Source organism: Lygodium microphyllum, chromosome 26, assembly GCF_053477565.2.
Source record: "Lygodium microphyllum isolate KBCC chromosome 26, Lygodium_microphyllum_v1.1.10, whole genome shotgun sequence".
Classification (NCBI taxonomy): Eukaryota; Viridiplantae; Streptophyta; class Polypodiopsida; order Schizaeales; family Lygodiaceae; genus Lygodium; species Lygodium microphyllum.
The window spans coordinates 81,138,434-81,210,522 of NC_141160.1; the positions used below are offsets into that span (position 1 = coordinate 81,138,434).

At 40.8% G+C, this 72,089-nt stretch overlaps 2 protein-coding genes across 2 annotated transcripts; both read left to right on the plus strand.

Moving 5' to 3' along the window:
- The first annotated feature begins 8,273 nt into the window (after positions 1–8,273).
- LOC148013467 (aldehyde oxidase GLOX-like) lies at positions 8,274–13,079 on the plus strand. The gene is made up of 3 exons (XM_087668373.1): positions 8,274–9,568; positions 10,284–10,596; positions 11,962–13,079. Exons 1-3 carry the CDS (start codon positions 8,748–8,750, stop codon positions 12,460–12,462), a joined length of 1,635 nt encoding a protein of 544 aa, XP_087524499.1. The 5' UTR covers positions 8,274–8,747; the 3' UTR covers positions 12,463–13,079.
- A 4,393-nt stretch (positions 13,080–17,472) lies between these two features.
- Positions 17,473–22,312, plus strand: LOC148013468 (aldehyde oxidase GLOX-like). Its single transcript, XM_087668387.1, has 3 exons — positions 17,473–18,767; positions 19,483–19,795; positions 21,161–22,312. Exons 1-3 carry the CDS (start codon positions 17,947–17,949, stop codon positions 21,659–21,661), a joined length of 1,635 nt encoding a protein of 544 aa, XP_087524513.1. The 5' UTR covers positions 17,473–17,946; the 3' UTR covers positions 21,662–22,312.
- The last annotated feature ends 49,777 nt before the right edge of the window (positions 22,313–72,089 follow it).

The following is a 72,089-nucleotide window of genomic DNA, read 5'->3' on the forward strand; positions in this document are numbered from 1 at the left end:
TCTAGATATTGGCATGCTTAGGTGGATTGGGTACATAAAATCCATGAATCTTGAGTTCAGGCACATAGTAGGTAAAGACAACCTAGTAGCTGATATGCTTTCACGAGTGAGATATGATGATATAGATTTTTCTTGCATTGATGATGCTAATGATGGGGTTAATCTTTCAGCCATACATGCTGATCATTCTTGTCATGTGTCTACTTTGGAAAGCTTTGATGAGTCTTTGTATACAGGAGAGTATTTACAAATTAGTCATTATTTGAGTACTATGTCTAGACAGGATGGATGGATTGATGCAAACTTCAAAAAGATTAGAAGAAAAGCTTATGGTTTCTTCTTGCGAAGTGGGCTACTTTGGAAGCATCCACGAAAGCAAGGAGGTCAGCCATTGAGAGTTGTTTGTGATAGAGCTTCACAAGTGCAGATCATGAAAGAATTCTATGAAAGTCTTTGGGATGGACATTGAGCTATATGGGTGACCTATGAGAAGATCAAAGAACGCTATTAGTGGAGAAGCATGTATAGAGATATCTCATAGTTTGTTGAGACATGTCGTGATTGTCAATTGTACTCTTCAATGAGGCATAGAGATGAGCTTCATCCTACCTACCCGTTATCTATTCACTACAAGTGGGTTCTTGATTTGATTACTTTGCCTATTGGTTTATGGCAGATGCACTATATTGTTTTGGTACTAGAAGATCTCACAAATCAAGTGGAAGGAAGAACATTACGAACAAAGTCTACTTTAGTGGTTTGTAAGTTTCTATTGGAGGATGCTATTTACAAGTATGGATGTATTGGAAAAGTTACTGCAAATAGAGGTGAGTTGAATGCCGATGAGGCTAGGGATTTTTTCTCTCACCTTGGCATTAAACTTGCTTTGAATTCAACATATAATCCAAAAGGCAATGGGAAGAGGGAAAGAGGCCATCCACCGATTGTAAAAGCCTTGGCCAAAGCATGCGGTGGATGGGTTTGAGAGTGGCCTAGGTTGTTACCTTATGCCTTATGGGCCGATCGCACTCCTTATAATGTGACTGCAGGATATATGTGAGTTGAGTTGATGTATGGGTAGAAGCCAGTCATACATACAGAGACTTGGACACTTACTTGGAGTGCTTTACTATGGCAGCAAGAAGAGATGTCTAGAGAAGATCTTTTGGCACTTTGTATTTGTCAATTGGAGAGAAGACCTAAAGATATTGAAAGAGCAATTTAAAAGCTCAAAGAAGCCAAAATTCGCAACAAAGACCACTTCAATAGTAGACACAAATTGAGGCCTAAAGAGATTAAAGAGAGAGATTGGGTGTTGGTCTATGATAGCAGTCTAGACAACCAATATAATGCTATCCGTAAGGTTTCCAGACGATGGTTTGGGCCCTATCTAGTACAGCATGTCCATGACAATGCTACATATTCCTTAGTAGAACTTGATGGTAAGGCCTTACGGACTTCGATTGCAGGGAAGAGAATCAAACTCTTCAAGAGAAGAGATACTATAGGCTATGCAGTCGAAGAAATGGAACATGCAAATTGCGATAGACTTGAGCTAGGAGGGGATGAAGATGAAGATATGGATGTTGAATATGCTTTTGAAGATGAAGAGATTGCATTGACGATCGAGCTTGGCGGTGATGAGGATGGGTAGTTGTGGCCCATCCGAAGGATGTGCACGTTTGGAGGGGGCGGATGTCGTGTTGCTGCGTGTCTACCACTGCAAACCTGAGGGTGGAATTTTCTGCCAAGATTTTGGACTCTTAAGTCAGCATCATTATTTTCCATTGTGTGTATCTTTTGTGTTTGCATTTGCATGATGCACGAGCACATGTCGCTAGGATAGGCACAAATTCCTCAATGCACTCACAATTTTTTTGTGAAGCATCACTCGATTGATTACATATCATGGATCAAAAAAAAATTATTTCCTTAAAACATGAGTGATTGGACACAAAGTTTTCTTCCAAAAGCATGTTTTTGATAGGATGTAATGCATGGGAAGATGGGTTCAAAAGAAGATATTCATTTTGAAAGCTCAAAGACATGGAAAGACTATACTTAAAGTGATTCTCTACCAGGAAATCATCATCCATGGTAATGAAAATAAAGCCACTTCTTACTGTTGAAAATATGAATCATGAATGAGACATGCTTTGAGCCACTCACTACAACCCATAAAATTGACAACCTTTCTCATAATTTCGAAGGAATAATTTAAATCATTAATAAATCAATCACTTGGAATAAATGGTTGAGATGATGGAGCAAGGATTGCTGTTCTTGAAGGGCTCTAGCTCTCCAATAATACTGGTGCTACAAGCTCACGAAGTAATCAGATTGAGTGAAGCCAAACAATTATCTTCGGAGCTATGTGGTATGATGGATGAAGAAGCATTGTGACTTTATTTTCTCTCTTATTGGAAGGCTTTAAGAAAAGCTGATTTAAGATCTCATCCTTGTTCAAGATGGAGTATAATTACTAGAAACATGTTGATATTTCGAGTACTTGTCTTGGCGGAGATTTTGAGGATCATGGTTTGAGAAAAGAACAATTCGATGACTGTAAAACATCATTCTTAACATCTCATGACCCAAGGTATGGAGGTCGGGTAGGATTCCGGGTGGGTCAGAAAAAGGGCGGCTTCAAACGGGCCCCACAAGACAGTCATCGTCAACTTAGCTTAGGTTGGTCGGCCTCCATTTTTACATTGATATCTTGCTTTCTTCCTGATCAAAAGTAAGCATGGCGTCATCTATTCCCAGCATGTCTATTTGACCTATTCAATGACATTAAATAAACAAAAATTGTGAAAGCGTATTCTAATCAGGAAAAGCTTTGATCCTGGAGTAGCTTATTTGAAGGTGGCAGACAATTTTAAATCGCCACTACAGGAAGGACGTAGGGAGGAATGGAGGATGCAGAAGCTGGCGCAGTGGAAGATAACCGAAGACGAAACATGCTAGCGGAAGTCGAAAGAAGAAGGAGAGAAGACGAGGTTGAGGCATGATTCTGAACGACAGAAAATGATGGAAACGGAATGATTACGTTGTCAACAGCGATTGAAGTAAGTTGAAGGATGAACGAGGGAAGAAAACGATGTAGCTGACGCAGCGGGGGTGAATTTGGATACAAAGGCGAAAACAAAGTGGCGGACGATGATGTTGCTGGAAGGAGGAGAAGAAGACAATGACAAGATTTATCAAAGCTACATCTTATGTTTTTTTTTCCTTCCCCCCTGGTTCTGCATAAAATGACGTATTGACAGATATTAGCCCCAGGACCATCCTCTCCATGCTTCCACGTAAACCAACACCTGAAAGCGATGACAGAATTTGCAGAGCTATGATGTTGGAGCAGCTTGCGGCTCGGTTCACACTCCTTCGGTATCTAGACATCTCACAAGTATTGTTGAGGTCCTTCTTTGCCTGCTTCGCGTCAGGTCTCCATTCAGCATATTTGTGTTCTTTCTATTTGATCTCTTGCTTCTAGTGTTGTCGATCTCCCGACCTACTGCAAAAAGAACTCCAATTTCGCTCGGAGGTCTTCTGAATCATCCCTGCGATTCCTGCATTCTTCAAGGCACATCGACATCTAAGTGCGTTTGAGTCCGAGATCAGAGGCTTGCCCCCATCAGCACCAAAGGAGGCAGCAAAGGGATGGTGTGCTGCCTAGGATTAGCATTTACCGGTTGAGGAGAATTCCCTTTTCTTTTCTGGCTGCATTGGGAGCTGGCCTTTCCACTTACAGTGGAGAGATGATGGCATATGCGAGGGAGGTGGACTGATGATTGTCATAGTAGCTTAGCGTTCAAGTCTTCGTGTAGAAGCTTACATGCAAAAGCTTACGTTCAAGCCTATGAGCAGATTATAGGTCAACATGTATTGAAGATAAGATCAATGCAACAAAGGAGATAATCTTGTGCTCTTATCCTGTGTGAAAAAGCATGTGAAAACCTTGATCTGATCTATGAACATTGTCAAATATACTTCAATTTGCTTCTCTTTTCATGCATATCCATGGCATAATATGCTCTCATGTGACAAAACTTTGAAGATCACTTGTGAAACGATTCTTTATACTTCTTCTAATCTATCCACTGTAAACCCAAGCATTCTTTTTGCTCCATGAATTTATCATAAGTTGAGTGTTTTTTTTCATCCGTTGCTTCCATCTCGCAAAGCATCTCTGTGGTGAGCGACTTTAGGAACCCCTCCCCCCCCTGCATGAATTCTGAGCGATGACATAAAAGGAAGTCCCTAAATCTATTAGCCAACACTGAGTATACCTTGAAAAAGCATTAGGCAGTTGTGAAGTATCCAAAGAAAAAGCCATAAGTATGAAATCATCATTAGAATTAGTCTACACAACATTAAACTCTTCAATCTTAAAGCTTGACTTGCTAGGGACAATGCTACGATTATCTTTTTTGTCTTGTACTTTACCCTTGCCCTTTTTCTTGTGCTTGTCTTCGCGCATTTTATGGCATTGCAACCAAATATGTCGTACTTTTCCACAATAATAATAAGTCAATGAGAAACTGATGGCCACTGGATTTATTGTGAGACTATCCATGTGACTGAGAACGAGATTGTTGAGAGTCTCTCCCATGGTGGTCATTATCGGTCCTACTATTATTGCCCCTAACAGTCAAAGCATGAGAGGTTTGAGAAGCAGCAACATTCTTTTTGTTAACCTCTTTAGTTAAGAGTGCACCCTCTACACCTTGCAAACTGTACCCCATTAGTAGGCATACTGGCACACATAGTAGTATGAAATGTATCCTATGATTTAGGTAGTGTAATTAAGAGGAACAAGGAGAATAGAGTACCTTTGAATTCAATCTCCTATGAAGATAAATGATTGATAATGGAATGAAACCCATTTAAGTGAGTTGACATATATGAGAAGGGGACTGTGCTAGTCACATATATTGCGAATATTTTCCTATAAGTCCTATGTGTACTACCCATCAGAGACAACATTATAGAACACTTGCTTAGAGAGGGACAATATGATAGTGGACCTATAATAGCTCATCTAATTCAATCCAATCCTCTATAGTATCAATAGGTTTGGGCTTGACACCCTTGTGTTTCAAAGGCCTAACCTACATTTTCTGCACTAAAACTTGTCAAATTTGGGCCTTCCAATAGTTGTAGTTAATGCCATCCATCTTGTCTCAATATTAAAGGTAACACTATCACTCGAGCCACTAGCCATAATGAAGGCAAACAAGTGCACAAATTGTTAAAGTAGGCAACTGTAATTACTGCAAGCAGTCCTAAAACCACTGTTAAATCAAGCTAAAAACAAGGGATACTGACCAAGTAATGAAATTTCCACCAAAATAATGAAAAGAATTGTCAAATGGAGGTGATTGCTCACATAAACAATGCAGTACATTGCAATTACAACATGTTGAAATTGAAGTATAACAGTAAGAAATCAATTCCAAAGATGGGCAATCACTGATATAAGATAAACTGCAACTACCAAGGAATAGCTCCAACTAGCAGTGAGTAAATATGCGACTAATACTGAGAACTATCAAAGAGTTAGTATGTTAGATTGAAACACATTCCACCCTAGGTATAACCGTCATACATAGAGTGGGTCTCACGGCTAACAGGAGAGACCAACTAAAGGCACATTGGATTGAGTAAGATAATAGAAGCTCAATACATAACCAACCAAGATGCACATATCACTAACAATATCATGACAGAGATAGACGCTAGCAAAAGAGGAATGTCATATCAGCCCACTAAGCATCAACTGTGTACATAAAGCATGACAAGAGCATATACATGTCACCAAGTCCCACGGTCTCATTGGAAGACCCTTAAGATCAACTGCATAACCAAATGCTATTGTAATATCCAAGTGTCAAGTAGTGGCTCCTCTACTAGAACAAGAGTTGCTAGACAAGCAAGCGAAGCTCAAAACATTATGTGGAAGGTATCCATATATCCAAGATCTAGGTAGCATATATTTGAGAGCATCCGACCCAAGTTACTTACAAAGCTCTTATTAGAACTCAAATACCCATACATAATAATGAATGGCAATCAATATCAAGATTCAAAGCTTCAATCTCAGCTCAAAATAAAGCCAGAAGCATGACAAAGCATGTAACATGAACCAGAAGCATCAGCATATCAACCCAAGTAGTCAGTAAAGCACATAAGAGGCAATAGGCATGTATCCACTAACAAAATGAGCTTTAGCCCTGCTTATTATAGCAACAAAAAACCTTTGTAATATTGAGCAAAAGAATGCTTAAATCAATCCCATAGCATTCCAATACGTTGGCATAACATCCCAAGATGATCCGACATCAAATAGGCATCAAATAGACATTCAGGGAAGCATAAGTGACCTCCTGATAGTGAGTGAAGTGCTGTTTAGAGTTGTATGACAACAAACTATCACAAATTGTGAATCAATGGTGGCTGATCCTAGGAGTTCCAAAAGATGTGAAAGATGACAAGAGAGATGTCGAGGAAGATTTCGAATGTTGCCAAGTTCTAGGAGTTGGAAGATGGGGCTGAGACTACTAGGGAGTGGGCAGCCTAAACATGCACAATCATGTGGGCTACTGCTGAAGGGGTTGTCTCAAGTGCTAGCCTCAATAGACCTTGTGGCAATGCTCAATGGCATCTAGCAAGGCCCTAGATCAGGCCTTAAGAGGGTGGAAGAAGCCGGGAAGAAGATTGAGTTCAATGCATACCTCGAGGTGAACAATATGTGGTTGCCATTGAAATTGTGAGAGCTAAAGCTTTTCTCCACAAGTTGAAGCACTGCCCGAGCGAGCTCTTGGGAAAGATGGCTTTGATACCACTTTAAGAAGGGAGTGAACCATTGAACAAGCACGAAGTGGTGGAAGGAGCAAGAGTAAGAGAGAGAGAGACACAAGATGTGGGAACTCCAACAGTCACAATGTGTGACTAGCCTTTCCTTTATTTAAATGTCATTGAAAGAATAAAGAATGAAAAGACAATGATGGGCGTTCGCTATCTACAATGTACAAGTGTGCAAGAATGCCGGTACTGTCAGTGTAACTAATACATGAGCGGTTAGGCACAAGCATCTTTATCCCCAACAACTTGAAGTCTCGTCAAGGTCCATAACACAGCCCCCCCCCCCCCCCCTCCCCACCTCGAGGAATAACTCCAACTCCACTTCAGCCATATTAGCTATCTCCTTTCTTTTGTAACTTCTTGTAACTTCGTTCTTCTCGTAGTCACCATCCGTTTTGGTGGAGGGACTACCTCTGCCTTTTGTGTTGGTGGGAGAGTATTTCTCTTCTTATTAAAGTCCAAAAATTGTATATTTAATGCTTCCTATATGGTATTAGAAATTTCATTAATGTTAAGGAGGCTAATAAAAATTGAGCTTTAAACATGCAATTGATGGCCCAAGATATTGTGCATGGAAAAACTTCTCATCATTTCTTTTTCAACATTTTAAAGACAAGGAGAGGAAGAATACAATCATCATGATAGAGAATGAGAGGGGAATATCTTTAATTTAAGATGAAGAGGGTAAATTGATAGTTTTTCAAGGGTATTTGTCTTTGACCATGGGAGCTCAAATTTAAGTAATGGAGGGAGAGAGATATGAGCAATAAGTCATCACTTGCCATGGTCCAATGCAGAAAATAGTAACAATGAGCTAGCTAGAGTATTGAACAAGTCATTCACCACCATGGAGGAGCTAAAATGTGTGATTAGAAAGATGATGAAAGAGAGAGTGCTTGGGCTTGTGTAGACCCTTTCATGGCTCTTTGGGATGCTTATAAGATTTGTGGTGTCTTTTGGGAAACTCTTTTAGAGCCAACAAATTTCCCTTACCTCAATATCATAATATGCAAGAGATTGGCTTGCCTTGAGTGGTATGGTGAGATCTAGTGTTGCTTTTGCACTCTAAATTGTTGGTAGAGCATTTGTTTGTAAACCTTCTTTAGGAAGATTTTAATTTGATGATAATCCTCAAAATATAGTTTTGGTAGAGGCGTGTGTGTGTGTTGTGGTTCATGACTTTGAATAGCAAGGAATTAAATGTAATGTTTGAAAAAGATTTGTCCAGCGCAAGTGAAAAAGTAGTAGGATGAGTCAGGCGTGACTCGCATGTTCGGCTTGGAGAGCACTTATTTAGCTTGGAACGTCCATTTACATAAGGTCCCAGGCAAATTAACAATGATTAGCAAGGGAGGAAGAGATTGGCGGGAGACGTGTAGGTTTTACGAAGTCCAGGAAGAAAGAGTCTACGTGGCAGGAAGAAAAGAGAGAGAGAGAGAGCGTGTGTGTGTGTCGTGGGAGAGTGGGGACGTCAAGAAAGAGAAGCGCGGGCGGACGACGTGCGGGATGCTGACGCCCCATGAGCGGCGGAGGCGGCCGGCCAGGGAGTTAATAAAATCCGGCTGATGGCGCGTCGTCGAGATGTACTAGCGGCAGCGGCTGCCACTGCAGAACTCAATCAATCTGCCCATTAGGCTACGAGCTGGTTGTGCGAGGACAGCAATACTGGAGGTATAAGTGCGACGCTGGGATAGCTAGTGCGGGTTCCATTACAAGAGAGGAAGAGAGACAGGAAGTGTTGCCATTAAAAAGCGACACACGAGGGAAGCGCAAGAGCTACAGTTACTGTTTGCCATTACAAGAGAGAAAGGGAGACAGAGAGAGAGAGCGAGAGAGAGAGAGAGAGAGAGAGGGGCAGTACTGGTAGCGACGTATTTTAAGCCATGGGAAGAGGCAATGCGAGAGTGCCGTATCGCCATGCGTGCTCGCTGATGATGGTGGCGATGATAATCCTGTCGTCGACGATATTCATGAGAGGGGTGCAGAGCGCGCCGGGTAACGGCAAGTGGCAGACGCTGACGACTGTGGGCGTGTCCGTCATGCACATGACGGTGGACCACTTCAACAGGGTCATCTGCTTCGACCGGACCAACTTCGGGCCGTCCAAGCTGCCGCTGCCTAACGGTCGCTGCCGGCGCAACCCGCAGGATCTGGCCCTCAAGGTGGACTGCACGGCGCACTCCTTCGAGTACGACGTGGCCTCCAACAAGGCGCGCCCGCTTTTCATCTTCACCGACACGTGGTGCTCGTCGGGGGCCTGGACCTCCGACGGCAGCCTCACGCACACCGGCGGCTGGCACGACGGCACCGCCGCCATCCGCTACTTCGCGCCCTGCAACGACAACAAGTGCGACTGGGTGGAGAAAGGGCACCTGGCGGCGGCCCGCTGGTACGCCTCGGACCAGATCCTGCCGGACAACCGCGTCATCGTGGTGGGCGGCCGGGCCGCCTTCAGCTACGAGTTCGTGCCTGGCGGCCGAGCCATCGCGCTGCCCTTCCTGCAGCAGACCAACGATCCCGGCGTCGAGAATAATCTCTACCCCTTCCTCCACCTCTCCTCCGACGGCAACCTCTTCATCTTCGCCAACCGGAAATCCATCCTGCTCAACTACAAGACGAATAAGGTGGTGGAAGCGTTCCCCGACCTGCCCGGCGGCGCCCGCAACTACCCCTCCAGCGGCTCCTCCGTCATGCTGCCGCTCAAGTCTGTACTGCTCCACTTCCTAATTAATCTTCTCTTACTACAATTACAATATTGCCTCTCTGAAATTCAGCTGTTACTCTCTCGTGTTTCGCTTTCATATGATGCTCAAAATGTAGCAATTGTTATATCCTTTGTTCTTTCCGCAGTTATACTGACCTTGCCGGCCTGATAACCTCTTTCGACTGTTGCGCAGCTTGCCCTCACAACCTCATTCGACTCTTGCCCTCAAACCTTTGTGTGATAATTTCCTTGTTTGTGACCCCTGTTGCCCTCTGACAATCTCATTCGACTGTCTCCCTCACAACCTTTGTAGTCGATACAGTATATTCTTGTTTTGACAGCGAGCTGTGATGTTTTTTCTGTGATCATTGTCGCCTAGGCCCCCAGACAGGCAATCTCATTCGACTTTTGCCATTCATCTGGCTCGCACATGCTTGTGCATTCTTTGTGACAACAGTTCCACCCACAATCTCACTCTTTGTACATTAACCCAATCAGAACATTGCTGTCACATGGCTGCATTAGTTAAGGACAACTTCTATGACCCAGTATCACCCTCAATGGGGCGAAAACAGAGTTGAGAAACGACCAATTGGATTTTGGCGATTATCTGGATATTGTAGTAAAAATTTACCCAAAATTTGTCAATTTTCTCTATAAACAAGCTGAAATTGTAGCGTGATCAAGTCTCAAGCTCTATTGTACTGGTTCTCAGGCATGACGATGGATTCCACAAGGTGGAGATCATGATCTGTGGCGGTAGTGCTGACGGTGCCTTCACTGCCACGACCTTCATGCCGGCCCTTCGAGACTGTGCCCGCATGGTAATCACAGACCCTCGCCCCAATTGGGCCCTCGAGAACATGCCCGCCCCGCGTGTCATGGGCGACATGCTTATCCTCCCAACGGGCGATGTCCTCATCATCAATGGCGCTGAGCTCGGCACGGCTGGCTGGGGTAAGGCCCGAGTGGCGGCCCAGGCTCCCTACCTCTATTCTGCTTGGAAACCCCTCGGAAGAAGATTCGAGGTAAACACTCGCCCAGGCCCCATACTACTTACTCTCGTACTGTAACTCGTTCAACTATTAACCACATCTTATAGATCTCAAGTTTCAATTTGCAAAGCTGAGGTATGAGAGTAGAGGATTATTCACATTTCTATTTTGACATAGAATCAACATGTTCATAAAAAACATTTTAGAAACTAGTGAAGTTCCAAGCTTATTACGTCAGATTTGGCCTCTATACTCGCTATTCCAATCTAGAATGCCAATCCTATTAGATCCCATGAGAGACGACTTCTGGTATGCATGATTTACCTTTTAAATTGGCTCTTAAAAGTACAGTATGAACCGAGGTATGGACCTAATAGGTGAAGGTGATTCGAATTGAGTGATCAAGTTATAGTGGGGTTGATAGCTCAAATATAATTTACTTCCAAAGTATATGTAGTTGAGGTGTTTGAACTTAGAGGAAAAGTATTCCTTCATGTTGATTTAATATTAAGAACTTTGTAGCTTGCAATTGTAATAGATAGACCCACAACTATGACTTAGAAATAACTGTGACATTTCAAGCTTCAACAATCCTTATTTGTTGTGGCTTTTAGCTCTTAGTCAAAGGCTTATTTCATCAGTTTTACTTCAATGGCAAGATTATATGCTCTTATTCAACGTTGTAGCTACCAATAACGGTAAGCACAAGAAGTTTATCTTATTCTATTGCGAGAAACTCTGTGTTACTCTCATGTAGGAGTGTCCATATCATGAGTGCCTAGCCTATTACACTCAAGGGTGAGGTTTATAGATGTTATTTGTGCTTATGATCCCTATTCCATTGGCCCCATTGCTACAACGTAAGTGGGGGTGGGGACAACAAGTACCACATGTGTCAATGATATGTGTCCATTGGTCCCATATATTGGTACATGCTAAGTATATAGTAGCTATCTTGGAGGAGCTCTAGATCTAGTTGAACTTCTCATTGAGGACTTGAGAAATGGGGGTTCATATCAGCTAATGCTTCTTGTGAAGCCACTTAGAGGTTTAGAAGATTGTTATTAAGTTAACCAAGTGATGAAGAGATTTTTGATTGATGCGACTTGTAATGGACATCGCAAGAAGTTTTTGACATTTCTCAGCGTGGGAATAGGCATTTTTTCTCTTACTCTAACCCCAACCGCACCTAGCTAGCGATGTGGTCCCTCCCTTGCAAAAGCTTCTTGTCGCTACTATTAGAATTAGAGTGGGAATTTGTCTAAAACTTCGAATATTGTTAACCATGTTTATCTTTTTCTTTTCAAAGATTATTGTTGATGATGGTAATGACGATGATGATGATGTTGTTTTTGGGTGCAATGACCTATATATTGGGTGCAATACGATATGTTGTAGGTATTGGCGGCATCTCCGATACCGAGGTGGTACCACTCGACGGCTGCGATCCTGCACGACGGGAGGGTGTTGGTGGGAGGGAGCAACACGAATGCGGGGTACGTGTTTGGGGGGCCGTTCCCGACGGAGCTCCGGCTGGAGTCGTACAGCCCCTACTATCTCAACCGGGCCTTCAACCCGCGCCGGCCCACCATCACGGCGGTGTCGGGTGGCGGGGCGGCCATCCGGTACGGCGCCAAGTTCACAGTCCGCTTCACGGTGCCCTCCGCCCCGGCCAATCTCTACTTCAACGTCTACTTCCCGCCCTTCACCACCCACACCTTCTCCATGAGCCAGCGCATGCTCTTCCTGGACCACGCCTTCGTCAAGGCCGGCGCCACCACCTACCTCGCCACCGTCACTGCCCCTCCCAACTCCGTCGTCGCCCCCTCTGGCTACTACATGCTCCGTGTCATCACCGATGGTGTCCCCAGCACCGCCGCTTGGGTGCGCTTCGCCTAGCTATCTTCGCCTACCATTGTCAACAAAGCAAAACAAAACAAAATACCCAAAACACCACACCTACACACCATAACCCAAAATTCATTATAGAAGAGTGTCATAACAATAAGACATCCCACAATGACATGCACATTAAATCATACTTAAATTATTTTCTTAAAAAACCACCAAAGCAAGGCAAGGTTCGGGAAATAATTTTTGAGAAAGAGGAAATAAATCATTTTCATTATCATATGAGAAAGAAATCCCCCATTCAGACGGTATCTTATACATATATTTAACAAATATAACTATATTTTGAAAAATTTGAAGAGGATTTATTCCCTTCTTCCAAAGAATTGAGAAGGATTTTTGTCAAGGTGAACAAGTTCTAGGTTGAAGCGAATCCATCTTTTCCCGAATCTTGAAGCAATGTGAACTCCAGGACTTACATGTCCTCAAAATGGGTTGTCGAAATGGACTTCACTTCACATGGTTTATAGAAAGACCCCTCATTATGATTTTCTCAATAACATTTGCAAACGCACAATCTCAAAATTGAGCCCATTACAAACCATATGTAAAACCAAAACTTGTCAATACATTTTTACCATTGCTTCAATGCTTTGAGCACAAAATTTGTGACTTTCTGTATCCAAGGCAATTCAGTAGAACATACATGTTTTTGGTTGAAATGGTGACCTTACATTACAATCTTAGCACAAATTAGGAAAATGGAGAATAATACATTATTAAATAAAAGTCTCTTTCCATGAATATATAAAACATAACCAATGTGACCTTAGAGATTGTGTGCCAGTAAAGTTGAACACTTGTAGCCTATGGTGGAGAAAACTGTAAATGTTAAAAGCTAGTGAATGATGCTAGAGAAGTCAAGACTATGCCTAGAATACATAGAACTTGATGGATGCAAAAAAGGAGTTTAAAAAATGAATGATCAGGAACCTTTGCATGTGCATGAAAGTATCAACCTTTGTGCTTTTAATGGATTAAATTGATCAAAGAAAATAATGTTTGCATGCAAGAGAGAGTGCTATTATCAAAGAGATCTCATGGCTACAAGGAGAGAAGAGGAGGATAGAGAGGTGGAAGAACCTTTAGTTGCACGATTTTAGGGAGATCCCTTGGAAATTTCTATTGTTGGTAAGTTGGCTACTTTGTATTTATCAAGAATTGAAACTTTTTGGATAGTAGATTGAGTTCATGTCTCTTGTCTAGTTTGTTTTACTCCCACAACTTGGATTTCACAAGCTGATTATTGAGTTGAGTCTCCCCACACAACTTTTGTGATTTGTGTAGGGTTGAGGCTTGTGGATCCTCCCTTTTATACACTACAAGATATTAGGGGCTTTTGTGATAGGAGGGCCAAAATTGGCGGGTGTCACATATGTGACCAAGATCAAGGGCATCACATATGCAATGTGATTTAGCATTGTATAAATGATAAAAATTTAAGGACACATGGAACACGTTCTGCAATGTGTATAGAGATGTTTGCAAATTGAGTAATATCACTTATGAGATGCTTTTGAATTTTGTTGCATAACTGATGCTCTGAATTTAATAATGCTGGGGAGTGCATGCCTATGACACATTCATCATCATCATCTTTTTCTTCTTCTTTGATTGAGGAGGGGGATATAGAGTGAAATTTTAACAAAAAACTCTAGAATAGTATTACTAGTGCATTCCAAATGTATTCTAGAATGAGCTTGGGGAAGTTACTATATTTATTCTATACCCTTCTGTATGTAAAAAAATATATAAAAATGATACTTTAGAAATCCTTATTTTGAACCCATGTGATGCACACATATATTCATGAGTAACTTACATGAGGGAATGAGGCTATTAATGAAGTGGATTTTCTAGTTGGTGGTACTTTAAGTTTTTATGGTACCTCTCCGAACTTGGATCGTTTTGGGTTGTTCTTTTGTGGCAGCTTGAGACTCAATTTCCAAAGCGTGATCAAATAAGAGTGGTGGTGTGGCTAATCTTGGCGGTTCTTGTTGTGGTACTTCTTTTGCAAGAGTAGTAAGGGAGTAGGCTAATTTTTTGAATTATATGTTCAACTGAGTGGTCTATTTGAATCTAGTTCTCAATTAGGTCTCCTTGCATGACCTACATTTTAGTTGATGAATTTGAGAAGTGAAAATGTGATGGATGGTTGTCTATAGAGTTTAGACTTTAGTCTTTAGGATATCCACATTATATCATCACACACTACAACAAAAAGGCTCCATAGACGCACTTTTAGACGCAATATTTGAATTGTGAAAAAAAAAATCGAGCGCGTTTATTAACGTGTCTATAAAATCGCGTCTAAAAGTGCGCTTATAGGCAGAAGTAGACGCACATTTAGACGCACCTATAGACGCAGGTATAAACGCGCTACGTAAATATATAATCATATTTTTAAAAAAGTGGATATATTTATATTGTGCGTCTACTTTTGCCTAAAAGCGTGCTTATAGGCAGAAGTAGACGCACATTTAGACGCACCTATAGACGCAGGTATAAACGCGCTACGTAAATATATAATCATATTTAAAAAAAAGTGGATATATTCATATTGTGTGTCTATACACGCGTGTATCTACGCGTCTAACACCGCGTTTACTCTGAAAGTTTTTTACGAGAATAGACGCGCATTTATCTTGCAATTTAGACGCGCAAACCAGAGGTAAGAAAACAAAAACCAGAGAGCATGCTCTCTGGTTTTTTTCTCCCCCATCAACATCAAATTGTATACTTAGGAAAAACAGAGAAAGATTATTTCGAAGATTGGATACTGAAAAACAAAACAATGTATGTAGCATACAAAATTTCATATATATAGATGAAACATTTTTACATTATGAGTTCTAGTGCTTGTGACGTCATGATCGCAAGCACTAGCTGAAAGTAATACATATCAAAAATGACAATTACAAGCCAAGGGGAGGCATGCATGCATGGGGCTCCTTTATATCTCCTCGGAAGAGGCATCATCATTGCTATCACCACCACTGCCTATGCCGCTGTCGTTGCCGCCACCGTTACTGCTAGTCCCCCCTTCGCTATCCTCAACTGCATCAGGGTTCGCCTACACAAAGGATTAAAGTATATAAATACCATTACAAACAATAAATCATATTGATCTATACTTTTCATGTAAAAAATAAAACATACCTCTTCTGGTGGTTGAATCCTCATGGCGCGATTATATTGCTCCTCTGTGATGAGTCCCTCCTCGTAGAAATGCTACCAAGTGGACGGTCGGTTATGACCTCGATGGTAGCCTACCTCTCTAGGAGTAGGCATCCTATCAACGATATGGAACTACAAAACAATTTGAACATACAACATATTAAAATACACTACATAATAAAGTGAAACAAATTACAAAATTTAATTTAAAAAAGAAATCAAATAATATTTACAAACTCAGCCCCCCATGACTCCGTGCCACCCGATCCATAATGCGACGATCCCATGGTTGCCATCTGGATACGTCGCGTCTCTGCATGCTGGCGGGGCTCTTTTCTCCACAAGTTGAAGCACTGCCCGAGCGAGCTCTTGGGAAAGATGGCTTTGATACCACTTTAAGAAGGGAGTGAACCATTGAACAAGCACGAAGTGGTGGAAGGAGCAAGAGTAAGAGAGAGAGAGACACAAGATGTGGGAACTCCAACAGTCACAATGTGTGACTAGCCTTTCCTTTATTTAAATGTCATTGAAAGAATAAAGAATGAAAAGACAATGATGGGCGTTCGCTATCTACAATGTACAAGTGTGCAAGAATGCCGGTACTGTCAGTGTAACTAATACATGAGCGGTTAGGCACAAGCATCTTTATCCCCAACAACTTGAAGTCTCGTCAAGGTCCATAACACAGCCCCCCCCCCCCCCCTCCCCACCTCGAGGAATAACTCCAACTCCACTTCAGCCATATTAGCTATCTCCTTTCTTTTGTAACTTCTTGTAACTTCGTTCTTCTCGTAGTCACCATCCGTTTTGGTGGAGGGACTACCTCTGCCTTTTGTGTTGGTGGGAGAGTATTTCTCTTCTTATTAAAGTCCAAAAATTGTATATTTAATGCTTCCTATATGGTATTAGAAATTTCATTAATGTTAAGGAGGCTAATAAAAATTGAGCTTTAAACATGCAATTGATGGCCCAAGATATTGTGCATGGAAAAACTTCTCATCATTTCTTTTTCAACATTTTAAAGACAAGGAGAGGAAGAATACAATCATCATGATAGAGAATGAGAGGGGAATATCTTTAATTTAAGATGAAGAGGGTAAATTGATAGTTTTTCAAGGGTATTTGTCTTTGACCATGGGAGCTCAAATTTAAGTAATGGAGGGAGAGAGATATGAGCAATAAGTCATCACTTGCCATGGTCCAATGCAGAAAATAGTAACAATGAGCTAGCTAGAGTATTGAACAAGTCATTCACCACCATGGAGGAGCTAAAATGTGTGATTAGAAAGATGATGAAAGAGAGAGTGCTTGGGCTTGTGTAGACCCTTTCATGGCTCTTTGGGATGCTTATAAGATTTGTGGTGTCTTTTGGGAAACTCTTTTAGAGCCAACAAATTTCCCTTACCTCAATATCATAATATGCAAGAGATTGGCTTGCCTTGAGTGGTATGGTGAGATCTAGTGTTGCTTTTGCACTCTAAATTGTTGGTAGAGCATTTGTTTGTAAACCTTCTTTAGGAAGATTTTAATTTGATGATAATCCTCAAAATATAGTTTTGGTAGAGGCGTGTGTGTGTGTTGTGGTTCATGACTTTGAATAGCAAGGAATTAAATGTAATGTTTGAAAAAGATTTGTCCAGCGCAAGTGAAAAAGTAGTAGGATGAGTCAGGCGTGACTCGCATGTTCGGCTTGGAGAGCACTTATTTAGCTTGGAACGTCCATTTACATAAGGTCCCAGGCAAATTAACAATGATTAGCAAGGGAGGAAGAGATTGGCGGGAGACGTGTAGGTTTTACGAAGTCCAGGAAGAAAGAGTCTACGTGGCAGGAAGAAAAGAGAGAGAGAGAGAGCGTGTGTGTGTGTCGTGGGAGAGTGGGGACGTCAAGAAAGAGAAGCGCGGGCGGACGACGTGCGGGATGCTGACGCCCCATGAGCGGCGGAGGCGGCCGGCCAGGGAGTTAATAAAATCCGGCTGATGGCGCGTCGTCGAGATGTACTAGCGGCAGCGGCTGCCACTGCAGAACTCAATCAATCTGCCCATTAGGCTACGAGCTGGTTGTGCGAGGACAGCAATACTGGAGGTATAAGTGCGACGCTGGGATAGCTAGTGCGGGTTCCATTACAAGAGAGGAAGAGAGACAGGAAGTGTTGCCATTAAAAAGCGACACACGAGGGAAGCGCAAGAGCTACAGTTACTGTTTGCCATTACAAGAGAGAAAGGGAGACAGAGAGAGAGAGCGAGAGAGAGAGAGAGAGAGAGAGGGGCAGTACTGGTAGCGACGTATTTTAAGCCATGGGAAGAGGCAATGCGAGAGTGCCGTATCGCCATGCGTGCTCGCTGATGATGGTGGCGATGATAATCCTGTCGTCGACGATATTCATGAGAGGGGTGCAGAGCGCGCCGGGTAACGGCAAGTGGCAGACGCTGACGACTGTGGGCGTGTCCGTCATGCACATGACGGTGGACCACTTCAACAGGGTCATCTGCTTCGACCGGACCAACTTCGGGCCGTCCAAGCTGCCGCTGCCTAACGGTCGCTGCCGGCGCAACCCGCAGGATCTGGCCCTCAAGGTGGACTGCACGGCGCACTCCTTCGAGTACGACGTGGCCTCCAACAAGGCGCGCCCGCTTTTCATCTTCACCGACACGTGGTGCTCGTCGGGGGCCTGGACCTCCGACGGCAGCCTCACGCACACCGGCGGCTGGCACGACGGCACCGCCGCCATCCGCTACTTCGCGCCCTGCAACGACAACAAGTGCGACTGGGTGGAGAAAGGGCACCTGGCGGCGGCCCGCTGGTACGCCTCGGACCAGATCCTGCCGGACAACCGCGTCATCGTGGTGGGCGGCCGGGCCGCCTTCAGCTACGAGTTCGTGCCTGGCGGCCGAGCCATCGCGCTGCCCTTCCTGCAGCAGACCAACGATCCCGGCGTCGAGAATAATCTCTACCCCTTCCTCCACCTCTCCTCCGACGGCAACCTCTTCATCTTCGCCAACCGGAAATCCATCCTGCTCAACTACAAGACGAATAAGGTGGTGGAAGCGTTCCCCGACCTGCCCGGCGGCGCCCGCAACTACCCCTCCAGCGGCTCCTCCGTCATGCTGCCGCTCAAGTCTGTACTGCTCCACTTCCTAATTAATCTTCTCTTACTACAATTACAATATTGCCTCTCTGAAATTCAGCTGTTACTCTCTCGTGTTTCGCTTTCATATGATGCTCAAAATGTAGCAATTGTTATATCCTTTGTTCTTTCCGCAGTTATACTGACCTTGCCGGCCTGATAACCTCTTTCGACTGTTGCGCAGCTTGCCCTCACAACCTCATTCGACTCTTGCCCTCAAACCTTTGTGTGATAATTTCCTTGTTTGTGACCCCTGTTGCCCTCTGACAATCTCATTCGACTGTCTCCCTCACAACCTTTGTAGTCGATACAGTATATTCTTGTTTTGACAGCGAGCTGTGATGTTTTTTCTGTGATCATTGTCGCCTAGGCCCCCAGACAGGCAATCTCATTCGACTTTTGCCATTCATCTGGCTCGCACATGCTTGTGCATTCTTTGTGACAACAGTTCCACCCACAATCTCACTCTTTGTACATTAACCCAATCAGAACATTGCTGTCACATGGCTGCATTAGTTAAGGACAACTTCTATGACCCAGTATCACCCTCAATGGGGCGAAAACAGAGTTGAGAAACGACCAATTGGATTTTGGCGATTATCTGGATATTGTAGTAAAAATTTACCCAAAATTTGTCAATTTTCTCTATAAACAAGCTGAAATTGTAGCGTGATCAAGTCTCAAGCTCTATTGTACTGGTTCTCAGGCATGACGATGGATTCCACAAGGTGGAGATCATGATCTGTGGCGGTAGTGCTGACGGTGCCTTCACTGCCACGACCTTCATGCCGGCCCTTCGAGACTGTGCCCGCATGGTAATCACAGACCCTCGCCCCAATTGGGCCCTCGAGAACATGCCCGCCCCGCGTGTCATGGGCGACATGCTTATCCTCCCAACGGGCGATGTCCTCATCATCAATGGCGCTGAGCTCGGCACGGCTGGCTGGGGTAAGGCCCGAGTGGCGGCCCAGGCTCCCTACCTCTATTCTGCTTGGAAACCCCTCGGAAGAAGATTCGAGGTAAACACTCGCCCAGGCCCCATACTACTTACTCTCGTACTGTAACTCGTTCAACTATTAACCACATCTTATAGATCTCAAGTTTCAATTTGCAAAGCTGAGGTATGAGAGTAGAGGATTATTCACATTTCTATTTTGACATAGAATCAACATGTTCATAAAAAACATTTTAGAAACTAGTGAAGTTCCAAGCTTATTACGTCAGATTTGGCCTCTATACTCGCTATTCCAATCTAGAATGCCAATCCTATTAGATCCCATGAGAGACGACTTCTGGTATGCATGATTTACCTTTTAAATTGGCTCTTAAAAGTACAGTATGAACCGAGGTATGGACCTAATAGGTGAAGGTGATTCGAATTGAGTGATCAAGTTATAGTGGGGTTGATAGCTCAAATATAATTTACTTCCAAAGTATATGTAGTTGAGGTGTTTGAACTTAGAGGAAAAGTATTCCTTCATGTTGATTTAATATTAAGAACTTTGTAGCTTGCAATTGTAATAGATAGACCCACAACTATGACTTAGAAATAACTGTGACATTTCAAGCTTCAACAATCCTTATTTGTTGTGGCTTTTAGCTCTTAGTCAAAGGCTTATTTCATCAGTTTTACTTCAATGGCAAGATTATATGCTCTTATTCAACGTTGTAGCTACCAATAACGGTAAGCACAAGAAGTTTATCTTATTCTATTGCGAGAAACTCTGTGTTACTCTCATGTAGGAGTGTCCATATCATGAGTGCCTAGCCTATTACACTCAAGGGTGAGGTTTATAGATGTTATTTGTGCTTATGATCCCTATTCCATTGGCCCCATTGCTACAACGTAAGTGGGGGTGGGGACAACAAGTACCACATGTGTCAATGATATGTGTCCATTGGTCCCATATATTGGTACATGCTAAGTATATAGTAGCTATCTTGGAGGAGCTCTAGATCTAGTTGAACTTCTCATTGAGGACTTGAGAAATGGGGGTTCATATCAGCTAATGCTTCTTGTGAAGCCACTTAGAGGTTTAGAAGATTGTTATTAAGTTAACCAAGTGATGAAGAGATTTTTGATTGATGCGACTTGTAATGGACATCGCAAGAAGTTTTTGACATTTCTCAGCGTGGGAATAGGCATTTTTTCTCTTACTCTAACCCCAACCGCACCTAGCTAGCGATGTGGTCCCTCCCTTGCAAAAGCTTCTTGTCGCTACTATTAGAATTAGAGTGGGAATTTGTCTAAAACTTCGAATATTGTTAACCATGTTTATCTTTTTCTTTTCAAAGATTATTGTTGATGATGGTAATGACGATGATGATGATGTTGTTTTTGGGTGCAATGACCTATATATTGGGTGCAATACGATATGTTGTAGGTATTGGCGGCATCTCCGATACCGAGGTGGTACCACTCGACGGCTGCGATCCTGCACGACGGGAGGGTGTTGGTGGGAGGGAGCAACACGAATGCGGGGTACGTGTTTGGGGGGCCGTTCCCGACGGAGCTCCGGCTGGAGTCGTACAGCCCCTACTATCTCAACCGGGCCTTCAACCCGCGCCGGCCCACCATCACGGCGGTGTCGGGTGGCGGGGCGGCCATCCGGTACGGCGCCAAGTTCACAGTCCGCTTCACGGTGCCCTCCGCCCCGGCCAATCTCTACTTCAACGTCTACTTCCCGCCCTTCACCACCCACACCTTCTCCATGAGCCAGCGCATGCTCTTCCTGGACCACGCCTTCGTCAAGGCCGGCGCCACCACCTACCTCGCCACCGTCACTGCCCCTCCCAACTCCGTCGTCGCCCCCTCTGGCTACTACATGCTCCGTGTCATCACCGATGGTGTCCCCAGCACCGCCGCTTGGGTGCGCTTCGCCTAGCTATCTTCGCCTACCATTGTCAACAAAGCAAAACAAAACAAAATACCCAAAACACCACACCTACACACCATAACCCAAAATTCATTATAGAAGAGTGTCATAACAATAAGACATCCCACAATGACATGCACATTAAATCATACTTAAATTATTTTCTTAAAAAACCACCAAAGCAAGGCAAGGTTCGGGAAATAATTTTTGAGAAAGAGGAAATAAATCATTTTCATTATCATATGAGAAAGAAATCCCCCATTCAGACGGTATCTTATACATATATTTAACAAATATAACTATATTTTGAAAAATTTGAAGAGGATTTATTCCCTTCTTCCAAAGAATTGAGAAGGATTTTTGTCAAGGTGAACAAGTTCTAGGTTGAAGCGAATCCATCTTTTCCCGAATCTTGAAGCAATGTGAACTCCAGGACTTACATGTCCTCAAAATGGGTTGTCGAAATGGACTTCACTTCACATGGTTTATAGAAAGACCCCTCATTATGATTTTCTCAATAACATTTGCAAACGCACAATCTCAAAATTGAGCCCATTACAAACCATATGTAAAACCAAAACTTGTCAATACATTTTTACCATTGCTTCAATGCTTTGAGCACAAAATTTGTGACTTTCTGTATCCAAGGCAATTCAGTAGAACATACATGTTTTTGGTTGAAATGGTGACCTTACATTACAATCTTAGCACAAATTAGGAAAATGGAGAATAATACATTATTAAATAAAAGTCTCTTTCCATGAATATATAAAACATAACCAATGTGACCTTAGAGATTGTGTGCCAGTAAAGTTGAACACTTGTAGCCTATGGTGGAGAAAACTGTAAATGTTAAAAGCTAGTGAATGATGCTAGAGAAGTCAAGACTATGCCTAGAATACATAGAACTTGATGGATGCAAAAAAGGAGTTTAAAAAATGAATGATCAGGAACCTTTGCATGTGCATGAAAGTATCAACCTTTGTGCTTTTAATGGATTAAATTGATCAAAGAAAATAATGTTTGCATGCAAGAGAGAGTGCTATTATCAAAGAGATCTCATGGCTACAAGGAGAGAAGAGGAGGATAGAGAGGTGGAAGAACCTTTAGTTGCACGATTTTAGGGAGATCCCTTGGAAATTTCTATTGTTGGTAAGTTGGCTACTTTGTATTTATCAAGAATTGAAACTTTTTGGATAGTAGATTGAGTTCATGTCTCTTGTCTAGTTTGTTTTACTCCCACAACTTGGATTTCACAAGCTGATTATTGAGTTGAGTCTCCCCACACAACTTTTGTGATTTGTGTAGGGTTGAGGCTTGTGGATCCTCCCTTTTATACACTACAAGATATTAGGGGCTTTTGTGATAGGAGGGCCAAAATTGGCGGGTGTCACATATGTGACCAAGATCAAGGGCATCACATATGCAATGTGATTTAGCATTGTATAAATGATAAAAATTTAAGGACACATGGAACACGTTCTGCAATGTGTATAGAGATGTTTGCAAATTGAGTAATATCACTTATGAGATGCTTTTGAATTTTGTTGCATAACTGATGCTCTGAATTTAATAATGCTGGGGAGTGCATGCCTATGACACATTCATCATCATCATCTTTTTCTTCTTCTTTGATTGAGGAGGGGGATATAGAGTGAAATTTTAACAAAAAACTCTAGAATAGTATTACTAGTGCATTCCAAATGTATTCTAGAATGAGCTTGGGGAAGTTACTATATTTATTCTATACCCTTCTGTATGTAAAAAAATATATAAAAATGATACTTTAGAAATCCTTATTTTGAACCCATGTGATGCACACATATATTCATGAGTAACTTACATGAGGGAATGAGGCTATTAATGAAGTGGATTTTCTAGTTGGTGGTACTTTAAGTTTTTATGGTACCTCTCCGAACTTGGATCGTTTTGGGTTGTTCTTTTGTGGCAGCTTGAGACTCAATTTCCAAAGCGTGATCAAATAAGAGTGGTGGTGTGGCTAATCTTGGCGGTTCTTGTTGTGGTACTTCTTTTGCAAGAGTAGTAAGGGAGTAGGCTAATTTTTTGAATTATATGTTCAACTGAGTGGTCTATTTGAATCTAGTTCTCAATTAGGTCTCCTTGCATGACCTACATTTTAGTTGATGAATTTGAGAAGTGAAAATGTGATGGATGGTTGTCTATAGAGTTTAGACTTTAGTCTTTAGGATATCCACATTATATCATCACACACTACAACAAAAAGGCTCCATAGACGCACTTTTAGACGCAATATTTGAATTGTGAAAAAAAAAATCGAGCGCGTTTATTAACGTGTCTATAAAATCGCGTCTAAAAGTGCGCTTATAGGCAGAAGTAGACGCACATTTAGACGCACCTATAGACGCAGGTATAAACGCGCTACGTAAATATATAATCATATTTTTAAAAAAGTGGATATATTTATATTGTGCGTCTACTTTTGCCTAAAAGCGTGCTTATAGGCAGAAGTAGACGCACATTTAGACGCACCTATAGACGCAGGTATAAACGCGCTACGTAAATATATAATCATATTTAAAAAAAAGTGGATATATTCATATTGTGTGTCTATACACGCGTGTATCTACGCGTCTAACACCGCGTTTACTCTGAAAGTTTTTTACGAGAATAGACGCGCATTTATCTTGCAATTTAGACGCGCAAACCAGAGGTAAGAAAACAAAAACCAGAGAGCATGCTCTCTGGTTTTTTTCTCCCCCATCAACATCAAATTGTATACTTAGGAAAAACAGAGAAAGATTATTTCGAAGATTGGATACTGAAAAACAAAACAATGTATGTAGCATACAAAATTTCATATATATAGATGAAACATTTTTACATTATGAGTTCTAGTGCTTGTGACGTCATGATCGCAAGCACTAGCTGAAAGTAATACATATCAAAAATGACAATTACAAGCCAAGGGGAGGCATGCATGCATGGGGCTCCTTTATATCTCCTCGGAAGAGGCATCATCATTGCTATCACCACCACTGCCTATGCCGCTGTCGTTGCCGCCACCGTTACTGCTAGTCCCCCCTTCGCTATCCTCAACTGCATCAGGGTTCGCCTACACAAAGGATTAAAGTATATAAATACCATTACAAACAATAAATCATATTGATCTATACTTTTCATGTAAAAAATAAAACATACCTCTTCTGGTGGTTGAATCCTCATGGCGCGATTATATTGCTCCTCTGTGATGAGTCCCTCCTCGTAGAAATGCTACCAAGTGGACGGTCGGTTATGACCTCGATGGTAGCCTACCTCTCTAGGAGTAGGCATCCTATCAACGATATGGAACTACAAAACAATTTGAACATACAACATATTAAAATACACTACATAATAAAGTGAAACAAATTACAAAATTTAATTTAAAAAAGAAATCAAATAATATTTACAAACTCAGCCCCCCATGACTCCGTGCCACCCGATCCATAATGCGACGATCCCATGGTTGCCATCTGGATACGTCGCGTCTCTGCATGCTGGCGACTTGTCATTTTCTACGTTGCTCTCTTCTTGGTCTCTTTCCACTCCTTGCGGTGGCAATTGGATGGTTGGCCATATCCAGGGCGCCCTTGCTCTTGTCTCCGCAATGACTCCTTGGCGCGCGTCATAAGGTGAGACCTCTTGTTATGAAGCGTGTCTCTCACCTTTGACCATCCCCAATCATCTGAGAATCGTGAATTCTTGGGATTAGGGTACCTTTTATGTACTACCGCAACACCTCTTGCCACAAACCATTTTTTTGGTGCTTGAAATGAATCATGCAATCTTTGTATGTGGCATGCATGACACTCCTCAAGTAGGCTATCACTTCCCTCCCCTCGAAGTCATGCAAGATATCACCAACATCAGTGATAGAGTAGTACATTTGTGGAGGCTCGCCTCTCTCATTTTTCAGTGAGGGTGATCGAGAGCCACCACCTAGGCAACCCCCACAAAGCCCTCGACCTCCTCATCCTCCCACACCACTCTCCCTCCTCCCTTAACGTGCACTATCCTCTACCTCACTCGATATACGTGCCTCTGCAGATGTACGTGCTTCGGCCGATCCATGTACCTCAGCTGATCCCTGTGTAGGCAAAGATGTGATAGGTGTCCTAGACATCACACTAAAAACCTCATCTGCAGTGGGAGGGCGACCAAGATAATTGGTCATCTCCCCCATGAATTGCTCCTTGTTGAATGGGGTGTTGGAGGATCGAGGATTCCACATCTACACAAAAATAATAATATTACCTTGTGTAGATAAAATATATTACATATATCGTCTATACCTGCGTCTCTGTGCGCGTCTATATCTACGTCTCTGTGAGCGCCTGTCAGCACGTGTACAGGCGTGTTCTCTCTTTCTTCCTCTCCTTGGCTTTCCTTTTTCCCTTCTTGTGTGTTTGAAATGAAAGAAGAGGTGAGTTATGAGGAGGTGAGGCATGAAAAGACTAGGTGAGGCATGAAGATACTGCATGTCGGCTAAACTCAAGCTTTAGAACCGCAAAAAATGTAGGAAAGGAAAGGCGTAGTTTGAAAAGAAATGATTTAAGTATGATTTGAATTTTGACGTGTGCGTCTATTTTTGTGTGTATAAGAGCGTCTATTTGCACGGATATATAGACGCAAAAATCGCGTCTATTTACACGCACGTTTACACGCGCTTATAGACGCTGCGATAGACGTGCCCGACTTTGCGCATCTAACATGCACGTCTATGCCTTGTTTCTGTTGTAGTGACACTCTCTACATACCTTTTTCATCTGTCATAATTGCAATGTTGTAAGCAAACTTTACAAAAGATCCTCCAAAATAGTCTCTACTTCTTGAAGTGACTGGGATAATAAACTTATGGTAGTATTGTGGGCATATCACACAACCTACAAGACACTACAATAGAAACGAGGCATAGACGCGTATGTTACACTACAACAGAAACGAGGCATAGACGCGCAAAGTCAGACGCGTCTCTCATAGCGTCTATAAGTGCGTATAAACATGCGTGTAAATAGACGCGAATTGTGCGTCTACATATCCACACAAATAGACGCGCCAGCAAACGCACAATTATTTAACCACCTAAAATTGCAATTCACATAATTAAAAAACCAAAGTTAATAATTATTTAACCACCTGAAATTGATTCTTGAGCATGCACGTGTGCGCATGATAAAAACCATAGAATTAATAATACACATTGAATCATTGAATTAAGAAAATAGAGTTAATAATTACTCGAAGTACCATTGGCATCCTCGAAGTGAGCAAGGACACCACAATCTTGGGTATTTCTTTTTTCATCTATACATTGAGTTTGAAGATGTTTATCCTCACACCAAAGTGCATTGAATAATGTGCACTAGTCGTAAAAGATAAAAGATCAAACTAGACATGCTGGACCCTCATGAGATGTTCAAATAACTAGACATACTGGATCCTCACGAGGTGTCTGTAGCAAAATATACTGGGTAGATGAAAGAGCCCTTAACCTATGGTACACTTACTTGGGCCTTAAAACAAAGATCAACATTACTCCTACTCTAGACTTGGATAAAAGTGCCAGTGAAGACTCGAGTGTTTTATGGCTCAAGACTCAATCTATGAATGGAAAAACATCACGTCTACATCTAGGTTCTATCCCACCCTTCAAGTTCAAAAAGGGCATGGGGTTTGGAATTCCTGGCTTTTTTAAAGGCAAGCCAAAACCATTGAATAGTTTGATGGAGGGCCCTCCCTTTTTCTATTTTGAAAATGTTGAGAACGTTCCCAATTCAGAGTGGGAGACCATCAAACGGCATTTTAATGGCATAGATCCAGAGTTCACAGACTCTAGATATTTTTCAGCATGCTCACTACAAGATATAGACCTTATAGCGACGTTTAAAGCGACGAAAATACAAACAACAAAATTTGCCCCCGTCGTCGCAAAAAGCGTCGTTATTGACGACGCCATGGAATCGTCGCTATATACGTCGCTATTTGCGTCGCTATATACGTCGCAAATGCGACGCATATAGCGACGCAAATAGCGACGGTTACAGAGAGTTTGCGACGCTGATAGCGACGACAATAGCGACGCCTGTAGTAAATTTGCGACGCAAATAGCGACGATAACAGAGAAAAAAAAAATTTTGTGGCAGGGCAGCAAGCTGCCCTGCCACATATAGCACTGTGTGCTGTATGAGAGCCATACAAAATAGTTTCTGCACTGCTACATACAAAGCGTTTGCAAACAAAAAGAATCTATACTTAAATCATAAAACTGATAGATGAAATAAATACATGATATCGCATAAAATGCGATTGATACAATCATAAAACAATATCACTAATACATAGAAAATGTCTACATAGATCGGGCGACTAAAAACTAAAGGTATGTGAGCGCTAAGGATCCGAGGGCGAGCTACAAATCGTCGTCCCCCGAAAGCTCTTCCCGCTGTAAAGGAGCATCAAACGGATTCTGCAGAAAAAGAAACAACATATCAATCCACCATACAATAATGCATTCAAATATCTCATGGTAACTACGGACATGAAAGATGAGAGACTTACTGGGCCGCCGCGTCTGTACAATCGGTCGATCAATGATCTGAGACCGTGCCTCTCTGCATATTGAGTCTCAAGGCCTTGCGGATCACGATTTGTAATGGAGTGCTGCAAAGAAAACAAAATGCTAACTGTTAGAAACATGATTGTCAGTACAAATAATATCTCAAAAAAATAAATAAGCAAAACAAAAGAGAAACTTACAAAGTCCTCCAAATATGTCCTGTGGCCGCCACTCCCAAGATGATGTACTGATCCGGCCTCGATTCGTGCCCTCGCCGCCTCCCGCTGCTGACTCCAACGTCCTAGCGAATTTGTAGCCTCCTCCCTCAGTCGGCGCCAGTCCTCTGCATCTAACCACTCGGGCTTTGGAGCCCCACTCTTGATTGCCTTGCGTGTGTCGGATCGTCTATGTGACATGTATGCACACATGCAATCCATCATCCAGCCCGTAGAGAATCTATCCACTGCGGCTGGCACCGGGAACTCCTCGTGCAAGGATGCTACTATGTACTCCTTGCTCCCCTCCGGTATGTTCCTCCAATGATCCAGGACGTTGTGCCGAAAAACTTGTTGGCACAACTCCCTCATGCGAGCCATCACCCTCCTCCCCTCATCATTCATGATGATAGCTCCTGACCTGCCATCCACTAGGTATCCATAATCCCTAGGAGTGTGCCTCCTATGGGCCCTCTCCCATCTCCGTCCACGCTCCTGGGCATATCCAGGAGACCCCTGAACATCCGGTGTACCGACGGGGGTACCCTCTCCCGGAGTGCCACTGAAAGGGGTGCCACCAAAAGGAGTGCCACCAGAGGGGGTGCCACCAAAAGGAGTGCCACCAAAAGGTGTGACATCTGCCGACGGCTGCGCAAAAGCCGGAGTAACTGGAGTGGACGTCCCCACAGGTGTGACAAATCCTGGAGGTGACCGAGCTCCAGCTGAACGACGAGACGGAGACACCGCGTCCGTGTCTCCACAGCAGCACCCCCCTGATCCTCCTGCAGTCGCAGTCCCTCCCTCTGGCCCAAGTCGCGAGCGTCGAGATCGTCTGCTCGAAGCTGAAGCATCTGATCGCACTGAAGCTGATCTAGCAGAGCGCCCTGACGAAGAACGAGACAGCTCCTGATCTGCTATCTCTCTGAATCTCGCGAGCTGATCTGGAGACATACGTGCCATCATCTCCTGAAACTCCTCATCGCTCATCCCTCGACTCATCTTGAAAATATCGATACCTGCAGAGATAAAAAATAATGTTAGAATAATCAATTGAAACTATACAAAGAGCATTAATATAAATCATTTTTGAAAAATCCATCTTAAAATGCATATCTTATCTACCTTTATGGAAGATCTAAACAACGAATTGAGTAATACAATTCTCCAAGAATGAAGTATTCTATGGTCCCATGTTAATCTCCTGACATAACTCTGCATACACTGGAAGGTCGATAGACATGTCACCACAAAAGAACGAGTCTGCCTCGTTCTCAAAAAATTCTACGACTTCTGTATTTCCATCATTGTTAGCCGATGCGGGCTCCAAGCTTGCGGTGGCCTCCACCCCTTGTAATTTTGATCCCTCTATTTGCATATATTCTTCATCTATGCCTGGAACATCGCTTTGATCGTATACTCTCGCACCTCGAGGAGTTGAAGGTATAACATACCACCATCGAGGTTGTCGGGGATTTGGATAGAAGATTACCTGTTCACAAACACTTACAAACCGTCTTCAAACCATTGTGACATAAAGCATGTCGTATTACAATTAGCAAGCAAATGACTAGAAGATTACATATTCACAATGTGCCGGCAACACAAAGGTGTCGCGCAAATCCATCCATTTTTTTTCGGAATCTATTTCGAGAAATCCAGATGGACCTCGTCAAACCGTTGCGCCAGCTCCTCCAAGTACCACTTTGAACCACTGCACATCGAATATTATCATGGAGAAGCTACGGTAATCCACCGTAATAATACTTTGCAAATTCCCAAAATACTCCATCTCATCCACAACCGTGTTCAGATCCGTTGCTCGTCGCCGGCTCTCTTGCTCAAACCTTGCCATGACACCACAGTCCATTGTGGAGCGCATTTTGTCAATACGCTCCACCCGAAAATCCCGTCCGCGCGACCACGTTGCACTATATATTTTGTACTGCACATTGAAACACTCAAATTAGATGTAGCAAACAAATTGAGATACGACACATTCTAAACCCCTCATTACCTTTGGACTACATCCCCTCGAGAACTCCCACTCCTCCATTGAGACCTCTGCCCCTTCGCTGGATGCTGCGATCAAGGCTCCATGCAACCATCGTGTTGACATAAACCGCGGCATCTCCTCCATGCCTTCGGGATATCGAATCGGTCGGTGACGCGTACTGCATCGGAATTCAGCTCGCGCTTCCTCTCGATCTTGCCTTGCAATTTGGTACTTGGCGAGCCACGTCTCCATGGAGGCATGGTGCAATATACAAAAGCGATTCACCTTCTCTTCCATTGAGGCATCCATTCTTTTTTCTACCCCATTTCCAACCACCACATCTCCAGTCAGCCTGTCATCGTCCTTGAGTGTCCATAGCTTTTCATTGTCTGGTTCCACCGTTGGTAGCCATTGTGAGATATGCACTAATGCCTCTGACACCAACCAACCCTCCGCCATGCTACCTTCCGGACGAGCTCGTTGTCGCACAAAGCCTTTCAGGGTTTTCATGAAGCGCTCCAGGAAGAACATCCATCGCGTATGGACAGGTCCGGCAATCTCCACTTCGTCCACAAGATGCACAAGAAGGTGAACTTGTATCGTGAGCATGCTAGTGGCCAGGTATTTCTCAAAGAGACAGACCGTCTCAACTGCTCCCCGCCTTGCGGATTCAATAGAGGACGTCTTAATCTCTTTCTGTGAGATCCATTGCACCAAAGTTGACAGCATGTAAATGGCCCCGCGAATTTCTGGAGTTAGGCATCCCGCGATCGCGATCGGTAGGACAAACTGCCACAAATGAGAAAGCATTAAGAATAATGGTCACTTTTCAAATTTCAAAATGTCCACGCTAATTAAAATCCATTCTGTTCACAAACCTGACATATCTTATGCCAATCATGGGATTTTAGCCCAGACATTTGGTCATCTTTAGAAAATGCGGACCTAACAGAACGCATCATACCCGTCGGAGTGCGGATAGACTTGATTACTTGCTTCACAATGCGCTCTTCTTTGGTAGACAAAACCCAGGGAGCGCGAGGAAGCTGCACTCCCCCTTCAGCACTCGACTGCGGCCAAAGCGCCTCCATCTTACCTACCTCCTTTAAATCCATTCGTGACCCTATAGTGTCTCTCTTTCCTGTGATGTGGTCCCATAGCAAGCTGCCCACATTTTTGAAAATATGCATGGGATCCAACAAGTGGTTGACCTGTAAGTGGGTCCAATATGGCAACTCGTAGAAAACTGAGAACCGTCGCATTCCATTTGGATGTGGTTTCGGGTTTACCATTTTCAGCTCGTACCAGCTTGCAGCGTTCATACGTGCTGGAGGTCATCCAAGAAAACCTTCCCTGAGTTCATGATCCTCCGGCAAGAAAGCGGCATGTCCTTGATATACCATCTTCTTCATGGTTCGTGACCTTCGGGAGTCTAACTGTGGCCCACACAATGGACATGCATGATAACCTGAGGTAACGAGACCTGCAAGGCGATCCACGACCTAGTGAATACTTGATTGAATGAAATAAAATATAGATATTACCGGCGTGAACAAAGGTCTGCTCACCTGAGCACTCTCCCAATCCCGGAAAGTCATGCGTCGTCCACATGAGAATGGCTCGAATGTTGGCTGACCGCCGACCATCGCGCCTGCTCATATCTTGCACCGTGACCCCCTCCTCCCACAAAATCTTAAGCTCATCGACTAATGGACGAAGATAAACGTCCATATTTTTTACTTTGTAGCGTCCCGGGACGAGCAAGCTAAGGATGAGATGTCCTTTCTTCGTAGAAAGCCATGGAGGAATGTTGTAGTTGACAAGCACTATAGGCCACACACTGTAAGAAGTCGAGCGCAGACCGAATGGGTTCACACCATCCATGGCGAGACCGAGCCGAAGATTCCTTGGCTCTCGCGCAAAGCCTGGGAAGGTAGAGTCAATGTGGCTCCATGCGCGCGAATCTGCTGATATTCGTTGCACTCCATCCGTAGACCTATTCTGCACATGCCACGTTGTCAAGCTTGCCATGGCAGACGTGCGAAACATGTGGTTTATGCGGGGGATGAGCGGAAAGTGTCTGAGGACTTTTTGAGGGATGGTCTGCCCTTGCAAGTCCTGTCGATACCTGTGAGCACCACATTTTGGACATGTCTCCATAGTCTCGTATTCATCTCGAAACAATATGCAGTCGTTGATACATGCATGGATGTTATTGTAGTCCATGCCAAGCTTCCGTAAAACATGTCGTGCATCATCACGAGACTCAGGCATGGTGTTTGCAGGTGGCAATATATGATATTTCAATAACCTGAAAAAATCATAAAACACCTTGAAAAATCCATCCATATTTACAATAATACTGTTTTTTAAAAAAACAATGAAGTCTGTGTGCAAGGTACCTGAATAACTCAGTCACACTCGTATCGCTCCAACCGTATTTTGCTTGCACACTTAAGAGTGCAAGCAATGTCTTCAACCGAGACACTCGGCACCCATCATATAATGGTATGGATGCTTCCTCTCTAAGCGGGTCAGATGTCTCAACATCCATGGGAATCAATGCATCGATCATTGCCTCCATCTCAGGCTCCAAGATTGTAGGCAAGTCGGGAAGGTTGTCTGTCTCCTCTGGCATTGACGATATAGATGGGCCTTGCGAGTGGTCTATTGGCTCCTGCCATCCATCCATCGCACGCCCACGAACTCTTCTAATTGGTCGCAAAGGGTGCACTCCCCCTTGGGTCGAGACATCACCCCCCTGGACACAAAATTTGCCAACAAGACCCAATCTTATTGTGTATGGTTTTCAATTAGCTTGAGAGTACAATGCATGAAAAATGCTAACTTGAAAATACCGTTTGCTGAAAATCTGCAATCGCCTGATCAATAATCTCAAGTTGAAACTCGCCAAATCGTCGTACGTGTTCTATAGACAATCGGCGTTTTCGTCTAATTGCCAACTTGCATTGAGAGCAAGGACATGGGACACGCTGATTAAGATACGACTCGCGGTCTTGAACAATAGGACCTTCTTCGTTTGCCATCTTATCTACATTACAGCAAACGAGGCTTAAATGGATAGCTTTATGGAGATGTACGTCAACTTGCAAGTTGACCATAAACCTTGCATTGTATATAGTAGTCGAGAGATTTTCCGATGTTATATCTCGGCCTTGTATCATGCTCAACGATTTGTTTGTCCCGGTAGATAATTTTTTGTTATATCTCGGCTTTGAGTATAAGTAATCCATTTTAAAATTAATGCGCGCCATCTATGAAATTTTACAACTATAGTAATAAAATTTATTTCAATCAATTCTACTCATAGTCATAAGACCTGAGAGAAATTATCCTATACTCAATTTAAGGGATCTCCACTTCTATAACAATAATTTTGGGTTAATTTTGATGAAGTACGTGGCTGTATGCAAAGCACATTGCATACCATTATCGATACGTATATTATCTTAAATTTCATTCCCTTCCCTCTCCCTCTCCCTCTCTTTCTCTCACCCTCTCCCTCACCCTCTCGTTCTCTTTCTCTCCCTCTCTCATTTCCTCCCTCCTCCTCCCTCTCCCTCTCCCTCCCTCTTTCTCCCTCTTTCTCCCTCTTTCTCCCTCTCCCTCTCCCTCGCTCCCTCGCTCCCTCTCCCTCCCCCTCCCTCTTTCTCTCCCTCTCTCATTTCCTTCCCCTCCCCCTCCCTCTCCCTCTCCCTCTCTATCTCTCTTTCTCTCTCATTTCCTAAACAAGCAAAAAATAAAGTGATTTAAACATCCTCCAAACAAAAGGGAGAGGGAGAGATACAATGCACTCTCCCTCTCTTTCTCTTTCTATCCCTCTCTCATTTCCTTCCCCTTCCTCTCCCTCTCACTCTCTTTCTCTCTCATTTCCTCTCCTAAACAAGCAAAAAATAAAGTGATTCAAACATTAAACAAGCAAAAGGGAGAGGGAGGGAGAGAGAGAATGCACTCTCCCTCCTTCTCCCTCTCTTTCTCTTTCTCTCCCTCTCCTATTTCCTCCCCCTCCCTCTCCCTCTCCCTCTATTTCTCTTTCTCTTTCTTTCTCTTTCTTTCCCTTTCCCTCTCCCTCTCCCTCTCTTTCTCTCTTACTCTCTCGTTTCCTCTCCTAAACAAGCAAAGAAGAAAGTAATTTAAACATTAAACAAGCAAAAGGGAGAGAGAGAGAGAGAATGCACTCTCACTCTCTTTCTCTCCCTCTCCCTCTCTTTCTCTCCCTCTCTCTCCCTCTCCCTCTCCTTCTCTTTCTTTTCCTCTCCTAAATAAACAAAAGAGAACGATTTAAACCTTCAACAAGTAAAAGAAAGAGAGAGGGAGACTCACCAATGAGATATGGCGAGCGTGGGCGGCTTCTCTTTGCAACGAGGGCTCCTCCTCTCCTTCGCGAACAACGACGGTGGCGGTGGCGGTGGCGGCAGCAAGTCTCTTCCTCCTCTTCTCTCACAAAGCCTTGGCTCTCTCCCTCGCTCTTGCTCTCAAAAGGCGAAGAAAACAAAATGAAAACGACGCTCTGGTTTCGGCCGCGCTTTTTTTCCCTGCGGCGTCGCTATTGGTGAAATGCGACGCAAATAGCGACGCATATAGCGACGCCAATATCGACGCCAATAGCGACGCCGATAAACGCCGTCGCTATTGCCCCAGTCCCTTGTAGTGGCTTTAGGCTGAGGTGGTTATGTTTATAACCTTCCAGTAGATGGAAGAAGGTTGATCCTTCCCCCTGCTCCCATGACAATCTTTGAGGTGCTTTCGAAAACAAAGAAGTATTGGCCCCCATGGGATCCGAGAGAGAAGCTGAATTGCATAAACACATGGGGTGCCCCTAGCACTATATGTGGATTGATCAAAAAAATATTTTGTTCCCACAAAGAAGGCAAGATACCTTCTTATCTTCAACATGAGATTGTCCTGGCATGCAAAATATGGAACTTGGTTTGGGTCAGCCCAGGCCAAGCTGCCCCACTTGAACCCCATGAGATTTAGCTGGTGCTTGGATATGATCGTGACCACACTTGAGGCTGCTCTACCCTTTCAGATCGGTATGATGCATTGGGCAACTCATTTCAGGTCAATACTATTGCGTACAGTCTTTCACCACTGAAAGAATTATATCCGCAAGGTTTAACAGTTCTGTCCTTATTCTTGAGCCTTGGTGGGAAAGAAGTGGCATTGCACAAATTGGGTATAATTTTGAAGTCTGTTGTTATTGTGGAGATCAATGATAAATGTAAAAACATAATAGCCAGCTAGTAGAACAAAACCTTACAAATAGGCCGATTTCAAATGGAGGATGATGTTAGAGATCTTACTCATGATAAGTTGGCTGAGATTGTGGATGCAGTGGGAAAGATTGACCTCATAATTGGGGGAAGCTCCTGCAACAATCTCTTAGGCAACAATAGAGTAAGCAAGGTAGGCTTGGGTGGCAAAGAATCCTATCTTTTCTTTAAATTTCCCAAGATTCTGAGTAGTTTAAAACATATCATGCAAGTAAGAGGTTACCTGAATATGACCAAACCTTTTAACAGCTAGTATTTTTTTGAATAGGGCATGATTGGATGTATATACGACATAATTACACCTGGATCATACACTAGGACATGATATACATGTATAGGATCATACGGATATGATATACATGTATAGGGTATATACATGTATAGGACATGATATACATTACTAACTTTACTTCTTTTTGAGTATTACAAATATACATCCAATCATTCAAAGCTAATTACATATATGGGATTTCATGCCCTATATACATCCAATCATGCCCTATACAAATGTGATTGGATAGGGCATGATGATTGGATGTATATATAAATCAAAGGTTGACTTGTGCATTTACTATATATATATATATATATATATAGAGAGAGAGAGAGAGAGAGAACTGATCAATACACTCACATGTCTCATTTAATGTTGTGCACTTAACCTAGCCATGCATGCCAATTCATAGCATGAGTAGATTGATGTAAATAAGTTGGCTTGTGCATATGCAAGCTATTCCAATCATGTCAAGGTGCACTTATAGCTCACATATAATTTTAGATAAGGTGGACCACATGTAACCAATGTGCACATGTCCTCTTTTCATCATCTTTAGCCAATGTGTCCACTTGTTGGTGACTAATACCAATAAGCCAACTACAAATCTCTTATCTATGAAATGTATAAGTAAATTAACTTGGTTAATTTGATGAGGCCAAGTTTTCCTTCCATGGACAGTGTGGTTGGCTATATTCTACTTCAAGGTTATAGGAACTTGCAGAAGTCAATGGAGCATCCTAAAAATGACGATACCTTAATTACTATATCAAGTCACTTCATATACATATCTTTGATTGATTGATTGATGGATAATATGCCTCTCTCTATCTCTTTCGTGTACACCTTCATTGCATTATCTTTCTCTAGCTAAAAACCATTCGTGCTTTATCTACCTATTGATACATATATATGCAATTGTAAGTTGGATAATATGCAATTGTAATTGGGATGGTGTAGTAAGTCACTACATATATATGTGCCAATTGACTTGCCAATGTGTTATCTCTTATCCTCAAGCTTTGTTATATATGTCACCACATAGGTCAATTGATTCTCTAAATGCATGCATTGATTCCTTAAATTGCTCCTACGCGTCTGTAAGCGTGTGTAACAAAAATTATCTGCACATATACACGCGCCATTACACGCGCTGACAGACGCGCCACGCAAGTATAGAAAATTTTCAAAAAAGTTGTGGCTTTCTTTTCAAACCTGTGCTTTCCTGCGTTGTTTGCGCGTTTTTTGCAGTTCGAGCTCGACATCACTACTCGTGTCTATCTATCACTTCATGAAGACAATGAGGCAAGGAAATAAGAGTAAAAAGAGGACAGGAGGAAAGAAGAGCCAAAGAGTAAAGAACAAGAGCCAAATAGCAAGGAAGGGAACAAGATTGAAGCAACTTACCAAGGGAAGGGAGAAAGAGGACAAGGAGCTTGCAACCTAGCCACCGCCACCCATTGGAACAAGCAAAGAAGGTGAGTTCTTCTTCTCTCTCTCAATCTTGTTTGCTTTCTCTGTTTGTTTGTCTCTCTCTTCTCTCTCTTCACATGCTGGATCTTGTCATCTATGGAGGTTTTTTAGCTTTGTTTTTTAAGCAAGTTTGAGAAGAAATGGTGTGATTGTGTGCGTTTGTCAGCGCGTCCAGATGATAGTGTAGACACAGCTATAGACGCGGAAATAGACGCACTGACAGACGCCCACAGAGACATGCTGACAGACGCTCACAGAGACACAGGTGTAGACGCGGATAGAGAGGCAGATATAGACGTTGTATGTAATATGTTTTATATGCACAGGATAATACGATTTTTCTTGTGTAGATGTGGAATCCTGGATCCTCCAGCACCCCATTCAACAAGGAGCAAATCATGGGGGAGATGACCAATTATCTTGGTCGCCCTCCCGCTGCAGATGAGGTTTTCAGTGTAATGTCTGGGACACATATCACATCTTTGCCTACATAGGGATCAGCTGAGGTACATGGATCGGCCGAAGCACTTGCATCTGCAGAGCAGAAGCACGTGTATCATGTGAGGTAGAGGGTAGTGCACGTCGAGGAAGGAGGGAGAGTGGTGCGGGAGGACGAGGAGGTCAAGGGTTTTGTGGGGGTTGCCTAGGTGGTGGCTTTCGTTCACCCTTACCGAAAAATGAGAGAGGTGAGCCTCCACAAATGTACTACTCTATCACTGATGTTGGTGGTATCTTTCATGACTTTGAGGGGAGGGAAGTGATAGCCTACTTGAGGAGTGTCGTGCATGCCACATACAAAGATTGCATGATTCCCTTCAAGCACAAAAAAAATGGTTTGTGGCAAGAGGTGTTGCGGGCAATACATAAAAGGTACCCTAATCCTGAGAATTCACGATTCTCAGATGATTGGGGACGGTCAAAGGTGAGAGACGTGCTTCATAATAAGAGGTCTCACCTTATGACATGCGCCAAGAAGTCATTGCGGAGACAAGAGCAGGGGCGCCTTGGATATGGCAAACCACCCAATTACCACCGCAAGGAGTGGAAAGAGGCCAAGAAGAGAGCAGCGAAGAAAATGACAAGTCGCCAGCATGTAAAGGTGCGACGTATCTAGATGGCAACCATGGGATCATCGCATTATGGATTGGGTGGCAGGGATTCATGGGAGGCTGAGTTTGTAAGTATTATTTGATTTTTTTTAAAAATTAAATTTTGCAATTTGTTTCACTTCATTATGTAGTATGTTTTAATACGTTGTATGTTCAAATTGTTTTGTAGTATCATATCGTTGGTAGGATGCCTACTCCTAGAGAGGTAGGCTACCATTGAGGTCATAACCGAGCGTCCACTTGGCAGCATTTCTACAAGGAGAGACTCATCACGGAGGAGCAATATAATTGCGCCATGAGAATTCCACCACGAGAAGAGGTATGTTTTATTTTTTACATGAAAAGTATAGATAACTCTAATTTATTGTTTGTAATGGTATTTATATACCTTAATCCTTTGTGTAGGCGAACCCTGATGTAGTTGAGGATAGCGAAGGGGGGACTAGTAGTAGCAGTGGCGGCAACGGCAGTGGCACAGGCAGCGGTGGTGGTAGCGATGATGATGCCTCTTCTGAGGAGATATAGAGGAGCCCCATGCATGCATGCCTCCCCTTGGCTTGTAATTTTCATTTTTGATATGTATTACTTTCAACTAGTGCCTGTGATCATGATGCCACAAGCACTAGAACTCATAATGTTAAAAACGTTTCATCTATATATATGAAATTTCGTGTGCTACATACATTGTTTTGTTTTCAGTATCCAATCTTCGAAACAATATTTCTCTGTTTTCCCTAAGCATACAATTTGATGTTGATGGGGGAAAAAAAACCAGAGAGCTTGTGGCTTGCAAAGCCACATGCTCTCTGGTCTTTTTTTCATACCTCTGTTTTACGTGTTTATCAGCGCGTCTAAATTGCAGGATAAATGCGCGTTTATTCTTGTTAAAAACTTTCAGAGTAAACCCGGTTTTAGACGCGTAGATATATGCTTGTATAGACGCACAATATGAATATGTCCACTTTTTTATAAATATGATTATATATTTACGTAGTGCGTTTATACACGCCTCTATAAGCGCGTCTAAGTGTGCGTATAACTCTGATCATAAGCGCGCTTTTAGACGCGATTTTGTAGACGTGCAAATAGATGCATTAATAAATGCACCCGATATTTTTTTTCATAATTCAAATATTGTGTCTACAAGCGTATCTATGAACCCTTTTTGTTGTAGTGTTAGACGCGAAAGTCCGGTGCGTCTATCATTGCATCTATAAGTGCGTGTAAACGTGCATGTAAATAGATGCGAATTTTGCGTCTATATATCCACGCAAATAGATGCCAATATAGACGCGCCAGCAGATGCACAATTATTTAACCACCTAAAATAGCAATTCACATAATTAAAAAACCAAAGTTAATCATTATTTAACCACCTGAAATTGATTCTTGAGCATGCATGTGTACGCATGATAAAAACCATAGAATCAAGAATACACATTGAATAATTGAATTAAAAAAATAGATTTAATAATTACTTTTTCATTGCTCTCTAATGAATGGCAGTTCCTCCAGTTGACAAGCCTGATATAAGTAATTAGCGGCAAGCGATAGAAACTTTACAATTAGTAGCAAGCATTGCAATATGTATCTCGTAATTTCTCTACTTGAAGATGATAAAAAATACTTCCTTTTTATTATGGAAAATTCAATTTAGCTTTAAACTTGACTATTGATTCTTGAGTATGCACGTGTGCACATGATAAAAACCATAGAATTAGGAATACGCATTGAATCATTAAGCAAATTAAGTATATTACAATGAATAATCCATCTCATCTTCAATGAGATCAGCCCTTGCTAAACTATCTACTTCTAGGTCTATGTTACCAAGAGGTAACAAAACAAATAAGTCTATCCCACTATCAGATGTGTTGCTATATTGCTCAATAACTTCATCAATATCATCGACCATCACATTATTGTCTTCTTCTACGTTTCCTTGAACATCCTCGCGAGGTTCATCTTGTACTATATCAAGCATATCATCCATTATGGTGTCATCATGCACATCATTATTAATTGTTGGATTGTCATCTGCTATCTCCATGTCGGTAATATTACCATATATTGGTTTTGAACGATTAGATATAGGGATGACATACCATCATCGGTTATTGTTTACCATTGGATGATACATAACCTGTATTTGAAAAACAAAAGCAAGAAAATTAAGTCCTTATTATATTGTGTATATGTATCACATGTATACATATAAAAAAATTAGCCTTTCCATATATACCTGCTAACATTGTTGAGGTAGTACTAATGTGTCATTCTTGTTTTGGTGAAATTTTGTAGAGTCAATGATTACAAAACCACTTGGATGACGTCTGATTGTGCAATGCTCACCATTTGTTACCACTTCTTTAAACCACTTCACATCCAGTACATATATAAAGAATCGTCTGAAGTCAAGCTTCATAATATCTTGGATCAAGCCACAATAACCTTCCATGGTACCATTGGCATCCTCGAAGTGAGCAAGGACACCACAATCTTGGGTATTTCTCTTTTCATCTATATGTTGAGTTGGAAGATGTTTACCCTCACACCAAAGTGCATTGAATAATGTGCACTAGTAGTAAAAGATAAAAGATCAAACATGTCAATTATTTATATAAAATAAAACTTATAGAAACAAATTAATTGATAGTATATCTCACCTTTGATAAGCAACCTCGTGCGTATTCCCACTCTTCTTGAGATATATTAATTTCCTCATCTTTTTCCATTCTCTCCATTTCCTCATGTAACCAATCTATATCAATATGACGTGGGAGCACATTTAGATGATCTGGAAATGAGACATCACATCCATATCTAGTGCGAAATTCTTGTCTTTCGCTTTTTCTTCTTGCCCTTGCTTCATTACATAGTGTCACCCATTTGCTCATTACATCACTATTGAGCACACAAAAACTATTTAACTTATGAAGTTCTCCTTTTGTTAGCACTTTACTCATTCCTTTTCCTTGAGGTACTATAGAGGTCATCCTCAAGTCTTCATCATCTTTCCATAGTCATGGTTGAGAGGGATCCACTTCAGCAAGATATTCAGAGATATAAACAAGGGATGATTGCACTAACCAACCCTCAGGCCATGCTTTTTGCCTCACAAAATATTTCAAGGTTTTCATGAAGCGCTCAAGAAAAAACATCCACCTTACATGAACTGCCCCACAAAGTGCGATCTCATCAATCAAATGTACGAGTAAATGTAATTGAGTAGTCAAAATGGATTGAGTAAAAATTTCCTCCACCAAACAAACCACCTCAATAGATAATACTCGCATATCTTGCAATGTGTTTGTTTCAATTTCCTTCGAAAGATATAATGAAAAAATACAATGTATACACATGTCACAAGCTCTCCCATCTTGTAAATGATATCACGTACATCTTTGGATACACAATGGGATATGCTAGTAGGAAGTACGAACTGAATGTGAACAATATTCATAGATCAAATGATTAGTTGAGGAAAAAGTCATCATACCCCAAAGTTTACACATAGTTACTCCACTAATTACTATATTCATGGTTAGATGTACCCTTACTTAAATCATTTTGTGCCAATTGTGGGACTTCAAACCAGATAGTTGCTCCACACCTCTTTTCTTTTTCTTTATGAAGGCTCCCCTAAGACATCTCATACATCCTGTGGGTGTTCGAAAGCTATATATTTGTTCCTTCACTATTTTTTCCTCGTTCTTTGACAACATCCAAGGTGCATGGGGTAGCTCAATCTTTCCTCTGGGTCTAATGCGTGGCCAGGATCATGTCATGCGACCCATGTTATATAAATCCTCCCTTACATTAACTGAATCACGAGCCCCTATCAAGTGATCCCATAATGTAGATACAACATTTTTGAATATGTGCATGGGGTCCAACAGGTGATTGATCTTGAGTTCAGTCTAGTACGGAAGACGAAAAAATATAGAGAACCTAACAGACAAACAATATATTATGTAAACAATTCATCATACTGAATACTTTAAAGTCAATCGAGAGAAATGCACTTTTTACTGACTCATGCCGAGTGGAGGGTGGCTGTCGGCATTAATCCATCTCTCCTTCCAATCTCGAATGGTTAGAGGTTGTGGAGTCATTCCATTAGTAGGGAGAACATATTTGGGATGGTCAATAAGAAGAAATCGGTGATGATTGTCGTAGATAATCTTCTTTAAATGTGCCGACCTAGAGGAAACTAGAGAGGGACCGCAAATAGGACATGCATGATATCCTGACGTGGTTAAACCTGAAAAAACAAGTGAATTAATAAAATTTAATTGATTCAAGTCTTGAATTTCAAATATAGAGATATATACATGTACCTGAACACTCTCCATATCCTAGAAAGTCATGCATGGTCCACAACAACATGGCCTTCAATGTGAAATCTCTAGAGGATGCAGATGCACTTGTATCTTGCACCTCAATACCTTCCCATAACATTTCTAACTCTTCAATCAAAGGCTCTAAGTAAATGTCCATGTTTTTTACCTTGTGCTTTCTAGGAATCAGAAGGGACAACATTACATGTCCCTTTTTAATTGCCATGGATGGAGGAATATTATAGTTCACCAATACCACTAGCCATACACTGTATGATGTGCTTTTGATGCCAAATGGATTGATTCCGTCCATACCTAAACCAAATCTCAAATTTCTTGGCTCTTCTTTGAAAAGGGCCACAAATTATCTATATGTTGCCATGCCGGTGTGTTTGCAGGGATCCTACATTTTCCATCACTTGAATGATCACTAGCATGCTATGACATGAGCTTTCTAATAGACTTACACTTGAACATAAGTTTTATACGTGGAACAATCGAAAAATGGTGCAAAACCTTACAAGACACATTCATTGACTTCATCACCACTTCGTATCTTGATTCGCCACAAATAGGACACTCTCGTGCGAACTCATGAATCCCACGAAATAAGACACAATCATTGACACATGTATGGATCTTGACATAATCGAGGCCTCCCAGAGATGTCAAGTAATGTCTTGCTTGCTCTCTCTTAGTTGGCAATTTGTTTCCTTTTGGAAGCATTTGTGATAATAACCTACATATATATTTAAAAGTGAGTTAAAAAACCACCAACGCCATATATCTCTGTCTAATTTCAAAATAGAACAATTAATATTATGATTCATAAGCCAAACTAAATTGATATCTACTTCAATAACACATCCAAATTGACATTACTCCATCCATAAATTGTTTGCAATTCGACGTGCTAAAAAAATACACCCTCAACAACAATCACACATGCATCTTATTTTTCGTCATAGCCATGCATCTTGATTATGAAGACGCAATGTTTCATCGTCACTTGAGGATGTGCTCATTGACTCATCAACATGCACCGCACAAGGTGATGTCGATGACATGATTAAACCTAATTCATGACAATATCAAATTAAAATATTTATCATTCATACGTTTACATAAGATCTCAATTTTAAATACACAAAAATCATCATAAATACATTAAAACTTATGATAATAATTCACTATTAAAACTTATATTAAAAACAAAAAATTATGATAAAGCCTAAATGTGCATCTATATCCGCGTTTATATTAGCATCTATTTCCGCGTCTATATTCGCGTCTATCCTCGCATCTATCTGAACAATAGACACGCATATACATGTAAAAATAGACGTACATGTCAAAATTCAAACCATACTTATATCATTTCTTTTCAAACTGCACCTTTCTTTTCTTGCGTTTTTTGCAGTTCTGAAGCTTGAGTTTAGCTCACATGCAGTCTCTTCATGCCTCACCTAGTCATGCCTCACCTCCTCATGCCTCACATCTTCTTTCATTTCAAACACACAAGAAGGGAAAAAGGAAAGCCAAGGAGAGGAAGAAAGAGAGAACAAGAGAGAGGAGAACAAGAAAAAGCAGCAAGTAAGCAAGTAAGCATCAATGTCTAAAGAAAGCTCTTTGAAAATGTAGATGATATATGATTTTTTGTATGCAAATAATTTTTTGTTTTTCCTGTGTTTTTTTTACAGATGTCGTATCCTGGTTTATCTAGCAATGACCCGGATTTGGATCGCATGAATGATACATTGGCCTCGTTTGGTAGGGGGTCAATGCATTTTTTGGAGGTTTCCCTAGTAGGAAAGACTTCATGGGAGAGATGACCAGACACCTTGGCCGCTCTCCCACAGCAGACGAGGTGTTCAGTGTCATGTCTGAAACGCCTCTAACGTCTTTGCCTGGCACTACTTTCCAAACTCCACATGCAAGTACTCCACATGCAGGTACTCCATATGCAGATACTCCACGTGCAGCACCTATACGTGCATCGACTGAAGCACAAGCATCTACAGAAGCACGTGTATCTGTAGAAGCACGTGCGTCCAGCGAGGCAAAGGGTAGTCGACAGAGAGGGAGGAGGGAGAGTCGAGGGGGAGGACGAGGCTTGTGTGGGGGTTGCCTAGGAGGTGGCGAGCGATCACCCTCACTAGTAGATCATGTAGAGGAGGTTGTACGCCAGTACCTATAGAGTTACAGATGCTGGTGGCATCTTTCATGATGATGAAGGAAGGGATGTAATGGTGTACATGAGGAGCATCGTGCATGCGATGTATAAAGATTGTTTCATTACTTTCAAAAATCAGAAAAGCGGCTTGTGGCAGAAGGTGTTGAGGGTAGTCCATAGGAGGTACCCAAATCTTGAGGGTCAGCGATTCTGGGATGATTGGGGATGCACAAAGGTGAGGGATATGCTTCACAACAAAAGATCCCACCTCATGACACGGACCAAGGACTCACTGCGGAGGCAAGAGGAGGGGCATGGAGCCTATAGCCAACCACCTATGTGCCACCGCATAGAGTGTAAGAAAGCCAAGAAGAAAGTAGCAGAGAAAGTGAAGAGTCGCCAACACGCAGAGGCGCGACGGATCCAAATGGAAACCATGGGATCGTCGCATTACGGATCGGGCGGCAGAGAGTCGTAGGTGGCAGAGTTTGTAAGTATATTTTGATTTCTAACTTTTTAAAATTTATATTTCTTTCAATTCTTTATATAATTTATTCTAATATATTATGACTCATAATTGTTTGTATATATCATAATTGTCTTGCAAACTACTATCGTTGGTAGGATACCTACTCCTAGAGAGGTAGGTTACCATCGAGGCCATAACCGCGTAGCCACATGGCTTGACTTCTATGAGGAGGGTCTCATCACTGAGGACCAATACAACTGGGCCATGAGGATTCGACAGTCAGAGGAGGTATGTTTTTCTTACTTTCCTATTAAAAGTATAGCTAATTATAAATTTTTCTCTACCATGTCTATGTAAGCAACCTTGATCTTTGTGTATGTAGGCGAACCCAGATGTGGAGCATAGCGAGGAGGGGGATAGCGACACTAGTAGCCATGGTGGTACTAGCAAATATGTTTCTTCTTCAGATTCGTAGAGGAGCACCATATCTCCTCATGAGGCCTTGTTTTCTTGTATATGTATGATCCATCTTTGAGCCTACAGCTTGCGGCCACGCTTTAGGTCGCAAGCACTTAAACTTCCCATGTAAATGCTTTTGATCTATAATGAATACATGGAATTTTATTTTCAATTCTCGTACCCGTAAGATACATTGTCTTTTTTCCAAATATCTTTTTTAAAAAAAGGATATTTTTTGTTTTCCGTTCGTGTCTATCATTGCTTGTAAAAGCGCGTCTACCAGCTTGTCTATATGCGCATGTATATGTGCATCTATTATACGTCTATTTTTGCGTGTAAATTCGTTGATACATGCGATTATAGATGCAAAATGGTAGAGGCACAAATAGACAGGCGGATAAACGCGCACGTAAGATTTTCTCTATATTCAAAAATCGCGTCTAAAAGTGCGTCTATGAGGCCTTTTTATTGTAGTGAGATTGCAATTAGTTAGACCCCCTTTAAGTTGATAAACAGTACTAATGCAATCATGCATGTTAATTTTTTTCCTGAGATTAAGAGTGACTATACAAGAAATATGGGAAGACTGAGAGGCTTGGAGCAACTACTTAACAAAATTAGAACGGTTATCTAAAACCCAATTATTGACAATACATGCTCTTATTTGTAAATAAGCATGACTAAATGAGTGGTTCAATAGACACATCAGAAAACAAGATTTTGAAAAGAGCAACCTTATGCTGCTCTACTCCATCAAAACACGTAAGAAGTTGATGAAATTTTATGGCCTTGTGAGTGCATCGAATTAGTAGATCTAGCAATGCTAAGCTTAAAACATTGGACGATGAAGGCATAGTCTTCTTCAACGGGAGTCAAATCAAGAAATATTATCCACTAGTAGATTCACTACACTAACCCTCAATGGCACTACTACTTATCACCATATGGGTTGTTAAAATCATGATGCTCAAAAACTGGAAGATGAAAACCTTATACATGCAGCTAATTTGAGAGTTACACTAATAGCAAGAAAATCTCACATAATTAATGTCCTAATTGACAAAGGTGTTGATTGTAACATTATGACATATAATGATTGGGGTGATCACTACTAACTCCAAGGACTACAATCATGAACCCATATGGAGGACTTTCTTATGCCCTATTAGGAAAATATCAAATCATGTTGACCCTCGAGACTCAAAGTCTACCAACTATCTTCTACATGTTCCCTAACATTGAAGGGATTGGTAATGAGGTACTATTAGGATGCCCATTTAAATGACTAACCAAGTGTATAGTCAACCTCACAATACAATGTATTCACATGGAGTTACCCAATGTCAAGATTATCACAACTTTCAACAAGAAGGAAGCTAGCACCTCAACTAAGAGAGTAGTGCTAGTGATCCCTTCAATATCTCTCAATTTACCCCTCAAAGAGAGAAATGGTACTCTTCTCCACTAATCTACTCAAAGCTCAGATAGACCATAGTAGACTAGAGTCATGTACCTAAAATAAGTATGAGCCACCAAGAATTGATGCCAAGAGGCATATTTCACGGTGGATTCCGTGCCACGGTGGATTCCGTGAGGTTTTACAGTAGATTCCGTAAACTTAGATGACCGGGGCTCATACACAAAGAGGATTGTTTGTGCGAGAAGTTGATGGGGACGCTTGTCCTTTTCGGGCATTTCATTAATTTAGTGTGTACGTGGGTGATTCCATAGCGGTGATTCCGCAAAATGCATATTAAATTAATAAACGTTTATGAGTTTAGAGTGCGCACTCGTAATAAATTAAGGTTAGGATTTATTTCTAACCAGTTGATTTATTTATGTAGCTGAAGACTACTAGGTATTCACTTTTGTGAATGCTTCAGTTGATGTGTAGAGATAGCAGCAGTGGCGGAGGAAAGCATTGGAGTCTAGCGAGTATTCGACCTTTGGACTATATTTTGATAGGCGCCACGCCTATATTTTGTTATGTCTATTGAGACATTGATTATTGATTATTATTTTTGTTCGCCTATGCGCACAAATATGTTATTTCTATTTGGACATTGAGATTGGGCGTGCCAGACTCTATGGGCACCGTCCATTAGCTTTATTTCCTATTTTTGTAGAAAGCAAACTCAAAAGCTAAAAGCTTATCATATTTTTGTAAATTGGACTATTATTGAGCATGAAGATGGAAATATACATAAAATACATGCTTTGTGAAGCGCTCACACAAGGCATGGGGGGAGATTGAACCCAATTTTCTCTTGCTTCTTGTCGTGCATGCTTTTACATTGTTTTTTGTGCAAAAAGGTAGAGTTCATTGTTCTTGGGGACCTTCCGGGATTCACTACGTGAGCATTCTGCGTCCGATCTGCGCACTAGTGGTATCAGAGTGGAGCAGAGATCAAGAGCTTCCAATCGCTACCAATCTCGGGCGAAGGCGGAGCTCCAGGAACGATCGGGCTCTACAGTCAATCTCATCGCGAACCGTCGATACAGGCAGACTTCTGGCGATCAAGAACCCCTGTTTCTACTGTCAGATCGCGAAGGACCAGGATCTGCAAGCGGAGGACCACGCATCCATCTCCTTCATCAAGTCCTGGAAAAACCAGAGATAAGCTTCCTTCATATTCAAGTTAATTGCTTCATCAAGGCTTAATCTTAAGCTTAGAAGCTTTTAAAAAGCTTCAAGCTTCATAAATTTCAGTCGTGATATCAGAAGACCCTTCCGATTTTTTCGCGCGGACAAAAAATAGTCCCCCCCCCCCACGAAATCAGTCGACAGTCAGATTAATCTCTTCAAGCTTAATTACTTAAGTCAAAGCTAAACTATCAAGTCAAATCATACAAGGCAATCAAGTTCTGCACCTCTGAAGTTAAGTTCTGCAAGTCGACAGTAATCAAGTTCTGCAAGTTCCCTAAGTTTTGCAAGTTTGCAACTCTGTAAGTCGGCTAAGTCTGCAACTCTGCAAGTCAGACTAGTCAACTGGAGTCAGAACTGACTAGTGCTCAAAACTCCTAGAAGACTTGTTCCTATGCAAAAAACTCTGAACTGGAAAGTTGTTCGTGGCAAGGTGGTCTACCTATCTACAGGTTCGTTGAAGTATTTTTAGCAAACGGAGACGAAAATATTGCAGTTTTTTGAAAATTGAGAAAGAAATACCCAAAAATACATAGCCTTGTAACCCCGAATTTGAGCTACGCTCATCCTGCTAACTTAATTTTGAGTGAGAAAGGTTTATTGAGTTTTACAGGATGACTACCCCATATATGGATGATCCTATGGCTGAAGACGACTTACTTGAGCCTACCATGGAACAAAAGCTGGATCTAATCATGTTACAATTGGAAGAAGAGCGAAGGGCTAGGCAAGCATTGCAAGCACAATTGTCAAAATTACAAAGAGCGTCCATCGACAAAGAAGAACCTCAAGCTGAAGATTTGATTCGACGTACCATCGATGCCACTCTTGAAGCTCAAACCATTCGCAAGGAATCCAAGATAAGTAAACAAAGTTTCAAGTTTCGCACTTTCAATGGCATACGAGAAGGAAAGACTGTTTTATCATTCATTAGTCAATTTGATGACTATTTTCATGAGGAAACTTATCCCGAAAAAGATAAAATCAAATGTGTTACTAATCATATGATAGACAGAGCATCACTTTGGTGGACTGTAGTACGCAAGAGCATAGAATGTCCTGCTACTTGGGAAGATTTCAAGAAGAAGTTCATGCAGAATTTCCTTCCACTGCAATTTCATGAGAAGGCTATCAAGCAATGGGATTTACTTCAACAACGGGATCGTGAGCCTATTCCACAGTATACAGAGCGTTTTTGGAATGCCCTCCTACAGCTACGCATGCTTGAAGACGTACCAGAGACGACACATAAGCGGAAGTATATGTCTCGACTTCTTGGACATTACTACGCTGAAGTGAACATGTTCAAGCCTGCTACCCTTGAAGACGCCATCTCACTAGCTCACGACACTAAAGATAAGTTACACGGAAGAGATAGACGACCACAGCAATTCCAAGCCAATGGTAATTATGGACCTAAACAATTCAATTCCAATTTTAGAAGGTTTAATCCAGGTCGTTTCTCATCACCATCTTTCCGCAAGAATTGGCCTAAACCACCTGCATTACCCTCCAATGTCAATCGAAATCCTAAGCCTATTCCACAAGCAAATCCAAATGTACCCAGACTTCCAGCCATTGCAAATAATGTAACCAAAGCCAAGCCAATAGTATACTATAAGTGTCACCAGCCAGGGCATCTCGCAGCAAATTGTCATTCACAGAAGCCACCAGCACATATCAACTATCTTGGAGCCATGGACGAAGACGAGCATGAGGATATGCCGGATTTCACTGAAGATAAGGATGATACTACTACTACTTCCGACACTTTACCAGGTATGCCTACTCCACATTCATTGTTGACTATGAAATGTATGGTGCATGGAAAGGAAAGAACTATCTTGCATGATGATGGTAGTACTCATGACTTTATTTCAACAAAATTGGTAAAGTAATTGAAATTACATACAGTACCTACGCATTATCGCATAAAAGCTGCATTTTTAGGCACTAGGTACAATGGCACACAAGAAGTACAAGATTTAGAAATTCAAATTGGTTCATATACTGAAAGAAAAAATTTCTTAGTTGTTCCATTACAGTCAAGCGACATTATTTTAGGAATACCTTCGAGACACCAGCATAATCCAAATATAGATTATTCCACGCACACAATGAATATTAATTTTCAAGGAAAATCTATTACATTATATGGTATGCATGCATCTAATATTTTTCCACTGCTTTTGCATACTCAAGCAAAACGTGCATTACGCAAGAGTACTAAATCATATCTCATTTGGGTGAATGAATTTGCACGCAAAGGAAAATCATATGCACCCTAGGCATAAGGAATTTCTTGCATATTTTAAGGATTGTTTTGCAGAAGACCTACCACCAGGTTTACCACCTTCACGTCCAGAAGACCATAAGATTGATTTAATTCCTGGCACACAACCACCTTGCAAAGCACCATATAGGCACAATCAAATAGAGCAAAAAGAAATCCAAAGTCAAGTTGAAGAATTACTAAATAGAGGCTTAATTCGACCTAGCAGTTCTCCATTCGGTGTACTTGTACTCTTAGTCAAGAAAAAGAATAATACCTATCGTATATGTATTAACTACCCAGCATTAAATAAGATCACTGTAAAGAATAGGTATCCTATACCTAGAGTTGATGACCTTATGGACAAACTGCAAGGATCTTCTATATTTAGTAAAATCAACCTTAAGTCTGGATATCATCTGGTGAGGCTAGATAGAACTGACATATTTAAGATTGCATCCAGAACACAGTTTGGCCATTACGAATTCTTAGTCATGCCATTCGGATTAACTAATGCACCTACTACTTTTAGTAGAATGATGAACCGTATCTTTCTGAAATATCAGTATTGTGTGATTGTTTTCTTTGATGATATTTTGGTGTTTAGTCAAAGTGAAAAAGAGCATTATGAGCATTTATCATTAGTTTTTCAATTACTGAAAGAAAATCAATTGTTTGTAAATCCTGAAAAGAGTGAATTCTTTAAGACAAAAATAGAATATTTAGGTCATATTGTATCAAAAGAAGGAATTAAAGTTGATCCTAAGAAAATTGATGCAATATTGCATTGGCCTGTTCCTAAAAATGTACATGAATTACGCTCATTCCTTGGTCTTGCTAGTTTCTATAGGAAGTTTGTACGTAATTTTTCATTACTTGCTTTACCATTAACAAAACTTCTTAAGAAAGGAATTGCTTATCAATCGACTGAAACTCAGTAGAAATCCTTTGACTTACTGAAGCGCGCATTAACTAATGCCCCTGTTCTACAATTGCTTGACTTTAATAAACCATTCATTCTAGTTGTGACCGATGCTAGCGGATCAGGAATAGGAGCCGTACTAATGCAAGACAATCATCCAATAGCATATTCTAGTTCTAAGCTGAAACCCTCTGAGCTGAAATATTCCACTTATGACAAAGAATTATTAGCAGTTGTACAAGCATTAAAACAATGGAAGCATTATTTAATGGATTCAGAATTCATGATAAAGACCGACCAGCAAAGCATTAGACATCTACTTAGCCAATCCCAATTTTCTGACCGTCATATCAAATGGGCTTCCTTCATTCAAAGTTTTCATCCTATCATTCAATACCAACCTGGAAAAGAAAATGTAGTTGCTGATGCATTGAGTAGAAGACCTGCAATTCATAATATTTCTATTATATCTTTTGATTCTTTGATTGCTATGAAAGATACATATCACCAGGATATTACTTTTCATTCTGATTGGCAAAAATTAGTTCAAAATAATCTCATTCCTATTGATTCATTGTCATATAATGATGGATTTATGTTTTTTGAAAAGAGACTGTGTGTTACTATTCCATTCCGATCTTTTGTTTTGAATGAAATTCATTGCCCCCCATATCAAGGTCATAGAGATATCATATCTACATTACGCATGTTAACTAAAGATTTTTATTGGCTGCATATGGATGCAGATGTATCTAATTTCGTTTCTGAATGTTTGATTTGTCAAAGAATAAAGAGACATCATGGTAAACAGGATGGATTACTAATGCCTTTGTCTATTCTATCTAAACCTTGGGAACATATTTCTATGGATTTCATTACTAGTTTACCAAATACTAAATCTAACCATGACATGATTTGGACAATTGTAGATAGATTTAGTAAGCAAGCATATTTCATTCCATGTAAGAAAACTTTAACAACATCACAAGCAGCACAGTTATTTTTGAAAACTGTTTTTACCAACCATGGATTGCCAAAAGTGATTATTTCAGATCGTGATTCTAGATTTTGTAACAATTTTTGGATTACACTGTTTGCAAATCTAGGCACAAAGATTGATTTCTCATCTGCATTTCATCAAAAAACAAATGGACAAACAGAAGCCACAAATAGCACCATTCTAGATCTTTTACGTGCATATACTATCTCTAAACCTCAGACATGGGACACTCATTTGCATTTATTACAGTTTGCATACAACAATACACCACACACATCTACAAAGAAAGCACCTTTTGAAGTCATTTATGGATATAGATTATCTACTCCTGTTGCATCTTTGTCTAATAAAATTCAGAGTGCTGATAATATTGCTACTATGCATAACAGTATTTTTGATGAGGTTAAGGATATGATTGCTAAAGCCCAACAATCATATACCAAACAAGCCAACAAGAAAAGACAAGCCATGAATTTCAAAGTTGATGATTATGTTTGGCTTAGAATAGAAAAGCGTAGACTACAAAGTGTAGATAGACATCCAGTTGTCAAATTAGCTCCTAGATTTTATGGACCATTTAGAATTATTCATAAGATTAATGATAATGCATTCAAGTTAGAATTGCCATCTCATTGAAAATTTCACAATACATTTCACATTAGTTTATTGAGACCATTTAGAGGCCAATTACCTATCCACCTTGTTTATGAAAACCCACCTTTATTAGAGGAAGAGACTGAAATACTTGAACCAGAAGCCATCATAGACACTGACTACATGACCACTAGAACTAGCCGAAGGTATTCTAGATATCTAGTAAAATTTAAGAACCATCCTGTAGAGGAAGCACAATGGATGAACGCTAGAGACTTAAATGCTTTCCCCACTCTGTTAGCTCCACATTGAGCTAATAGCAATTGAGGTCAATTGCTATCCCACCCTGGGGGTATGATGCCAGGAGGCATATTTCACGGTGGATTCCGTGAGGTTTTACGGTGGATTCCGTAAACTTAGATGATCGGGGCTCATACATAAAGAGGATTCTTTGTGCGAGAAGTTGATGGGGACGCCTGTCCTTTTCGGGCATTTCATTAATTTAGTGTGTACGTGGGTGATTCCATAGCGGGTGATTCTGCAAAATGCATATTAAATTAATAAACGTTTATGAGTTTAGAGTGCGCACTCGTAATAAATTAAGGTTAGGATTTATTTCTAACCAGTTGATTTATTTATGTAGCTGAAGACTGCTAGGTATTCACTTTTGTCTGTTTAATTGTATTATTTTACTAACGATTGTGAATGCTTCAGTTGATGTGTAGAGATAGCAGCAGTGGCGGAGGAAAGCATTGGAGTCTAGCGAGTATTTGACCTTTGGACTATATTTTGATAGGCGCCACGCCTATATTTTGTTATGTCTATTGAGACATTGATTATTGCTTATTATTTTTGTATGCGCCTATGCACACGGATATGTTATTTCTATTTGGACATTGAGATTGGGCGTGCCAGACTCTATGGGCACCGTCCGTTAGCTTTATTTCCTACTTTTGTAGAAAGCAAACTCAAAAGCTAAAAGCTTGTCATATTTTTGTAAATTGGGCTATTATTGAGCATGAAGATGGAAATATACATAAAATACATGCTTTGTGAAGCGCTCACACAAGGCATGGGGGGAGATTGAACCCAATTTGTCTCTTGCTTCTTGTCGTGCATGCTTTTACATTGTTTTTTGTGCAAAAAGGTAGAGTTCATTGTTATTGGGGACCTTCCGGGATTCACTACGTGAGCATTCTGCGTCCGATCTGCGCACCAAGAATGGATTCCAAAACTCTCATATAAAAGGGAAATATCCACTCATGTGCTCACTGCTTACAAAAGTCAAAGCATGGCCAATGATACTACCATCACAACCCCAACCTACAAGATGGGTTCCTAAGGCTGTGCTCAAGGCCCAAGGGTACTACATTGGCAAAAATAGGATTTGATTACCAAAACTCTCACATAATGTTCCCAAAATATCCTAATGGCCTAACTTAAGAGCACTTGGCTTTCACAACTAGGAAGAAAAGTGCCATAACTACCAATATCAAGTGATATACCTCAACATTTCTATAAAAGAAAAGAGCCATAGTCGTCACCAATCAATTCTATGAAGAGCAAATCTTGGGAAGATATTGAGTTGAAGGCCTTAACCATAAGGGTTTAAGAGTGAGGAGAGTGAGCCGGAAGTGGAAGCGCATGAGTGCAAGCAAGAGCTATGGTGGAACGAGTAAGAGCAAGATAGAGATACACTACAACAGAAACGAGACATAGACGTGCACGCTAGATGCACAAAGTCGGCTGCGTCTATCAGAGCGTCTATAAATGCGTGTAAATAGACGCGAATTTTGCCTCTATATATTCCTGCAAATAGACGCTAATATAGACGTGCCAGCAGACACACAATTATTTAACCACCTAAAATTAGCAATTCATATAATTGAAAAACCAAAGTTAATAATTATTTAACCACTTGAAATTGATTCTTGAGCATGCACATGTGTGCATGATAAAAACCATAGAATTAAGAATACACATTGAATCATTGAATTAAAAAAATAGAGTTAATAATTACTATGGCAGTTCCTCCAGTTGACAAGCCTAATATAAGTAATTAGCGGCAAGTGACAGAAACCTTACAATTAGTAGCAAGCATTGCAATATGTATCTCGTAATTTCTCTATATACTTGAAGATGATAAAAGATACTTCCTTTTTATTATGGAAAATTCAATGCTTGCTTTAAAATTGACTATTGATTCTTGAGTATGCACGTGTGTGCATGATAAAAAGCATAGAATTAGGAATACACATTGAATCAATAAGCAAATTAAGTATGTTACAGTGAATGATCCATCTCATCTTCAATGAGATCAGCCCTTGCTAAAGTATCTACTTCTAGGTCTACATTACCAAGAGGTAACAAAACAAATAAGTCTATCCCACTATCAGATGTGTTGCTATATTTCTCAATAACTTCATCAATATCATCGACAATCACATTATTGTCTTCTTCTGCATTTCCTTGAACATCCTCGCAAGGTTCATCTTGTACTATATCATGCATATCATCCATTATGGTATCATCATGCACATCATCATTAATTTTTGGATTGTCATCTGCTATCTCCATATCGGTAATATTACCATACATCGGTTTTGAATGATTAGATATAGGGATAACATACCACCATCGGTTATTGTTTACCATTGGATGATACACAACCTGTATTTGAAAAACAAAAGCAAGAAACTTAAGTACTTATTATATTGTGTATATGTATCACATGTATACATATAAAAAAAATTAGCCTTTGTATCTATACCTGCTCGCATTGTTGAGGTAGTACTAATGTGTCATTCTTGTTTTGGTGAAATTTTGTAGAGTCAATGATTACAAAACCACTTAGATGACGTCTGATTGTGCAATGCTCACCATTTATTACCACTTCTTTAAACCACTTCACATCCAGTACATATATGAAGAATCGTCTGAGGTCAAACTTCAGAATATCTTGGATCAAGCCACAATAACCTTCCATGGTACCATTGGCAACCTCAAAATGAGCAAGGACACCATAATTTTGGGTATTTCTTTTTTCATCTATACATTGAGTTCGAAGATGTTTACCCTCACACCAAAGTGCATTGAATAATGTGCACTAGTAGTAAAAGATAAAAGATCAAACATGTCAATTATTTATATAAAATAAAACTTATAGAAACAAATTAATTGATAGTATGTCTCACCTTTGATAAACAACCTCGTGCGTATTCCCACTCTTCTTGAGATATATTAATTTTCTCCTCTTTTTCCATTCTCTCCATTTCCTCATGTAACCAATCTATGTCAATATGACGTGGGAGCTCATTTAGATGATGTGGAAATGAGACATTACGTCCATATCTAGTGCAAAATTCTTGTCTTTCGCTTTTTCTTCTTGCCCTTGCTTCATTATATAGTGTCACCCATTTGCTCATAACATCACTATTGAGCACACAAAAACTATTTAACTTACAAAGTTCTTCTTTTGTTAGCACTTTACTCATTCCTTTTCCTTGAGTTACTATAGAGGTCATCCTCAAGTCTTCATCATCTTTCCATAGTCGTGGTTGAGAGGGATCCACTTCAGCAAGATATTCAAAGATATAAACAAGGGATGATTGCACTAACCAACCCTCAGCCATGCTTCCCTCAATCCGTGCTTTTTGCCTCACAAAATCTTTCAAGGTTTTCATGAAGCACTCAAGAAAAAACATCCACCTTACATGAACTGCCCCACAAAGTGTAATCTCATCAATCAAATGTACGAGTAAATGTAATTGAGTAGTCTAAATGGACGGAGGAAAATTTTCCTTCACCAAACAAACCACCTCAACAGATAATACTCGAGTATCTTGCAATGTGTTTGGATCAATTTCCTTCGAGCTCACATATCTATCAAGATACATTTGAGAACTGTTTATTCTTGTGTAGAAATTCAAAGATATATAATGAAAAAATACAATGTATACACACCTCACAAGCTCCCCCATCTTGTAAATGATATCACATACATCTTTGGGGGCACAATGGGATATGCTAGTAGGAAATACGAACTGACTGTAAACAATATTCATAGATCAAATGATTAGTTGAGGAAAAAGTCATCATACCCCAAAGTTTACACATAGTTACGCCACTAATTACTATATTCATGGTTAGAGATACCCTTACTTGAATCATTTTGTGCTAATCGTGGGACTTCAAACTAGATAGTTGCTCCACACCTCTTTTCTTTTTCTTTATGAAGGCTCCCTTGAGACATCTCATACATCCTGTGGGTGTTCGAAATCTATATATTTGTTCCTTCACTATTTTTTCCTCATTCTTTGACAATATCCAAGGTGCATGGGGTAGCTCAATCTTTCCTCTAGGTCCAATGCGTGGCTAGGCTCGTCTCATGCGACCAATGTTACGTAAATCCTCCCTTACATTAACTGAATCATGAGCCCCTATCAAGTGATCCCATAATGTAGATACAACATTTTTGAATATGTGCATGGGATCCAACAGGTGATTGATCTTGAGTTCAGTCCAGTACAGAAGACGAAAGAATATAGAGAACCTAACAAACAAACAATATATTATGTTAACAATTCATCATGCTAAATACTTTAAAGTGAATCGAGAGAAATGCACTTCTTACCGACTCATGCCGAGTGGAGGGTGGCTATCGGCATTAATCCATCTCTCCTTTCAATCTCGAATGGTTAGAGATTGTGGAGTCATTTCATTAGTAGGGAGAACATATTTGGGATGGTCAATAGAAAGAAATCGATAATGATTGTCGTAGATAACCTTCTTTAAACGTGTCGGCCTAGAGGAAACTAGAGAGGGACCACAAACAGGACATGCATGATATCCTAACATGGTTAAACCTGAAAAAACAAGTGAATTAATAAAATGCAATTGATTCAAGTCTTGAATTTTAAATATAGAGTTATATACATGTACCTAAACACTCTCCGTATCCTGGAAAGTCGTGCATGGTCCACAACAACATGGCCTTCAATGTGAAATCTCTAGAGGATGCAGATGCACTTGTATCTTGCACCTCAATACCTTCCCATAACATTTCTAACTCTTCAATCAAAGGCTCTAAGTAAATGTCCATGTTTTTTACCTTGTGCTTTCCAGGAATCAGAAGGGACAACATCACATGTCCCTTTTTAATTGCCATGGATGGAGGAATATTATAGTTCACCAATACCACTGGCCATACACTGTATGATGTGCTTTTGATGCCTAATGGATTGATTCCATCCATACCTAAACCAAATCTCAAATTTCTTGGCTCTTCTTTGAAAACGGGCCACAAATTATCTATATGTTGCCATGCGGATATGTCTGCAGGGATCCTCCATTTTCCATCACTTGAACGATGACTAGCATGCCATGACATGAGCTTTCCGATAGACCTACACTTGAATATAAGTTTTATATGTGAAACAATCGGAAAATGTCACTAAACCTTACGAGGCACATCCATTGACTTCATCTCCACTTCGTATCTTGATTCGCCACAAACAGGACACTCTCGTGCGAACTCATGAATCCCACAAAATAAGACACAATCATTGACACATGCATGGATTTTGACATAATTGAGGCCTCCCAAAGATGTCAAGTAATGTCTTGCTTGCTCTCTCTTAGTTGGCAATTTGTTTCCTTTTGGAAGCATTTGTGATAATAACCTACATGTATTTTTAAAAGTGAGTTAAAAAACCACCAACATATATTTCTGTCTGATTTCAAAATAAAATTAACAATTAATATTATGATTCATATATAAGCCAAACTGAATTGATACCTACTTCAATAACGCATCCAAACTGACATTACTCCATCCATAAATTGTTTGCAAGTTAAGTATCTCGAGGGACGCACGAAGAACGGAGTACGTACAACCTTCATACAACGGAGTAGATGATGCTACATATAGTGGATCATCTGGCTTCGTAGAGTGACCTTCTCCTTGAATCGGTTGCGAAAATAGATGGTGTACCATGTTTTCCAAAATTTCATCCTCTACGACTTGATGGGGCATTTCATGAGGACTACTATCATGTTCATCAGTCTCTACTCTTCTTGAAGACTCTGCCTCCTCACGTCGATGTTTTGTAGCCTCTCGACCCTCACGAGGAAGCATCTGAGGATGTGGTACCGCATCCTGCTCAACCACAAAAGGGAGTTTCATGTACGTTGATATATAATTCCTGTAACATAGACATGAAATCTTAGTGGTGAAAAAAAACTATGAATACCGGTGATTTTTCTCGGTCCCATTCTCCATACAAGCTGAGGTGTGACATTGCAATTCGACGTGCTCGAAAAATACACCCTCGACAATGATCACACATGCATTTAATTTTTCGTCGTAGCCATGCATCTCGATTATGAAGACGCAATGTTTCATCCTCACTTGAGGATGTGCTCATTGACTCATCAGCTTGCACCGCACTAGGTGATGACGACGTCGACATGATTAAACCTAATTCATGACAACATCAAAATATTTGTCATTCATATGTTTACATAAGATCTTAATTTTAAATACACAAAAATAATCATAAATACATTAAAACTTATGATAAGAATTCACTATCAAAACTTATCTTAAAAACAAAAAATTATGATAAATCCCAAATGCGCGTCATCCGCGTTTAACTACGTGTCTATATTCGAGTATATACTCGCATCTATCTGAACAATAGACGCATATATACACGCAAAAATAGACACACACGTCAAAATTCAAACCATACTTAAATCATTTCTTTTCAAACTGCACATTTTCTTTCTTGCTTTTTTTGTGATTCTAAAGCTTGAGTTTAGTCGACATGCAGTATCTTCATGCCTCACCTCCTCATGACTCACCTCTTCTTTCATTTCAAACAGACAAGAAGGGAAAAAGGAAAGCCAAGGAGAGGAAGAAAGAGAGAACAAGAAAGAGGAGAACAAGAAGAAGCAGCAAGCAAGCAAACAAGCATCAAGGGAGGGTAACTTACCAAGGAGAGGAAGAAGGAGAAGGAGAAGCGCCACCACCCGCCACACCAAACACCCAAGGTGAGTCTCTCTCTCTCTCTCTCTCTCTCTCTCTCTTTGTTTCTCTCTTCCTCTTTCTGCTCTGTTTGTGTATTTAGGATTTGTGATTCCATTATGTATTGCATTATATAAATCGTCAATGGCGGTCATCGGCCTAAAATCGGTCGACCGAGCGCGTCTGCTAGCGCGTCTACATCTCAGTGTAGACGCAAACATAGATGCGAAAAAATGTTTCCTCTCAGAGTGTCTGAGGGCACGTCTTAGAGCGCGTGTGCTCTACAATGTACACGCGAAGATACACGCGCTTAACAGAAGGTTGACCTGCAGTCTACACGCGATTATACACGCGCATTGACCTGGGATGTGCACTTGGCAGTGCGTCTATGCTGCATGTTAGATGCGCAGATAGACGCGATGGACAGAAATTGACCTGAGATACGCGTCTGGCAGCGCGTTTGTGCTGCATGTTAGATGCGCAGATAGACGCAGGGATACACGTGCCAAGTCTCCCAGTTCTAATATTAAACAATATATTTTTGCAATGATGAATGTGACCAATCCCATGTTTGTGTTTATCAGTTTTCTTGTTTAAGAGAAGCATTAGCACTTAAGTGTTATGCTCAATGTCTAAAGAAAGCTCTTTGAAAATGTAGGTAATATATGATTTTTTGTATGCAAATAAATTTGTCTTTTTCCTGTGTTTTTTTTCCAGATATCGTATCCAGGTTCATCTAGCAATGACCCAGATGTGGATCACATGAATGACATATTGGCCTCCTTTAGCAGGGGGATCAATGCATTTTTTGGAGGATTTCCTAGTAGGGAAGACTTCATGGGAGAGATGACCAGACACCTTGGCCGCTCTCCACAGTGGACGTGCTATTCAGTGTCATGTCTGGGACGCTTGTGGCGTCTTTTCCTGGTACTACTTCCCAGACTCCACATGCAAGTACTCCACATACAGGTACTCCATATGTAGGTACTCCATTTGGAGGTACTCCACGTGCTCCACGTGCATCGGCTGAAGCACAAGCATCCGTAAAAGCACGTGCATCTGCAGAAGCTCATGTGTCCAGTGAGGCAAAGGGCAGTCGATAGAGAGGGAGGAGGGACAGTCGAGAGGGAGGACGAGGCTTATGTGGGGGTTGCCTAGGAGGTAGCGAGCGATCACCCTTACTAGTAGATCATGTAGAGGAGGTTGTACACCATTACTATAGAGTTATAGATGATGGTGGCATCTTTCATGATGATAAGGGAAGGGATGTAATGGCGTACATGAGGAGCGTTGTGCATGCTACCTATAAAGATTGTTTCATTGCCTTCAAAAATCAGAAAAGCGGCTTGTGGCAGGAGGTGCTGAGGGCAGTCCATAGGAGGTACCCAAATCCTGAGGGTCAACGATTCTCGGATGATTGGGGACGTATAAAAGTGAGGGATATGCTTCACAACAAAAGATCCCACCTCATGACGTGGGCCAGGGACTCATTGCGGAGGCTGGAGGAGGGGTGTGGAGCCTACAGCCAACCACCTATGTGCCACTGCGTAGATTGGAAGAAAGCCAAGAAGAAAGCAGCTGAGAAAGTGAAGAGTCCCTAGCACGCACAGGCGCGACGGATCCAAATGGAAACCATGGGATCGTCGCATTACGGATCGGACGGCAGAGAGTCGTGGGAGGCAGAGTTTGTAAGTATATTTTGATTTCTAGTTTTCTTAAATTTATATTTCTTTCAATTCTTTATATATTTTAGTCTAATATATTGTGACGTATAATTGTTTGTATATCTCTAAATGTTCTGCACACTACCATAGTTGGTAGGACACCTACCCCTAGAGAGGTAGGTTACCATCGAGGCCATAACCGCGCAGTGACATGGCTTTACTTTTACGAGGAGGGTCTCATCACTGAGGACCAATACAACCGGGCCATGAGGATTCGACAGCCAGAGGAGGTATGTTTTTCTTACTTTCCTATTAAAAGTATAACTAATTATAACTTTTTCTCCACCTTGTCTATGTAAGCAACCCTGATCTTTTATGTGTGTAGGCGAACCCGGATGTGGAGCATAGCGAGGAGGGGGATAGTGACGCTAGTAGCCATGGTGGTACTAGCGAGGATGTTTCCTCTTCAGATTCGTAGAGGAGCACCATACCTCCTCATGAGGCCTTCTTTTCTTATATATGTATGATATCTCTTTGAGCCTACTGCTTGCGGCCACACTTTAGGTCGCAAGCACTTAAACTTCCCTTATAAATGCTTTGATATATAATGAATACATGGACTTTTATTTTCAATTCTCGTGGCCGTAAGATACATTGTCTTTTTCCCAAATACACAATCTAATGTATGGGAGGGGGGAAAAAAAACCAAAGAGCATGTGGTTGCAAAGCATGCTCTCTGGTTTTTTTTTATAGCATCTATCAGTGCGTCTAAATTACAGATAATTCACATTTATTCGCGCGTCTATAATGCAGACTACACGCGCTTATACACGTGCTTCATAATTCAAATTAAAAAAAGAATTAATTTTTTTTTAAAAAAATGACATTTTTTGTTTTCCGTTCGCGTCTATCAGTGCTTGTAAAAGCGCGTCTACCAGCATGTCTATATTCGCGTGTATATGCGCGTCTATTGCACATCTATTTATGCATGTAAATTTATTGATACATGCGATTATAGATGCGAAATGATAGACGCGCAAATAGACGGGTGGATAGACGCGCCCATAAGTTTTTCTCTGTATTCAAAAATCGCGTCTAAATGTGCGTCTATGAGGCCTTTTTGCTGTAGTGATAGAGACACAAGATGTGAAAACTCCAACAGTTAGAATCGGCCTTTCCTTTATTCAAATGCCATTGAAAGGAGAAATAATGAATTGACAATGATAGGTGCTCACCACCTGTAGTGTATAGCTGTATACAATACATGAGTGGAGACACATGCACCTTTATCCCCAACAACCTCCCACTTAAAGGAAAATATACCCCTAGTGAGGGGAGAACAAGAAAAAAAAAGGTGACAAAGTACAAATGTACATAAGTACAACATGATGAGGAGAAATGCCATCTCATATAATCCATCAACTTCTTAAGGAAGAAAATACACTCTGTCGCGAATTTTGTGAGAAAATCTACAAGATTTTGGTCAGTTGAGAACTTAACAAGGTCAATAGACCTATCCTTAATGACCTCTCTGATGAAGTTGTAATACATCTCAATGTGTTTTATCTTAGCATGGAAGATTGAATTCTTGGCCAATTAGATAACACTTATAGAATTTGAATGCAGTGTAGGGACCACATCCGTAATACCAAGGTCTACAATAGACAACCTAACCAGAGAGCCTCCTTACAAGCCTCAATGGCTGCAACATATGTGGCCTCAGTAGTAGAGAGGGCCATGCATTTCTGCACCTTGGATATCCAAGAGACAACACCTCTAGCAAAGATGAAGATGTGGCCAAAGGTAGACTTCCTATTGTATGTATGTCCTACATAATTAGCGTAAGTATATCCCACGACTCTTGTATCCTGGCCACCATAATATATGCACATAGTCATGGTAACCTTCAAGTACCTCATGATACCCTTTACAATATCCCAATGTCATCTGCCAAGTGTAGCCATAGAGCGTACCATAACTCCCACTACAAATTCTATGTCAAGACGAGTCCCTTACTAGATATACTCCTTTTGTCATAGATAAAGGAGTCCCTTACTACTACAATCGTGCATCATGTGTGTCGCAAGAATATGTGAGGCCTGTTGTCCCATGTCCTTCATCTCAAAGCTCTTCTTGAACTGAGTTTTAAAGATATATAGCTCATCATTAGTGTTTCTATGTCATCCACATAGAGTACCAAAATCACAAGGCTACTATTACAAGCCTTCTTAATGTCTAAACATGGATCCATAGTACTATGGCTATATTTCTATGAATGCATAAAAGCATCAAAATTGTGGTACCATTCCCTAGCTGCCCCCTCAAGGCCATAAAGGCTCTTTCTCAACTTACACACCTGGTGTTCCTTGCCTTTTTTGGTAAAGTCTTGAGGTTGTTACATATAAATCTCATCATGCAAATCTCCATGGAAAAAAGTTATTTTGACATCCATCTCATAAAGGTCTAAGCAACAAATGCTAATACCAAGTATAGGGTTGTCATTTTAACCATAGGAGAAAAGACTTCATCAAAGTCAATACCATGTTCCTGTTTGAAACCCTTAGCCACCAATTTGGCCTTATAAGAGGGATTAGGGTATCCAAGGATACCATTTAATTTGTATATCCACTTCATGGCAATGCCTTCTTGCCACTAGGTAAAGGAACCAAATCCCATGTATGGTTAGTTTGTAAGGAGTTAAACTCCGGTTGCATAGCCTTTTGCCATGAGTGACTATCATCTCTATGCATAGCCTCATCACAAGAGAGAGGTTTATATACATATGTCACCATAGCATAATCCATGAGGGCATAAAGCACTTAGGCTGACATTTGGCAAAAATAGGTTGACCCTACACAACATGCAAATCCTCGGCCATTGAAGCATCAACTATATATTGCACGATATCTAGCTGGCTGTAGGGGAGCAAGAGGTTCCTTCTGAAAGATCACCCTGCATATTTGAATTACATGCTTAGGCTGCTTATGTATTTTTTTCTCATGGAAAATGATATCATGGTGGTTGGAGATTACAATGTAAGCATGCGAATCCCATAGGCAATAGTCCATCTCACTTGCATTCCCATAACAAGAAAAAATACATTTTACAGAGTTAGGATCTAGCTTATTGCACTTATCCTTGGGAACATGGCAGAATGCCTCGCAACCAAAGACATGCAAATGAGTATATGATGAAGGTTTTCAAGTCCATATCTCCTTTATAACCTAGCAATCAATAGTAGTACAAGGAGACCAATTAATCAAGTGTATGGTAGTAGTAATTGCTTCAACCTAAAAGTACTGTGGTGAGTCTACCTGGCTAAGCATACTATGGACTCTCTCTTGAATCGTCCTATTCAAGTGTTCGAAAATATCATTCTGGGGAGGGATGTAAGGGGTGGTCAACTAATGTTTAATACTCCACTCATTACAGAATTGCTCAAAAGCTTTCAAGATATACTCACCCCCATTATCTAATCTTAGGCATTTCAGCCTATATCTAGATTGGTTCTCAACAAAGAGCAGGCCAATATTGAAAGGAAGACAAGACATCTAATTTCTACTTAATAGGGTAAGCCTAGATCTTATATGAGTAATTGTCAATGAATGTGACAAAGTACTTCTCACCACCTAGTGACTTCTGGCAGGGCATGGGACCACATATATTCAAATGAACAAGAGCTAAAGGGTCACCCATGTGCTTCATGCCAAACTTTTTATGTATACTACGTGTCTACCAGCCATATAAACAATGATCACAAGACTTAAAACACTTATAGTCTAGGGGTGGAATATATTGCAAACTGGTAAGCATTTTCATTTCTTTCAAAGATAATGCCCATAGTGATGATACCAAAGAGATACATGCAAAGCTATAGCCATAGCCAAAACATGGTCAACTGACCCTGGGAACAAGAAAGGGATAAAGGTACTAGAGTTAGCAGCACGTGCAATAACAAGATTCCCATGGGTAATCTTCCATGAGGAATCACTAGAAGAGACAACATAACCTGCATCATTCAAGGTACTAGCAGAGATAAGGATCTTTGTATATCTTGAAGAGTGAACATGTTGCCTGAACCAAACTACAATAGGACATCACCAATACCAACTATCTCCAATGCTAGGTCATTATCCAAACGAACAGAACTAGTTATACTACGATAGTAGTGAAAGTACTCTATATGAGGGTCACATGAAAGGAAGCCCCTGAATCTATCAATCAATATTGAGTATTGACAGAGTATCAATAATCTATGAAGCATCCAAGGAAGGGATTGCCAATATATAATCATTAGATACATCAAGCCACACCACATTAATCTCCTCAATCTTGATGCTAGACTTGCTAAGCACGGTGCTGCGATTATCATTTTTTTCCTACACTTTACCCTTTCTCCTTTTCTTGCACTTTCTTTTGCGTATTTTATAGTACTCTGGTCAAATATGACATGCTCTCCACAATAATGACAAGTAAGACTAGACTTACAGCCACAAGACTTACTGTGAGACCGTTCATATGTCCTAGACAGACTCTCTACCATGGCCATTTCTATCCTGCTGGCCTCTCATAGTCAATGCATGTGATGTATGAGAAACATCCACATTCTTTCTATTCACCTCTTTTGTCAAGAGGACACTCTTAACATCTTGTAATTTCAACCCATCCTCAATACAAAGAGTCATATGGAAAGTGCCCCACAACTTAGGTAGAGTACCAAGAAGAAATAAAGGATGCAAAGTATCCTTGAACTCAATCTCCTACAAAGATAAATGGCTAATGATGGAGTAAAACTCATTCAAGTGTGTAGACATAGAAGTCCCTTCCTTCATGTGAAGGTCCATCAACTATTTTAGCCAATATATTTGCAAGACTCTGCTTTGTCATAAAGATTATTAATATGTATCCAAAGCTCATATGCAGTCAGATTATCAGTTAAAATATTGTAATGAACCTACTTAGAGAGTGACAAAATGATTGTGGACTTGCATAACTCATCTAGTTCATCCCAATCCTCAAATGCAATGTTTTTGGATTTAGCATCCCTATTTTTGAGTGGTCTAACCTGCAACTTTTGCACTAAAACTTGTCATATCTGGATCTTTCAATAGCTCTAATTGGTCCCATCTAGTTTCTTAGTATTAAAGATAGCATTGTCATGAGAACCACTAGCCATAATGAGACCAAGCAAGTGCACAAAAGGGCAAAATGGGCTGCTGTAATACTTTGCAAATCATTCCCAAAATTACTGCTAAATCAAGTGGGAGACAAGAGACACTACCATAGGAATGAGCTATCCACAAACTGTAGGTAAGTAATTGTTAAGTACAAGTGATTTCCCTCAAATAGAATGCATAAAATTGAAATAAGAGGCTACTATGATAAATTGCAACAATATGCCAACAACCAACACTGAGTAACCAAGAAGGAACAAGCCAGGAACAACCCACAGTGAAGATTATCACAACTGCAGTGTGTCAAAAACCATACATACAATAGGCATAGATGTCATCGCAGGGTAGGTCTCAAGGGTAAATGAAGAGAATTGCTAGATGCATACCCCATTGAGTAAACTGAATACATAACCCAAAAGCATATAAATACCACTAACAACACCTTGACAGACATAAGTACTAGGTCAAAGTCAAGAGATCAAATAAGTCCATGATTTGTTTCCTCAATCTTAGAAACAACTGCATGGCTCACACTATTTTAGAAAAATCAACTATGTTTGCAGCTCTTCATCACAAGATGATGACTCTGAACAACATGGGAAGATGCACCTATAGATAATCTTTGTTTTGATACTTCATTCGTTTTGAGAGCACAGGTTGTGCTATTGGCATAGATATTAATCCATTCTTGATCCCTAAATCTAATACGAGTTAATCTCCACTAGAACTAGCTTCTCCAAATTCTGTAATAATAGGTTCTCCAACTTACTCATAAACCATTGATCCTGTTGTATAGTAACCTACAAGGTGATACTAGTTGCAATTGAAGCACACTTTGTCTTTGGGTTCTTTACTCTGATTAATAACTAACCACATTAGACTTAGGCTAAACAATGTGTAGATCTATCCTCAATATACCTTGCATAAACCTTATCATGCCACACTACCTACAATTGTTGAGAACAAGCTATTACTACGTGAATATCCTTGAGTCTATACAAACTTCCTTTTTTTTTCACCAATGAATCATACACATATGCACTATCACAATGAATTCATTCCACTTACCCATGTCTATATCCAAATGCACTTAGTTTGAATTGATGACTTATCTTATCAGAAGTCGGATACAGCTATCATTATCATTATTGGTGTCCATTGTACCTGTATCATTGGGCATTCATAAAAGCTAATATTCAATGCATCAAAAGATCAAGATTGACCTTCTTGATTGGCTTGAATAAAAGAGGCCCAATATCACACCACTTGATGCAATCTTTCCCGATTGGCCTGAATGAAAGAGGCCTAGTACCCTCACACTTGATGTAGTTTTGCCCAATTGGCCTAAATGAAAGAGGCCTAGTACCCTCACAGTTGCTACAATTTTCAAAATAGTTATGCTTTCCTTCACTGTCTTTTCATCCTAAATAAACTGCTTCCTTGCAAGCAATAATGTCCTAGTTTCAACTTATTGGAAAGACCATCTACTATCACAACTTGTAGAGAAAAATATGCTAGGACCCAACTCCAATTCTTGCTTGCTTTTCGATTGTTTCATCCTAAACCAAGTGTTTCTTTGCAATCATGTCATATTTTCAACTCATTAGAAAGACCAGCTACTACTATCATAACTTGTAGAGAAAAAGCTATTAGAACAAAACTTTAGTTTTGGCTTGCTTTTCTTCTCATAAAAAAATCAAACTAAGCTTTAAAATACCATGTTGTCTTCTTGTGCTACCATCCCTAATATAGACACACTTCATAGCTACCTTCTTAGCATATTAATAGTCCTTGAATTTGTCAAAAACAAACATCTAGAGCATGGTAGGAGCTATGGAGGATGGAAGATGAATATACAACTCATGATTACATAGACTTAGATAGACTAACTATTACACAAGTGAATTAGGTTACAAGATAGATTAGCTTGGACTCATAAACACTTTCTTGTGTAAGATGGATAATGACAGTGACAATGACTCAAACTAATAGTTCCATTACCTTGTAATTAGTGTCAACCAAGTACATGCCTTTATAGCTTTTTGGATAGTACCACTCTCCTCACTGCACGCGCATATGGGATTTTGAACATCTCTTCCTAGAGCATACATTATTTGTCTATCTTCTAGCCTCTTGAGGGTATACATCTAGCCTCTAAGGGCAAGCATCATTTGCTATTCTCAACACCCCCCCCTCAAATGATGAGACTCTACCCTTGCTGGCTTTTCCCCCCCCTACATGATGACATGGCCTGAAAGACTAGCTCTTTGGCAGCCTAGTGAAGTTAAGGCTTGAAACTTTACATCTTTGGTAAGGGATGTTACATCCACTATGGGAAATAAAAATCCACTATGGGAAAATTTCTTCATTGTCAACAGTAGAATTTTTTGTCTTCTTCATGCTTCTTTGGCATCCTTTGCTTTTCTTGATCTTATGGGTGTCTTTGATCTTCTTGGACTCCTTCTTGGTCGTCATCTTTGATTTGTTCTTCATTATCTTGTCCTCTAGTCTTCTCTATGAGGTCCTTTTGGTTTTCTTTCTTAGTGAGTTTGAGATGGGTACATTGCTATGACTTGTCATGAGTTTTTGAACTATTTCACAAATCTTGGGACATATAGCTTTTGGGATTTCACATGGATTTGACTCATGCCTTGACATTACATTGGATTTTCTTTTGAGATCATACAACATCTTGTCCTTCATTTTGCTTGCTTTGTCACTCTTTACTTTGCTTGCAGCTTCTTTGACTTTGACTTTTCTCTTCTTGCCCCCCTCAAGAAAAGTTACCACCAACTTTGAGTTTTGTATGATGACCAAGGGAGCTGGAATGTCTTCAAAAACTTCAAATGAAATCATTGATTGCTCTTTTATTAGACAGCTCCATGTCTTTGTGCAAGTGGGTCAAACAATTCTTCCATGTAGTTGAAGTGAGCAACAATGATTATGTCACTCTTCATGAGAAGCATCCTTATGAAAGACTTGATTTTGGTCATTCCCACGGTGGAAATCAACTAAAAATATCTTGCAATATCCAACAAAGAAAGTTATACTTCAATGTGTCAGGAGACACAAGCAAAAAAGTATTAAGAGACACTAGCTTGATTTTAGGCTTGATGTTGCCCGATTTTAGATGGTCTTCTTGATCTTTAGGTGGATTGCTTGAATTTAGGTGGGTTGCTCCAAATCTTCTTCCTAAGGTTTGAATTTGTTGGGAACTTTAAATATGAGTGGTAAAAACTTGGTTCAAGTGGTAGAAGTGAGAAAATGTAGTGTTTTATGAGCTTCAATCCAAATGGCCATGGAGAACTAAGAGTTATGGTTTCTAGCTAATTGGTTTTTCTCATATTACAGCAACTATAGTAGAGCATTTGGGCTCAAAACTTTTCAAGAGGAAGCTCATGTGATGGACTTCAAATGCCCTATATGCGCAAGGTGAATCACAATAGGAGGCATGGATCTAGTAGTACGTTAGGACACGGGTGAAAACAGGGTAGCGAGTTTCAATTTCTACCATGCTGGAGCTATAGACAACTAGTGTTTGTGTTTGAAGCACGAAGAGGAAGTGCCTTGACTAGAGAAAGATATCTCCAGAAGAAATAAATAGAAGATATGGCCTGTAGAGAGAGATTGACAGCAACCCTCCCACGGTAGGAAATGAACATGAAACCAAGGTAGAAGCATGCAAAATCTATGCTTATGGCTAAGCCATTAATCTCAAAACTGAAAAGAAACCACAAATTTTCCACTTAATAATGAATTGATTCGTTATCTTCATCATCTTCATCCATAGCTTCAACCATTATACAAGAACAAAAGGGAAAAGAGAAATTTCTGCACAAAAGACAGAGGAGAGAGGAGAGAGAACAACTTTTTGCACCACCAAAAAGGAGAATGTGCCATTGGACAAGAGAGGGAAGGGAAAGAGGCACATAACCACTCGTGCACTCCACCCCACCTCTTCCCCAAAAAGCACACCCCTTCGTATTTTTATTATTTCTTTGAAACTTTGATACATTTGATATTATAAGGCCTTTGGCCTTTAATTTTGAGTATTCCTACCCTTTACAAATGCATGCACGTAACACTTTTGTGTATACCATTTATTTATGATGGTGTATGTGGATGTGGATGTGGCCCCCTCATATAAGTGTGTATTTTAGTGATTTTGGAACAATGTAAATGTTATCCACTTTACAAAAGATGAAATTGTGATATGTGCATGGACATTTTTGTGCCTTGTTTTTATGCTTCTTTGGGTATCATCATATTCCTCCCACACTGAAATGTGAAGCGTCCTCGCAAACCTTGTCAAAGAAGAACCAGTGTCTAACACAAACAACTTCCAAAATTGTTAGTAAAACAACTTTGATCATAAGGCCTAGCCATGGTAGGGTATGGGACTCCAAATCCACGATCACCAGAGTAAGGGAACTCCTGCCTCAAATACTCCCACACTGAAAAACTTGTATAATCTCCAAAAGATAGGGTTCTATCTTCAATAAGGGATCATGAGCACAACTTTTCACATCCCAATAGAGAAAATAAAGATGATTCTTTCCATAAAGGCACTTGATATTTTGCTAGCATTTTTAACTACGAGGATAAAATTGTTTGAGCTAGTTATCCCCTTGCAAAAGGGTTTGCATTGTGATTGCTATTGATAGGCATCATAGGGGTGTGTTTTAACACTTTAGAATGTGTGATTAGGTTTTATGTCTTTAGCTTTTTGTTTCTTCAATAGTGTTATGTCTCCCTTTAAAG

Bases quoted from the DNA above. Each gene is read 5' to 3' on its own strand.
- LOC148013467 (XM_087668373.1), top strand. From the start codon at position 8,748: ATGGGAAGAGGCAATGCGAGAGTGCCGTATCGCCATGCGTGCTCGCTG. The intron at 9,569-10,283 runs GTCTGTACTGCT...ACTGGTTCTCAG, and splicing joins TCCGTCATGCTGCCGCTCAA to GCATGACGATGGATTCCACA. The intron at 10,597-11,961 runs GTAAACACTCGC...GATATGTTGTAG, and splicing joins CCCTCGGAAGAAGATTCGAG to GTATTGGCGGCATCTCCGAT.
- LOC148013468 (XM_087668387.1), top strand. From the start codon at position 17,947: ATGGGAAGAGGCAATGCGAGAGTGCCGTATCGCCATGCGTGCTCGCTG. The intron at 18,768-19,482 runs GTCTGTACTGCT...ACTGGTTCTCAG, and splicing joins TCCGTCATGCTGCCGCTCAA to GCATGACGATGGATTCCACA. The intron at 19,796-21,160 runs GTAAACACTCGC...GATATGTTGTAG, and splicing joins CCCTCGGAAGAAGATTCGAG to GTATTGGCGGCATCTCCGAT.